Below are 71,559 nucleotides of genomic sequence, written 5' to 3'. Positions count from 1 at the left end.
ACGCAGCCGCAGGGATGGGGAGGTGGAAGAGGCCAGTCGCGGGGTTGCAAGCTATGCCCTAAGGCCCCGGGTTAGCAGCGTGTGATCGTGTGATCGCTGGCTGCTCCTCGGACAGAGCAAACTGCGGTGGAGGCGGGAGGAGCCAAAGGGGGATGGAACCTGTGCGCCTAGGCTACACGCAGCTCGGCTGGCACCGCAGCTGAGAGGTACCCCATTATCTGTGCGGGGCGCGCAGAGCTGCGAGTGGGGAAAGGAATGGGCCCCAGGCTGCCGGCAGTAGGAGCACATTCCAAGGCAACAGCGGTGCGCACCGCTCCCTGCGTTCTGCTTTCCCTGGCACCCACCTGCCCATTGCCCTGCAGGGACCCACAGCGCTGGGGCTGATTTGCGCTCAGGCCAGGGGGGTTTCCAAGCCGCAGCACGAGCCGCGTGGGGGCGGGAGCAGAGAGAAGAGAGACTGCAGAAACGGGCAGGAGGGGCAGAGGGGCGGGGAGAGAAGAGTAAAGCTAAGATGGAGCAGTCTTCTTACCACAAGCCACAGCACGGCACCTTCCACTCCTGCTAACTTGCCAAAGGCGGAACGGAACTGATCTTTAACATGACAAAGAATCTCTGGACATTGACTCTATTTAGACCCTGATTTTCCATGATGCTATGGACTGAGATGGGACATTGAGGAACTCCCTTCATTTTGCCTCCCAAATAAATCCTCCTCGCCTCTGGGTCTTTGGAAATGCTTTTCCTTGCGACACTGCAAGAACCCCACATCCACCGGCAACAGAAAGTGGCGCCCAACATAATTTTATCTCTCCATCCATTTTACAATGAAACGTTTTTTACCTGTAAAAAAAATAGCATAGCCTGAGCCGGTTACTCAGTGGTTAGAGCACTGGCCCAAGCACCGAAGGGTTGCGGGTTCCATTTCCATCAAGGGCAGGTACCTCGGTTGCAGGCTCCACCCCCCGTGGGGGAAGGCAACCAATCCATGTGTTTTCTCACATCAATGTTTCTCTCTCTGCCTTTCTCCCCTCCCTTCCACTCTCTAAAAATCAATGGGAAAAATATCCACGGGTGAGGATTAACAACAACAAAAAGTAGGCTAGTAATATCTATTATGAGAAACAGAACAGAGGTGAACATGCACGGGGCATGTTTTCTTCCATTTCCTCAGCGCATTGGGAGGAGTTAAGACCTCCTGCAGGAACATCGCTCTGCAGTAAATTCAAGCGGATGAAGAGAAATCCTACCCATTTCCAGGGGTGGAACTACCTGTCCTACTATCTAGTATGAGAAAATACCATGTTTCTAGGTTTTTTCCCTCCCCAAGAATTCAACAGACATCATGCACAGAATCTATAGTAGGAACAAGCCCTAGCCTGTTCCACGGACAGTCAAAGGCCCAGACAGCATTCTGCCTCCTTTGTACTCGTTCATTTTAGCTGGGTAAGGGTGGTTTTGTCTTGTCTTTCCTTCCTATGCCTTCCATTTCAAATTGCAGAAAAGGAGATCATATGCCCAGATTTTTTCCCCTCCAAAACAGCTTTCCAGCTGAATACAACAAAGACAAAAAACAAAACCTTCCTTCCCCCACAATTCTGCTCTCCTGTTACTCCCAGGACAAGGGCCATTCCCACAGTAGCGTTTTCCTACTTTCAGAGAAAGCACAAGCCAAGATTTCCAAAGGTGCCCCAGGGCAGGATTTCATTTTAGCATAAGAACAAATTCCATTTATTAAGCATCTACTTTGCCAGCCATGATAAAGTTTCTTCACAGATATTTAATCCTAACAAAGCCATATAATGTTTGTATTATAATTATCCTCCTATTACAGGTGAATGGGTTAAAAAACATTAAGTAATTCTAGTCTTAAATTGTGACTTCCTGAGGCAAAGGAGCTGTTTAAGAACAACAGTGGTGCCCTTCCCGGTTTGGCTCAGTGGATAGAGCCTGCGGACCAAAGGGTCCCAGGGCTCAATACCCGTCAAGGGCACGAATCTAGGTTGCAGGCTTCTCCCCAGCCTGGGCCCTGGTCGGGGCTTGATGATATTGATGTTTTTCGCTGTCTTTCCTTCTCTATTCCACTCCCTAAAAATCAATGAAAAATAACCTTGGGCCGAAACCGGTTTGGCTCAGTGGATAGAGCGTCGGCCTGCGGACTGAAAGGTCCCAGGTTCGATTCCGGTCAAGGGCATGTACCTTGGTTGCGGGCACATCCCCAGTAGGAGATGTGCAGGAGGCAGCTGATCGATGTTTCTCTCTCATCGATGTTTCTAACTCTCTATCTCTCTCCCTTCCTCTCTGTGAAAAATCAATAAAATATATTTTTAAAAAAAGAAAAAGAAAAATATCCTTGGGTGAGGGTGTAGTGGGAAGTGGCATCTGGTAGCAGAAATGAGAAGAAAATGTGGGAGGATAGGAGAGGTAAGGTAATAGGAAATTAAGAAAAACACACGTCCCGGCAAGAACTGCTCTTCACCCCTACCACTCAGCCTGAGCCATGCTCTAGGCTAGGGTGTGTGTGTGTGTGTGTGTGTTTAAACAAATCTCCATAGCAACCATCTGGTTTCTGTCTTTCTATGACAGCACAGGCTTTTGGTTTCTAAATATGGGCACTAGAGAGAACTAGTGAGGACTGGGAGGGGGGTTGGGGGGAAACTATGCAGAAAACACAGATTTCTTTGGAATGCCTTCCATTATCCCTCCCAGTTCACCCTCAAGGTAGGAAAGGGGCTTAAGGTCTTTTCTTGATTCACAACAGTCACAATTAAGCACTGAGTCTTGCATACCTTTGTATTCTTTTAACCAATTATGTAAATTCCTATCCTGTCAGGGGGATTCCCCTGGGGCAAGAGGGGAGAGAGAAACTTTTGCTTCCCATTTTCACTCCAGGTGCCACTTTCGGGCAGAGAGAGGTCAGAGGACCCCTCCAAGGATGGTGTGGTGGCCCCAGAGGGAAAGAAGCCATGGACAAGGGTGTATGAGTGAGGACAGGCACCGCTGAGAATAAGTGGGCCCAGGCCAGAGTACTGACAGCCCCTTAAGTCAGCACAGTGACTCTCAGCCAGGGGACCCCAAGGACATTTGGTAACGTCTGGGGACTTTTTGATGGTCCTGACTGCGCATCTAGTGGGTAGAGGAAGGAGATGCTGTTAGTATTTATCTTATGACACGCAAGACAAAAACCAAACCAAAACAACACACAACAAAAAAAAAACACACAGGACAGTCCTACAACAAAGAAATATTTGGTCCAAAATGTCAGTAGTCCCAAGGTTGAAACCCTGAGTTAGAAGATGCAGGTCCTACAGGAGTCCTCTCCTTGGTCAAGGGCTCCAGTGATAGGTCAAATTACTTGAGGGGATACCATGGATGCCAGCTTGTTCCCTTTGGCCCTGAGTTCCTTCCACACTTTCAACCCAAGTATTCATTTACTTTGTTTACTTCTAACAACAATAAATCTAATCCAAGTCCCAAATTTGCTGTGAAATTCGCTTCTCCCAAAGAGGGCCTTGAGTATAGGAAAAGCGCCTGACAGAGGCAGTGTAACCAGGTAAAAGGCACATTCTCTTGGCCTCAGTTTCATCATTTGTAAAATGAGTGCACTGAACAGAATGATCTCTAAGGGCCCTTTAGTTCCCAAACTCTGTACTTTGGGATTTTTTATACTTAGTTGTACCCAGTAGGAAATGACTCAGAAATGTCATGGAGGGAAGTCTGAGGGTGACTCAGGCTTTCCTAATCATAAAAGACGCTTCAGACATGTACCTAATACCAAAGCAGAACTCATGACCACTGAATGATGCCAGGACTTTTCTCTGTATATTCCAGGAGGTGGTTTCCACACGAGGTGATTTTAGCAACAGTAAAAAGTTGCCTCTTCAGAAAAGAAAAAATTTTTTAAAAAAATCCCGCCCTAGCCAGTTTGGCTCACTGGATAGAGCATCGGCCTGGAGACTGAAGGGTCCCAGGTTAGATTCCGGTCAAGGGCATGTACCTTGGTTGCAGGCACATCCCCAGTAGGGGGTGTGCGGGAGGCAGCTGATCGATGCTTCTCTCTCATCGATGTTTCTAACTCTCTATCCCTCTCCCTTCCTCTCTGTAAAAAAGCAATAAAATATATATATTTTAAAAATCCCTTCAGCCGAAACCGGTTTGACTCAGTGGATGGAGCGTCGGCCTGCGGACTGAGGGGTCCCGGGTTCGATTCTGGTCAAGGGCATGTACCTGGGTTGCGGGCACAACCCCGGTGGGGGATGTGCAGGAGGCAGCTGGTCGATGTTTCTCTCTCATCGATGTTTCTAACTCTCTATCTCTCTCCCTTCCTCTCTGTAAAAAATCAATAAAAATATATTAAAAAAAAATCCCTTCAAAGGTCTGAATGTTTGAATTTCTACCATGAGAGTTTTATCTCCAGTGAAAAATATAAATATTCTAGCATAGGTACAAGTTTGGTGTTACTATTTGAGTTTGGGACTCTGAGGTAAGTCGCTGGCACTAAATCAAGAACGAGGCTTGTTGGTGCGTATGTAGACCTAACGAATATAAATAATTTGAGAAAAGTTCATGTACTGTGTAAATTCTATTCAGTCTTTTCAATTTAAATATATTATTGACCTAGTACTCCTTTTTTGTTATTTTTCTAAGCTAGAAACTTTAGTTTTCCTTTTATGTAGAAAAACACAACACTGTTGGGTTTAACAAGAGGTAACAGAATAAAACCCCAAATACATGAGCCACCTACCTTCACAGCTGGATGTAGGAACTTGCTTAGTTCCTTCCTTAACACTCCAGTGACCTTCACCTTTACTCCACTTCTTAGTGTCTTGTCATTAAATGGAAGAGTTCTAACTCTAACATCATTTTGACTACTGTGTCCTGAGCTTCCAGCTTAATCATCTGCTCTTTGACCTTTATCAAAATTTCTCTTGTCCAGAGTTTACCATACTTTCTAAAAAAATAATATACTTTCATTGATTTTTGGAGAGAAAGGAAGGGAGAGGGATGGAGAAATAGAAACATTGATAATGAGAGAGAGTCACTGATTGGCTGCCTCCTGCATGGCCCCCATTAGAGATCAAGCCCACAACCTGGGCATGTGCCCTGACCAGGAATCAAACCAACGGCCTCTTGGTTCCTGGGTCGATGCTCAACTGCTGACCCACACCAGCCGGGCTACCATACTCTTCTTAGCCTGAATCAGCTGGAATCCTTGAACTGTCTTTTACCAGCACCTTTATCCCTTTGCTCCCCTGTCAGTCCACTTCACGTCTACAAATCATGATCCAGGATCTACACAGTAATATATCTTCTCTGCTCCTGATTATATAGGGTGTCCCAAAAAATGTATACACACTTTACAGCTGACAGCTCAATTGATGCTTCTTTCTTTTCAGATTTAACCCATTGGAATTAATAATTATTCAAAGTGTGCATACATTTTCTTGGGACACCCTGTGCATATATTCTCTAGCAACACCCAGCTGCCCGGGTATGGGTGTGTGTATGTACGCACATCCTCTTGCTTGAGACCAATTTCTCACTCAGCTGGTTTCCCAACTAAGTTAACCCCATGACCTCGCCTTGTACAGTGGTTGGCACATAGTAAGTGCTCAATAAATGTTTGTTGAACTGTTGTTTAATTAACCACACCCATCTGAGCTCTTGTTTTAATCCCTCCTCTTCAGAAGAACCCTTTTCGGTTACCATCATTTTCTATTGAGCTTCAACTTTTACTTGTTCCTTTCACCCAGTAAATAAATGTGCTTAAATCGTTCCTATCCTAAAACAACAATAAAACCTTCCCATACCACTCAGTTCTACAAGCAAGATTTTACCTCTACCAACCCATTGAAACTTGTCTCAAAAGGTTACTAATTGCCAATTCATTTGGACACCCTTTAGTCCATTTTAAAAAAGTGATTTTATTGTTTTTGAAATTTAAATGATCTCTAATTATCAAATACATGTTCACTGCCAACATCTTGAAAAGTACAAAAAGTAGATACATACACCCTAAACCATAATTCTGACAAATTATGTGGCTGAAAATTTTGGGCACTTTTTTTTAACAATATAAGCGAGACAGTCACATTTCTTACTTCATATAAACCTCCAATAGCACTTTACATTGTGGACTGATCCTGTTCCTCCATTATACTGCCCTTCACACCACATATTCCTCATTCTCGTATTTTATTGGTCCCTTCTCTTTATTCCTTTCAGATGTTAGCTTTCATCAGGGAGAGCTCCACAATCTTCTGCTCTAAATGCTTTCAGCTCTACAATCTTTCTGCTCTAAATGCTTTCACTTTCATGGCTTTACTGATACATCTTGAAGTCCACAGAATCTACTATCTTTTTAAAAAATACATATTTTTATTGATTTCAGAGAGGGCGATCACTGAGTGGCTGCCTCCTGCACACCCCCTACTGGGGATCAAGCCCGCATCCCGGGCATGTACCCTTGACTGAAATTGAACCTGGGACCCTTCAGTCCATAGACTGATGCTCTATCCACTGAGCCAAACCAGTGAGGGCAGAATATACTATCTTGACTTCTTCTCTAACCTCTAGAGTATAGACTTAAAGATCCAATAATTTATTGATCATCTAATCCTAGATGCCCTACAGTCACCTCAAATCAACCCTTCTGCAAAACGCAACTCATTATCTTCCTTGCTAAACTTGCTCTTCCAGTTGTATTCTTTTTGGGGAAAAAAAAAGTTTTTACTGATTTTTAGAGAGAAAGGGAGAGGGAGAAACATCGATGAGAGAGAAACATCAATCAGCTGCCTCCTGCACAACCCCCACTGGGGATTGAGCCTGCAACCCGGGCATATGCCCTGACTGGGAATCAAACCAGTGACTTCTTGGTGCATGGGACAATGCAACCTACCTAAAACACAGATTTGACCATGTCTCCTGTCTACTTTCCTGACCTGGTCTTCAGCTACTCCCCAGGACTCACTCGATACTGGTACTCCTAAAACACCAGATTCCACATTGTCTCACCAAAATGTCCATTTCCACTTACCTTTCTGGAGAAATCCTGTTCATCCTTCAGAACTCACTCCATAAAACCCTTCCTGATCACTCTTTCCCCTATCCCTCTGCAGGCAATGCAGTGAATCCTGTCTTCACTCTCAGAAGCTGTGTGACTTGGGCAAGTTATTGTTTTAGTTGTGCCATTTGTAGAATAGCAATAGGAAGACTACCTACTTTATAGAATTGTTGAGGGTTAAATGAGATGATGTAAATTAAACCCATAGCATGGGGCTAGACACGTGGTAAGCTCTCAAAACATTTAGCAATTGTTAATTACGCATCCCTTTGCTCTATGTCGGTAGGCCTCTGTCACTGCAAGTTTAACACTGCAGTATGATTTCTTTCTGTACAGTTTCTCCACCAGAGTATAATCTCCTTGAAATAAGCATCCACATATCACACATCTTATATTTTAGCACAGTGCCTGGCGTATTATGGGAACTTATTCAATGATAATTGAACTAGACCATTTAAGTACTACCCATCTTTCAAGGCCAGTTCAATTTCCACTTCCTCCACTAATATTTACCTAATGATTCCAGCCCTCTGGATTTTACCTTCTCAAAAATATTTTTACCACTGTTTGAAAAATCGAATGCTATCTTGTGTTATATTTAGAAGCGTTGTCTCAATAATGCCTGTTTCCTCCAGGGCATACACCATTTCTTACATTGTTTACCTGCCCAGTAACAGCTAATATTTCCAATTGCAGAGTGAGTGTTCAACAATTACTTTTTTAAAAAATATGTTTTTTTATTGATTTTTAGAGAGACAGAAAGGGAGAGGGAGAAATATCAATGTGTGAGAGAGAAACATCGATAGGCTGCCTCCTGTACACACCCGGACCAGGGACTGAACCGCAACCTGGGCATGTGACCTGACTGGGAATAGAACCGGTGACCTTTTGGTTCACCAGATGACACTCAACAAACTGAACCAAACTGGCAGGGCAACAATTATTTTTGAATTAAAATATTTCTGCCCAAGCATGGGAGGCCTCATCTTATCTTTTATTTTTTATTTTATTTTGAGAGTACATTTATTAAAGCTGGGGACAGTGAAACAAGGGCTTGGGATTGAAGAAGCAACAGGAGAGAGCCAAGGTGGGGTACTGTTGGCTTCATGAAAAGTCAGAGAAAAGGGGGCCTTGGAGACAGGCTCAGGGTTTTAGCTTGGGACGAACTGGCGCTGCCCATTGCTTCCCTGGTTGCAAGTCTTGTGGGAACCCTTAGTGTTCAGGTGAGAAAAGTAAAGAAAGGCAGGCGTGCTCCTGAGAGGGGGGGCACGCCTCTCCTTATCTTTTATTAGTCATCTGCCTCTAAGAAAATTCAGCAAACAACATATCTGACTCTCCTTCCCTTCGCTTTTTTTTTTTTTTTTTTGGTGCCCTTGACTGGAATTGAATTCTACCTTCGGTCCACAGGCCAATGCTCTATCCACTGAGCCAACCAGTTAGGGCTCCCTTAGCTCTTGAAATGCTGCTTGGAACTACATTAATTTGCTTTTATTTGTATGCCACTGTCATGTCTTAGCTTCCCAAGGAAGAAATCTTCCCTTTCCTTGCTAACTTCCCTCAAGACCCAGCAGAGGGCGCTATACACACAAGGGCTGTTGGTGTGGGTGCCACTGGCTCACTATAGATATCCTCAATGGCAACTCTATAAATAATTTTTCTTTTGCCTGTATTGTCTATGCTCAGGCCACATCAGCTTAAAATAAATGCCACTGGACAATAATAATGGTGACGTCATCTCTGACACCCTGCATATCAGATGGCCAAGATGCTTGTCAGCACAATCTTCACTCAACCACATTGGAGTAGTAGATCCACAATTTGGAATAAAGATTTTAGAAAATATCTAACTGAAACACTGGCAGGAACAGCTATTGGAAGCACTGCAGAATCGGTCTGCCGTGGCTGCCTAGCCCTATAGTGAGAGAGTGAAAAACAAGAAATGGCAAGTTTTAAACTGAAATAGAGATAGTCACAAACATTTCTTGGCACCCCAGGATTCCTAAAACTACAGCTTAAAACTAAGGACAGGGAAGCCAGGAATAATGGAAAAATCATATAGAAGCCTAGATATTAACTTGAGCTCTTCAGTAAGACTAGCTTGCCACTTTATAAGTAACTTATTTCTATACCTCAATTTTCTGACCTGTATTAAAATGAAATTGCACTAACTGAGTGACCCCACTCACCCCCCGACCTCATTCCCCAGCTGTGTCTACCTGGCAAACACAAACCAGGGACAACATGCTCCAGAAGTCAGAGGATTGGTTTAGGATATACAGGGTGGGGCAAAAGTAGGTTTACAGTTCATATGGGAAATAAAACAATAATAATATAAGAATAAGCTGTTTTAAGTATTCACAACTGTAAACCTACTTTTGCCACACCCTGTGTATATATCCTAGCTTTTGAAGTACATGAACTTTTTCATATATTTTCTTCCAGCTAGACAATAATTCCCACAATGGTAGGGAATGCTTTTTTAAAAAATAAATCCTCCCCCAAGATATGTTTGATTTTAGAGAGAGAGAGAGCGCGAGCATCGATGTGAGAAACATCGATTGGTTGCCTCCTGTACATGCTCCAACGGAGAATCAAACTTGCAACCTAGGTATGTGCCCTGACTGGGAATCAAACCCTCAACCTTTTGGTGTATGGTATGACACTCCAACCAACGGAGCCACCTGGCCAGGGCATGCCTTTCTTTCACCGAGCTCCATACTACCTGGCTCACTCAGTGTCTAGTACGCTGTTCAGAAATGCCAATGGTTAGGAGGCATCACAGTCCCCTGGCTAAATTTAGAGAGAGCAAGTCAGGAATACCTTAATTGAAAACTTTAGAAAGATTCTCATTAAGGAGAATGAGTTAGATACCAACAACATTTCTTCTCCAGTTTAGAAGTACTCCTCTCCCTCAATAAGATGGAGGTTTCTCTAAAATATCTGTCGCCTGGACCTTGTTTATCTTCCTTGATGCACACTCATTTGAAAAGCCATTCACATTTGGGAAAATAGCATGATAATCTCTCCTAATCAAACTTGGGCAAAATGGGCGAGTGGTTTCAGTTGACCACATGTGAATGTCTGGTGAGGCCAGGAGAGACAGGGTTGAGTATGTTTCTACTTTGGTAACGTTTCTTCTGTATGTCACATTCACAGGTCTTTTACCTTCTGTCAGTGGCAGGATTTGAGATTGTTTTGACGAGGAAAGAAGTCACTGTGCCTCCTGCTGGCCACGAGCGGAGAGGCTCGAGTTCCTTTTGGCTTGTTACTAGAGGTCCATTTCTCCTTCACAAACATGAGAACTGTGAACGAGTACACGACTGAAAAGGAAGAGTGGGCTTCCTTTTATGCTTAGTCTGGACTAAGCTTCAGGTGTCAATAAATCGTTTAAGATCAAACACTCTCAAATTCCTCATTTTGTGAGCCCCAACCTGAGGTTGATGCATCGGTATTAGGTACAGGAACAAAGGGATGGACAGGGGTCAGGAAAAACCCTGGTCTGTAAGCCAACATCCTTGGTCCCTCTCCCTAAGTGATGGAGTGGAGAGCCCAACCACATCCTATGTTAAGAGCCCCTGTTCCTTAAAAAACTTAGGGCCACACACCAGCTTCTCCCCTGAATGATGTCTGTCTTTTCTTCCCTTTCCCCAAACCCCAATAAAACACACCAACTGCTTCAGAGTATTTATGGGTGGGTTTTTTTTCATGGGTCTTTTTTTTTTTTTTTTAAATTTCAATACTGAAAAAGTCCCCTGGGCTCTGTGGGGCTCCCCATGCTCATGGCCCTCTTTCCCCATACTGACTGCCCTTCTCCCCACAGTACATCTGTCTCAAGGATATTTTAAAAAATGAACAATTAACATTAACTGCATTCTCAGCATGCTCTGCAGAACCAGAGGAGCTGTCTGCATTTGTCATATTTAGATGGACAGTTTCTTTTATCTGACACCAGGTCCCCAGCCATGTCTAAGCAAACATAGCATTTTTCTACAAAGTTAAATTGGAACCCCATGTCTTTAGTTTACTCCACTTCCTTCCCCTCACATCCACCTCACACCAGCCACATGGTTAAGAAGGATAGACAGGAATGTTATCAACTCCAAGCCCTAATTCATATTCCCCTCAATCTCCCACCCACCCTCTCAAACAACTCCCCAGCCCCACCCCACTCCCCAGGATTTCACTGAGATTTCTCCCAATAGTTATTTGGAAGAAAGGTAAAACAAAAAAGGTTCAAGGTCTTGGTGCTCAGCCCAAGGGGCTCCATGCGCTGGGACACCGACGGGCAGGGGCTTCTGCCTCTCCAGCCCGTGCCCGAGCCACCTCCTGAGCCCTCTGCAAATGCAGGGAGGGGCAGGAGCCAGCACAGGACCCAGGGGGGGCAGCGTCTCAGGATCTGGCGGAGCCCCGGGCAGCATCATTCAACTTGGCCACTGCGGATGAACATAGAAGAAAAAGAAAACACTGTCAAGTAATAAGGGAAAAATACCTAAATTCCATCCCAGTCTCTATTCCATGACTCTTCTATACTTAACAATCATTAGGCTACCTAGCATATGCCTCAATCCTATCCATAGAAAATTATTGAGAGAGAGACAGAGAGAGAATGAATGAATTTGAGTCTTACCCACAAAACAAAATGTTCTCTGCCTTTTTAAAAGATATCCATAAAAACAAAGACAGAAAAGCAATTCGTTAGACAAGATCAAAACAACTGGAGGCTCATAGGGGTGGTAGCTGCCTCCTGCCTTGGAGCAGCTCAATTTCATACGCAAAGCACAGTCACTTAGAGCAGCAGAGACTGACTGTGGGCACACAGTGATGAGGTGGTGACTGGGTGGAGGCCAGGGCCAGACAACACACAGGTTGTTTTGAGTGGATTTAATAATCTAGGTTTAATCAAAGCAACTGGGATTTGGATTTTTCTTTGCCATGGACTTATGTACTTCATGCTGGGGAAATATGTGGTGAACACAGAATGTAGCTTGAGTCTTTTCTTAAACTAGACTATGACCAGATGAAGAAAGAGAGAGACCAACAGTTTTCTGATCTCCCTATTTCTTCTATTCCTTCCTAATACAAGACTCATTGTAACCTCAGTTTTGAGTATTCAAATTGACCAATAGAGAAAGTGGCTCAGACAGAAACGAAAAAAGTACAAAAATCTGAGAAAATCAGAGATGAAGAAAACGTACAAAATTATATATATATTTATATATATAATAACATGACATATCTATGTACAACATGGCTGGGACAGTTGAGGAAACTATACAAGGATGTTCGGCATTTTCCCCTTCCCACGTGGATTTCAGACTAAAGAAGACAGCATGAGGAAATGGAGCAAGAAACACAAAAATCATATACAATTACAAGTGACAGTCGAGGAGTCTGGGGGGCCAAGGAATTCAGGGGTCCTGCTCTCTCCATTCCTCCCTCGCCAACTTTTTCCTATCCAATCTGAGTGACAGCCTGAAAAGTGGGTGGCTGGTCAGGAGAGAAGTCTATATGCATCCCATCCCCGCACATGCACCCATCCAGTTCATCAGACGTTCTCATTGGGCCAAATGTTTGGCCTATCAGGATTTGTGAGAGGGCAAGAGAAGATTACGAATCTTGCCCTCTCGAACAGTTAGTTCTCACCCTGACCCTCTCTATCATAACGAGCAGGTTGCATTCAGTAAGATTCAGGCCAAGCTAGTGATAGCTAGACTGAAGATGCTGGCCAACTGCAACCCCGTTCCTCCACACATTCATGAATCAGCACTGCTGCTTCTCATCAAACAGGTGCCGGGTTACTGAGCTATAGAAAGGCAGAGATTTCTGTGTTCCTTTTCGCTCCTTAACCACCTTCCCCAGCGTTCTTCAACTTGAATTCTCTCCGAAGAACCTGCTACTCCAGCCCTGCTACTCCAGCCCTAGAGGCTAGCTCAGTGCATCCCTTTTCTTCTTGTCTCCCTAACAATACACCTGGCATCCGATTACATCAGAAACATGGGCCTCCATATGTGCAAGACTGAGCATGTTTCCTCAGGCCCACAGCTCAGCTGCCAGAGCAGCCTTTTTAGCAGCAGAGCTGCAGACTGCAGGCTAGAAAAGTGGGTTGGGCAGAGGCAGGAGCTTCCATGGCTAGCTGCTTAGAACTTTTTTTCAACCCTATCACCATGATATTTATGAGGTCCTCTTGCCTGAATTCAATCCCCCCACCCACCTCCCGCCCTCATCTCTACTTCCTCTCTCCCCATGTAGTCTTCCAATGGTTCCCCTGTGTAGGCAAATCACTGATGGGCCTGCCTCATTAGTTTTACAAAGAATAGCAGCGTTTTCCAACTGGCAGTTACAGAATTCTAAAGTCAGAATCAATTTTATCCATACTCAAACTATTTTACAGATGACAAAATAAATCCTGAGAGGCTAAATGACTTGACCAAGGTTACATATCACTTCTACATGGAACTAGACCCAAACCCAGATATCTTGACTCTTAAACCAGTGCTCCTTTCGCTATCTCACAATGCTTTCAAAAGCAACATGCTGGGAGAAAGAGAAAGAAAGAGAGAGAGAGAGAGAGAGCACTAGAGAGAGCGCCCATTTTATACAATGTTTTCCAATCTTTACATTAAGAGCCAGGGCAAACTGTAAGAGACACTAAGGGAGGTTAAGTGGGCACTGTAGTTTTAGGCAAGCAAATCAGTTTTTCTTTTTTGAGGATTCTCTAAACCTGCCATAATGGAAACATGAAGCAACAGCAGCCTAAGACAAAACACTTAGAAGCACAGAGAAAAGATCTCATTCAATCTACCTTTCCCCATAATGTCAGGTTAGCCTTGGATGTTAAAACCTGCCACATTATTCCCAAGGCTTAGCCTAACCAATTTTGAGATTCTCTCTTCCGAAAAAGAAATCATGTCTCCCCAGTTTCTTGTACAGAAGAAAAAAAGTCTGCAGTATTACTCAATCCTAGTCTCCTACTTCTGGGCTATAGTGAGGGTGTGGAAATATCATTTTAACAAAAGAAATGAACTCAGAGCCCCTCTTCCACACACATTACCTTCTCAGCAGCCCCCAGCTGAATCACAGTCACTGCTGGCTAGCAAGCTGAGAAGTTCTCTAACTAGGTGCCCATTCCATTCCTGCCTATGATATATAAAAGTCCAGTGCGTGAGGAAGGGGAAAAGAGGGGCCCAGGTTACCCCGCAAGCTTGCTGGTGACGAGCGAGGACTTTCTCTGGGGCAGATCCTGTGGGGTAGGGATGTGGTCACCAGTCACCAGGTTCTTGTCTGGTCCTGCACTTGGCAGCTGCTTATTCTTCATCTTGGCTTTGGCCATGTTGTAGTCTCCTGAGTCAAAGTATTTTTGCTAAGAGACAAGAGGGAGGTTTAGGTGAGTGAGGAGCCCTGGCCATCCTCAAAAACAAGGAGACCCACATCCGTTACAAATCTTCATCCACTCTCAGATCTTTCAAGTCTTTCATGATTAATCTCATGCATACACAGCTTAGCATTAATTACATGTACTTGTATCTGCTCCTCAAATGTATGTCAGCAGTTTCCCAGCTAGAGTATAGACTTTTGGAGTTAAGAAATAGCCTCTACATCCTTTGTAGCCACATCATTTGTAGCCTCATCAGCACAAGATGGTTCAACAAAATTATTGACTTTATACATAAAGGCTTACTGAGGACCTACTAGTCACCAACAGATTTGGTGCTGGGGAAACAGATATAAAGAAGGAGTAATCTGGGGCTACCCTAGCAAACAGCAGATCAACCTCCAGCCAACAGCCTCAAAATGGAAAAGGGTTTTCTCAGACCATGAATAGAAACCGGGCTTGTTCATGAGGATGATGTACTTTTCCTGACTCCCACTGCCTCCACAGGTCCCATGGTTGTGAAAGCCTGCCCATGCCTGTCTTGCCTACAGCAAGGTAAACTGCAATTCAGCATCACATCATCATCTGTGGCTAAGACTCAACAACTGGGATTCTTCATGGGTCAATTTCACTCTCCATTTCATCCACAGAGGAATACACTCCGGCTTAATGATTCCCAATCCCTCAGTAGGTTTAGGTACCTCTGGGGACTGAGAAACCTGATCAGGGGCTAGATGGCTATGACGGTAGATTCTCCCTTGGTAAAGAGAACCTCTTTGGACAGAAAGGAGTAAATGGCTTGTGCTAACTTCAAGGGTCTGAATAAATCTATTCATTTTAAGTTCAGGAAATCTGTAGGACAGATGGTTTGATCTTTTTCTGAAATAATGCACCTACAACCTTTAGCTCTAATTCTAAAGAATGCAGTCCTAAAATTCCCACCATCCAGATAGGCCAATGCCTAGTGCAGCCAGTGTTCCAGTCTCTAACATCCTTCCTTTATCCCCCAAACCCCCCATAGCCAAATGCCCCTACATAAAGCCTTAATATCCTATATGGGAAACCAGAAGATAAACTGATACCATATCAGAGATTTACAATAATTTGCTTTGCTCATTTTAAGTTTCTAATTCCTTTCCACTGCTGCCCAACAAACAACAAAACTTCCAGGTCAGCATTCAGTAGAACCTCTATAGAGCTCATCCCCTTTGGCTCCAAAGAAGAGGGTAAGAGAGTGTGTCCCATACCCCTTTCTGGAGTCTCTTCATGAGGAAGTCGGAGCCTCCAGGCTTTTGTCCTAGGCTTGGATATTTGGCCTTTAGCTTTGCCTCCTCAGCTCTCTCAGGGAGAATACCTTCTTTCTCCTGCGTGTCCTGGAAGGAACAAATGGGCAGATAAAATTAAAGACTGAGAAGCAACTGCTTCTAATATCTGATAACCTGTATGCTATTTTTCCCCCTGAAGATCCACTTACTTGTAAACATGCTATTTCCACTCTACTCTCAAATAAAGCTAGACCTCTGTTCAAATTCCTAAAGCTCAAGAACACTGTATCGTGAGAAGAAAAGACAAGGTGCTTCTCACACTCGACCCCGGGAACCACCTCGGTGACCTGTGAGTACTGGGTTAAAGGTAATACCTAGTTAATCACAGAGCAAGCCATGGCTCACTCAGCACAGAAGCTAGGAAAGACAAAGAGAGAAAAGAACCAGCCAAGGCTTTTTGGTGACACATGATGAGTAGGAAAGCACCCTGGCTGCTGACTAACACACAGTACAGGTCAAATGGGAAAGCAAAAGGGACAGATAATTCTGCTGAAATGCTCCCTCCCTCCCTATTTAGAATCTAAGATAGTCACCTGAGAAGTCTCTCTGTGGAGGAGGCTAGAGCTATGCAGCCTTCTCCAAAAATCTCCACCTTAGTAATGGGAGGACATTGCTTCAGCATTTCCATAAACATGTGGCAGGGAGGTGGTAGGTAAACAGAGATGAAAATGACCCTATTTTTAATCTCGGGAAAATTAAGATACAGTAGGTTCACTAGCATTTACCCAGTTTTTGCCAAAAAGTAAACACCAACCCTCATGGGGCTAGTGATGGCAGTTTGGGGAACATGACAGGAGCTCAACTGGCTTGCAGCGGCTCTCACTGTCTACGCTCCTGGCTTTTTGTGGGCCCCGCTGCCCTTTTCTTCGGTAACTTTTTAAAATAATCTAAAACCACTCTTGGCTCTTCTTGGTGGGATTATATTACCTCTCCTTGGTATTCCTGCACAGGTATAACATCAGGTGCATGTCATGAACCCAGTACGAAATGCTGTAAGTCAAATACAACTCCCAAGCAGAGGTCTAATTGGCGTGTTTTCATCACAGAATTGCGGGGGAACTAAGTCTCGCTGCCTTGGAAGACTGGGGGAAACAGGGTGATAGCGTGGCGTCTTTCTTGTCACGATTCTCCTGGTGTCTTTTCTAAATTTAACCTCGATGATTCTGATTCAGTTCTCTTCGCTCTTGTTCCGTCCTCACGGAAGATGGGCAACAGACCATTCCCAATCGTCAAAATAGGTTATCTTGATAAAATTGCCGCCTTTAACCATGGTGATTACTCTTCTCCCTCCTCCCAATGCTGGTCCTTTTTTTAAACGTCTTTACCTCAACCTGTAGCTTTCGAAGGATTTAGGATGCAGGCCTCAGCCTGGTAGTCGTGTTATTTACCCCTAATAACCCATAATACACATCACAGCCAGGGACCACCAGCCCCCTTTCATTCACCCAGTCTTTCCAAACACCCGCCCCGCGCCCAAGCTCGGCCAATTATAGCACAGCTTGAAGGCGCTGAGCGGTAGGCTTCTTGGCCAATGAGGAAGGGTAAGACACTGACTGACAATCGACCCAACCAACCAGCGCCAAAGCAGCAAGTCGCGTTGACGCTCACTCGGCGTGACGCAAGAAGTGGCCAACCCCTGCAGAGCCTGAGATCAGGGCGACCAATCCGCACGGGTGGGAGACCGTCTCCCGCCCCATCACTGTCGCCCCGGCTCGCTCGCTCGCCCGCACCCCCTCCATTTCACCTGCTTCTCCTCGCCGGTCTCCTCCGCAGGGTTCTCCTCTTCTTGTTTCTGAGACATGGCTGGACCGGGACTGTGGAGTGTAAGGGGCCCGGGAAGTCAAACGGAGAAGGGAAGGGGGAGGGGAAATGGGGACAACCTGCGCTGCTCCTTCGGCTTCTGTCACTAGGGTTGCTCAGTTAAAATGGCGGCCCTTGCCTGTGACGTTGCGACCGCCCCTGCCTATGGGAACCAATAGGAGTGAGGTGGATGGGCCAATGACGTAACGGTTTACCAATAGTCGCTGGCTAGAGGTGGGGTCTATGGAGGCGACGGGCAAGCTGGAACACCAATCCGGAGCCACAAGGACCAATTGGGAGCCCGTGGGGAAAGGCCGGGGGCGGTGCTGCTCGGTTTGGCAGATTTGTTCCTTCGGTGGGACCCGGCTGCCTTCCGCTCCACGGCCCCTCTCCCGGGAACCTTGGCTGAACTTAAAACGGAGAGCGGAAGGATGTAAACCTTTATTTCCAGGTGGAGAGGAGTAAGCTTTGTGCAGTGTTGGCAGAAAGTCATCGAGCTCCAGAAAACAACTGGGAGGTCAGAGTGGACTTGGAAGTGGAACTCAGCACGATTCCGATGTGACACTTGGTGTGGAACCGAGAGACCGAGTTCCCAGTCTGAGTCTTTTGCAGAACACAAATGACTTGGGCTTTATGATTTAACTCTTATGTATAGTTTTATACTATGGACTTGGACTAAGCTCCTTGAAACAGCACCGTTCTAAGGGTAAATATTTAGTAAATACAGTTAACACTAGTTAACCTATCCCGAGTCACAGTTCAATATTTCTTGAGCGTTTGTAGATGGCACTGTATTCGTTTTACAGGGCTTTCATATATAGCAAGGCATTCACTCCCCTTAGGTTAGTGGGCACGTGGGGAGGGTTTTCCCAGTGTTCCAGGTGGACCCTAAGTCCCTCAAATGAAATAGACCCATTTTCCTGGAGTGTTAAGTCACATCATTTTTATATTGAAAACAAACATTAGTCTAATACTAATAACACTGTAAAATTCATATTAAAATTTAATTTTCCAGGCAGCTGTTGTGACAGGTAGTCTTGGCTATCAGTTCATTTTTCTGTTAATTAGGTGCACTTCTAAAAAGGAGCACAAGTGCTGGGGAGGATGTGGAGAAAAAGGAACCCTCCTGCACTGTTGGTGGAAATGCAGACTGGTGCAGCCACTGTGGAAGACAGTATGGAGTTTCCTTAAAAAGTTAAAAATGGAACTCCCATTTGACCCAGTGATCCCACTTCTAGGACTATATCCCAAGAAACCAGAAAGGATATATGCACCCCTATGTTCATAGCAGCACAATTTACAATAGCTAAGATTTGGAAACAGCCTAAGTGCCCATCAGCAGATGAGTGGATTAAAAAACTGTGGTACATCTACACAATGGAATACTATGCCGCTATAAAAAAGAAGGAACTTTTACCACTTACAACAGCATGGATGGAACTGGAGAGCATTATGCTAAATGAAATAAGCCAGTTCGAGAAAGATAAATATCACATGATCTCACTCATATGTGGGATATAATGATCAACATAATTTGATGAACAAGAATAGATCCAGAGACAAATGTTAGGGGAGGGCGGGAGTTAGAGAGCAACCAGAGGACTTGTATGCATGCATAGGTGCATAACCAATGGACACAGACACTGGGGCGGTGGGGGCTTGCCCGGGATGGGAATGGCTGGTGGGGGAGGGAGAGGTCAATTGGGGAAAAAGGAGACATATGTAAAACTTCAGACAATAAAAAAAAAAAGTTTTAGGAGCACTGGAATACACAGATTATCATACAAGGCAAAATTTGGTAAGTATTGAAATAAAACTGTTAATATGTGATAGGGGTTCAAAGGAAGGCTCAGAGTCAGTTTAGGGTGAAAAAAAAAACCCACTGTGATGGAAGTGGTATTTATTTCAGATACCTTTATTTATTTCAAATAGCTTTAAAGAACTTAGGAGTTTGCCAGGTAAAGATGAAGGAAGGATATTCTGGGTGATGGGCACAGCATGAAGGCTAGAAAAATAGAACTGAGTCCAGAACATGGAAGACTTTGAATAACAGGATAAGGAACTTGTGAATAATTTAGTAATCCATGAGAGACATTTAAGGTTTTTAGGCCAGAGAGTGGCAGGTCAGAACTGCTCTTTAGAAAGATTAATTTGGTGGTAATGAACAAAAATAATTCAGAATTCCAAGTAGAAAGATACTAGACTAGAGGTGGATGGTCAATTCAGGAGTCCATTGCAAGGAAGTATGTAGTATTTAAACTAGAAATGTGGTCATTTAGAAGAGAAAACTGAATATAATTAAGAGAGTCTGTGGCAATAGGATCTACTAGATTAGTAACTGATTGAATACAGGAAAAGGAGGCTGTGTGTCTCAGGGTGACTGATGTAGAAATAATAAATTCAAGAAGAGGAGTATTTGGGAATGGAATTGGAAGCAGCGAGAAAATGAGGCGGTCAGTTTTAGAAACACTGCCTTTTTTAAAAGCCAGAGAGCCATTTGGTAGAGATAGCTAGGCAATGAAGACTTAGGATACATGACCTCTGAGAATGCCTCCATATCTAAAATTTTAGGGTTCTAGAAAATGTAAATTTGGAGTTGGGGAGAAAAGTAGAAGCTAAATATGAATAAAATTTGGACCTTTTCACGTAAATATTAGTAGAGTTGTGTAAGTAGATGGGATCATCAAAGGAGAAAGGAGAATGAATAAGTCCCAAGACAGAAACTTGGGGAAAATTGGCCAGGGTCATAGAGACAAATGATCAGAGTGGTAAGGATAAGAACCAGGAGAGAAGTGACAGAGAAGTTAAAGATGGAGGGGACAAAAGCTAATTGCAAGTGGTTAAAGAGTGGGGAGGTGGTAGCAATATTTAACAGCAAGTAAATTAGGGCAATGAATTGAAGAGGAAGCAGCAAAAGATTTTAGTTTTTGGAGGTTAGGCAAGACTCAAGCATGCTTTAGGAAAAGGAGAGGGGCTAATTGAGAGAGAAACTAAAAATGTAATTATTCACTTTAAAGAGGAGATAATGAAATAATTAAAGTCACAGGAGATCATTAGATCAAGAGGGAGAGAGGAAGACAAGTTGGCTTTGGCAATTATAAAGGAAGAGTTGGAGGAGAAATGTACAGAGAGATTTCGAAGTGGCTAAACACGTAAGGAAGTCACATTAAATGGCCTTGCCAGTCTATCTTTTGAGAATATGAAGGATGATTGGGTGGATAGAAGATCTAGGAGAAATGGGGGTAGAAACAGCTCTATAGAAAATAGCAATAAGCCCTAGCCAGTTTGGTTCAGTGGATAGAGCGTAGGCCTGCAGACTGAAAGGTCCCAAGTTCGATTCCAGTCAGGCACATGCCTGGATTGCGGGCTCAATCTCCAGTAGGGTGTGTGCAGGAGGCAGCCAATCAATGATTCTCTCTCATCACTGATGTTTCTGTTTCTCTCTCCCTCTCCCTTCCTCTCTGAAATCAATAAAAATATATTTTAAAAAAAGAAATTAGCAATAATTCACGTTGGCTAGGTAGCTCAGTTGGTTAGAGTATTGTCCCAATATGCCAAGATTGCGGGTTTGATCCCCAGTCAGGGCACAACCAATGAATGAATGCATAAATAAGTGGAACAACAAATCTCTCTTCCTCCTTTTCCCCCACTCTCTCTCTCAAATCAATAAATAAAAAATGGAATAATTCAAAACTGCAAGAATGATCTAGCTGGGATTAGACAAGTATGGGTTTGTGGTAGGTAGTCGCAACCAGTGTGGCTTTGTGACTTTGGTCAATAACTCCTGGCTGCCTTGGAGTGGAGAAAACAGATAGCCAAAGTTAACTGGGACAAAAGGATTGGTAAAGAAAGAACAGAGAAGACAACGAAGAAGTCTAGATTGGTTTGTTGAAATAGCTGACCATGGCATCTAGGCTCTTTAGGAAAGACAGAATATGATTGATAAATTGGGAGAATAGAAAGGAGTTGACCAAATGGTCATGAGACATACAAAGCTCAGATTTGGTGGGAGTGACTGAGAGAGGCAGGAAAGTAGGAGGTTGCAATGAGAGGCAAATTTCAATTTGTATCTAGGAAGGTGGAGAAATTATAGGTTATCATGAGCTCTAGCCTATGATAATTGTAATTGGTGGCAGATATGGCATGGCTATAAAAGCCAGTGACGTTGATGCAATCAAGTAAATGTGAAGTCCCCAATGTTGAAGTCTCAGAGCATAATGATAGGGAAGGTGACTGTGACCCATATATTGAGAATGAGCTGTAGGTCTCTAACACATGCATTTTAGTATGTAAGGCAGCGCTTTACATTGTAGAGGAGTAACTACAATATTAGGCAATGTATGACACCAAATAAATTACATGTATGAGTGTTTAAAAAGTCATTTCTGGCTGAGCTGGTCGAGTAATGTTTCAGACAAGGTAGTACCTAAGCTGGGATTATTAGGATAAATAGGAAGGTTGGAGATTGGCAGGGGGAGGGAGGAAAGGGAGACAATTTAGAGGACCATACTATCTTATAAAATGTTAGAGGATGGTTGCCCTAACCGGTTTGGCTCAGCGGATAGAGCATTGGCCTGCGGACTCAGGGATCCCGGGTTCGATTCCGGTCGGGGGCATGTGCCTTGGTTGTGTGCACATCCCCAGGAGGGAGTGGGGGCGTGCGGGAGGCAGCTGATCGATGTCTCTCTCTCATCGATGTTTCTAGCTCTCTGTCCCTTTCCCCTCCTCTCTGTAAAAAATCAATAAAATATATTAAAAAAAAATGTTAGAGGATGGTTGATCCATATCTGAGGACAATGGAAAAGGGAGAGAGAAAAACTATAGAAGAGTAACAAGTTCCCAGAGGGAGTGAGATCATGCTAGCCCAGCAAGACTCCTCTTTCATCCAACAAATTTAACTTAGCAGTCATTGTGTGCTAGGTATTGTGCTGGAAGCAAAGATGAAAGAGAATCTCTGTCTTCAAATTGTTCAGATGAGAGAGGAGATAAGAATGACAATTTACACTGGATCAGGGTATTAAAGGCAGCTTCCTGGAGGAAATGACATTTGAAGGAACTGTAGGGGTATTTAAGGTAAAAAAAAAAAAGTGGAGAAACCCTTTTCAGGCAGAGGGGACCTCGTGTGAAAACACACAGAACTTTAAGAAACTCCATGTCCTAGGTCCTTGGTTCTCAAACTTATGTGATTAGAAGTTCCCAGGGAACTTTATGAAAATACAGATTTCCTTAGCCCTATTTCACCCCAATTGAATCAGCATCTCTGGGTTGTGGCCTGGGAATCTTTATTTTTACAAGGAAATGTAAACTCTTTAAAAAATGTATTTTTATTGATTTTAGAGAGGAAGGGAGAGGGAGAGAAAGGTAGAAACATCAATGATGAGGGAGAATCATTGATCGGCTGCCTCCTGCATGCTCCTTACCACGGATGGAGTCAGCAACCCAGGTATGTGCCTTGACTGGGAATTGAACTGTGACCTCCTGGTTCATAGGTCGATGCACAACCATTGAGCCACACGAGCTGGGTAGAAATCTGTATTTTTGAAAAGCTTTCTAAGGAGAGAAATGCATATAAGGCTGGAACTTTTGTGGAGCAGCAAGACATGACACTGTCCAGGCTGCTGAGGTTCTGAGGAGACTTGTAAGTCATGCTAAAGGGTTGGGGTTTAATGAAGACAAAGGGGAACTTCTGATTTCAAGCAGGAAAATGGTATTGTCAGGGATGGAATTTGGAAAGATTTTACTGTGGTAGCCATGTGGAAATTGGACTGGAGTGGAGAGGAAGACCACCTGGATCGCTATGATTGTGGGAATCTAGGCAAGACTAGAGAGGCCTGGTCAAAGGCAGAGGCCATGCCAAAGGAGAGGAGCTGAAGAGACAAGTAATATTGAGGTGGTGAATAAAGTTGAGGGGAGAACCAAGTATGGATCCCAAATTCCTGAGTGAAGGGTGGTGCCATTTGCAGAAAAGCATGGAAAAGAGCAGATTGGGGGACGGGGTGGGGTGGGGTGGAGAAGTAAGGTGAGAAGAGGACCTAAACTTCTTACACATTTATTCCTAGTCTTTTGGTCTTTTCTCTTGCTCATGTCTGAATTTCTCAGAGCAGGATCTAAATCTTTAGAGGATGAGATGAGATATCTGGAATGACAATGTACAGGTCATCAGTGCGTAAGTAACATTCTTCTGAAAAATGGCCATAAAAAAAGGCTGGAAAAATATCTGGGTTTAAGACACAGACCATTAGCACCCTCTGATGGCCAGACTGAGAACACCAGGAAATTAACCAAGTTCTATCTATCCTCTTTTGCTTCCTTTTAGAAATTTATGCTCTTAGGATTGGCCTTAAGTGTAGCCTCGGGAAATAGCCATGTGACCAGAATAATAGTGTTTAAGAGAATTTTCAAAAAAGTAAAATAACAAATCATACAAATGAGGGAATTAGAAGATGTTACGCTGGTTCAAAAGAGAATCTAAGGACAGACAAATATATAGGCATTTAAGACTGCTGAAATGAAGTTGCTAATAGATATAAAGTTGGTCAATATCTAAAGGGCATAACATATAACGTTTAGAATGATCTTTTTCACAGGGTGGAAATCAATTGTGTCTCACTGGACAAAATTCATTTGTCTTTCTATGTAGAAAAATCATTTGCATTGCCATCAGTTTTCTCAACTTACAAACTGTAAAATAGTGCTGAGGGAGAATAGTAAGAAGCCAGGAAAATTCCTGGGTAAGTGGAATGGGGAAACTGAAACAAGATAATGAAACAAGGCCAAACAATTTGAACAGCTTAAAGCCAGCTAGAATCTGAAGACCTTATCTTCCCTAACCAAGGACACTTGAGAGCAAATGTTTTATACCTCTCCTCCCAAACCAGAGAATACATTACTTAAATCATGCTGGTGGGGGAGATACAGAACAGAGACCCAATTAATGCCATTTATGTCAACTAAACCCAATTATGGATGAAGTCAGGGAAACAAATAACAAAAACCTGATTAAAGCCAGACAGACCCAAGATAAAAATAAAACAGTAAAGCAGACCAAATAATAATCTCAAACTCCCCTGTATGCTTATTTTGATGCATCAGCATATTAAACACACACCTGGAAAGCTGATGAATATTCTGCTTAAGCCATTGCCTAAGATTCTTGCCCACAGAAGAGAAATAAAAACCCCAAGACAAAGTGCAGGCTCACTCTAGAGCACACCCATGCGCTTTCACGGACATGAACTTTTTTAAAAAATAGATATTTTTTTATTGATTTTTTACAGAGAGGAAGGGAGAGGGATAGAGAGTTAGAAACATTGATGAGAGAGAAACATTGATCAGCTGCCTCCTACACACTCCCCACTGGGGATGTGCCTGCAACCAAGGTACATGCCCTTGACCGGAATCAAACCTGGGACCCTTCAGTCCGCAGGCCGACGCTCTATCCACTGAGCCAAACCGGCCAGGGCTGGACATGAACTTTTTACTTTCTTCTAAACTCTAAGGGTCCTCATGAGACTTGCAACCAGGGGAGCAATGGGCAGCAGCAGCTTGTCCTGGGCTTACCCCCTGATCTTGTCTCCAAGGCTCCCTTTCCTCTAGTGAGCCAAAAGTAGCCTGCCTTGGCTCACTTCTTTCTTGTAACGTTTCCAGAAAGCCAAAGCAGAGCACTACCTAGGCTCTCTCCTATTGCTTCTTCTACTCTAAGTTCTTCCTTTGTTCAGTTGTTCCCAGCTGTACTGAACACACTCTCAAAATCACCTGGACTTGTGTTGTGTAATCTTTCCTGCACGAATTCAAGAACCCACACACTACCAGCCTGCAGAGGCAGACCAGTTCCAGGCATGTCCCCAGCTGGTTCTCAACCTTCCTAATGCCGAGACCCTTTAATACAGTTCCTCAAGTTGTGGTGACCCCCAACCATAAAATTATTTTCATTGCTACTTAATCACTGTAATTTTGTTACTGTTATGAATCGTCATGTAAATATCTGATATGCAGGATGTATTTTCATTGTTACAAATTGAACATAATTAAAGCATAGTGATTAATCACAAAAATAATATGTAATTATATGTGTTTTCTGATGGTCTTAGGCGACCCCTGTGAAAGGTCCCACAGATTGAGAACCGCTGCTCTAAGACAATACCCAGTCATGTTTTTCCTATTGTAAAGTCTTTTATAATTTCCCCCCATGAACAGAAAAGCCTCTTTTCATAAATATATCACCTCTGCCTTTCATTGCATTCAGATACCAACTAAAGTGCAAACATATTACCCAGAAATACCAAATCGACATTATCAGTTGCTATTTTAAATGTGGATTAAGTAATCAGGTCAATTTTAACAGCTATACTATGAAATTTTGGCTCGGAAGGCCTTAGAGAAAATCACAGAAAGAAAATTTACGTAGCATCTATTGTGCGTCAGCAGCTTACTTTTTGGTTTAGTATCAGTATTTTAATATTTGTATTTAAAAAGTATTCAGCCAAAAAGGAGCAATTTTAACCTAAAAGAATGAATCCTTAATGAAATTTAATGTGCCACCTAAAGACCTGAGAGAGGTTTGGAGCAGAGGGCTGTCAGTGGGGCACAGGTTGGGGGAAGAGGTGGGAGGCTGGAGCAAGGGGAAAAGGAGAAGATAAGCTTAAGAATATCACTGGTGGGTTTCTCTGGGAGCCAACCAGCTAGAATGATTCTCTCCAAACTCCTACTTTCTCTCCCTCATTCCCTCTTCCTCCTTTATCCTTGTCCTTTTTCTTTTTAGATCGTCTAGACCTCTCCTTCCCAACTTCTTTTCCTTTTTGTTTCAGGTTTCTAAGATGTGCTTTTCCTCAAATAATCCCCCATCTAAGCTTTTTTCTACTTCTCTGAAAAGCCTTGTTAAGGTAACACTGGTCAGTGTTGACTGAAGTCAGGAAATCGTTTACCCTTGGGGGCTAATGACTGGAAAGGAGTACAAAGGATTCTGAAGTGCTAGGCATGTTCTGTTTCTTAATCCTGCTGTTGGTTACATGGGTATGTTCAGCTTGTGAAAACTGAGCTATGCACTTCTCTGCATGTACATTTCAATGAAAGGCTTAAACCAAAACAAACAAAAACAAAACAAACAAAAGCAAAACAAAGGAAAACCCCTCTCTGTTTAAGTTTCATCTGCTTCAGGGAAGTGAGTGGATAATAAAAGGGGGCATAAAAGAGCATAGGAAATGATCTTCATATTTTTCCCCAGAATCATCAACCACTGCTAATTTTCCAAAGTCTCATGACTCCAGTTTTGGCTGATTGACAAGGGGTAGTGGCAAGAGGCAGTGGGAATGGAAGTTGGCAGAATGAAACATATTATAAACTTAGATGGACAGAACTTGGTAACCAGTTGAATGTATGGCCCAGTTGGATAGAGGAAAGGGATAAAAGAAGGCAGGCTAAGTTTAAGCCAGGTCATGTGGGGAAAGAAAATGTAAACTATTGGTCAAATCAGGTTTGGGCAATTACGGTGGCAATATATTATGAATGTGTGTAAGAGATTAGCTTAAATATCTAAAAAATGAACAAGTTCTTTTGATAAATACTTTTGATACCAGCTAAGATTGTTTTAACCTAAGCTCTGCTTAAGAGGAATGTATAAAAACTATGATTGCTAAGGGACTGATTTAAATTACACTTTCATCCTTGGCATAGCTAAATCGTTGAGCATTAGGAAGGGTGGAACTTATAATAAAAGTAAAGCCAGAAAAAAAAAAGTGGCATTTCACTAAAACTAGCAGTGTCTGGGGTATAGGATGTGCTCAGTAGTTGTTCTATTTGTGACTGGGTGGGAGAAGGTGATACTTTAGATTGATTATGAAAGACCTGAGATACGTGAGCAGAGATCTGAATGAGGTGGGGAGTAGTAGCCAAGCAGATAGCTGGAGGAAAACTGGTCCAAGCAGAGGGAGGAACAAATGCAAAGCTTCTGAAGCAGGGACATGTTTCTAGTGTATTTGAGAAACAGCAATGCCCTGATTGGGAATTGAACTGTGACCTCCTGGTTCATAAGTCAGTGCTCAACCACTGACCATGCTGGTCAGGCACAGCATTATTTCTAACTGCCCCAAACTAGAACCCAATGTTCAAAGTAAAATGGATAAATGATCACAAAAAATACATAATGTTCAAAAGCAAAACCAATCTATTGTATTAAAAGTCAGAATTATGGCCCTAACCGGTTTGGCTCAGTGGATAGAGCATCGGCCTGCGGACTCAAGGGTCCCAGGTTCGATTCTGGTCAAGGGCATGTACCTTAGTTGCGGGCACATCCCCAGTAGGGGGTGTGCAGGAGGCAGCTGATCGATGTTTCTCTCTAATCAATGTTTCTAACTCTCTATCCCTCTCCCTTTCTCTGTGTAAAAAAATCAATAAAATGTATTTTTTAAAAAAAATCAGAATTATGGCCCTAACTGTGTGGCTCAGTTGGTTGGAGCATTGTCCCGTACACCAAAAGGTTGGGGATTCAATCCCAGGCCTCCATGGGGGACTTCCATGCTGGAGGGCAACCGATTGATATCTCTCTCTCTCACATGGATGCTTCTTTCCCTCCGTCCCTCCCTCCCTTCCACTCTGTAAAAATCAATGGGGAAAAAAAATCCTAAGGTGAGGATTATAAAAACAAACAAAAAAGAATTATGGGAACAATGCTTTGTCTGAAGTAAAAATAACAGGGAAGTATAAACAATCCTAGTAACTACATTTCTTATTGTTCCTTGTCCTGTAATCATTAAGAAGGAAGAGTAAGCTAATTATAAGCATAGTTATCCTTTCACATGTTAACTCTGTTGTAGTTACCTGTTATCTACATTTGGAACTTAAGACTTCCAGCTCTTAAATTCAGGTGTCATGAGCAAGTAGATATTAATAGGAAAGAACATACACATTCTCTTCATGGTAAAAATGCTATATAGTTGGATAACTTATTTTTATTAGGATGGAGACATTATTTGGACTTTACAACATTGGTTAGTGTTCAGGTTAGCCTTGATGTGCCCTGCCCCGCCCAGTCTATATATGTTACAATTATAATATTTGTGTATTCTAATTTTCTACACAGGATGAAACGGAGGTTGGTATCCTAGTGTAAAGGCCTTGTGTGGAAAGTTCTTATTTCCAGCTAAATTAACTGAAGTTGTAAAACTGCACAGAGAGACTAGAGAGCCAATATCTTTATTATACAGAAATGTGAAGGCCATATGCTTTAAATGAGAAGGTGATATGCAGTGGACATTCTGCAGATTCAAGACATCCTCCTTTTATTGTGATACAATATAAAAATAAACACGACTAAGTGTTGTGAGAAAGAACTCAACTCAACTTCCATGCCCTTCAATTAAGCTGAAACTTTCCACAGGAAAACCTGGTTTCAGTTCATGCCAAACTGTTCAAATGGAAAGAAAAACTAAGGCAGGTAGAGATAACACATGGACTGGTTTTTGAATTTTTAGAGAGCCAGACTAAAGCTCTACTTCACCTCACATTGAGAGTTTGTTTCATGTTAAAATTTATTTCTCTAGTTACCTAAGTGATAACTGAAGTGGAAAAAAGAAAGTTGAGCTGGGAAATTTGGGGGTTGTTAAACAGGTTTAGAAAGGAAATGGAAATTATGATTCATTTAATTATTTCTGATCAGGAAGATTTAATATCAGCTCTGAGTCACCTGTATTAGCCCTTTGGCAGCCTATTTCTCTGTAATGGTGAAGAGGCAGGACCCATTACAAGTACTAGCATAATAAATGCTTGACATTAGCACAATTTGGTCCTCTGTTTCCAAATACTGAACTTTATATCAGCATGCTTTTGGAAAAAAAAAAGGGGGAGGGCATGCTTTTGACATCAAACTGACCCTCCACATAGGATTTTTCTTAATAAGCTTCTCTTTGCACTCACTACTAAATTGAAAAAACATTTTAGAGATTTGGCTAGAAAGATGGTTGTGGATTAAATATAAACAAAATTATTTCCAGAATGTTTAAATATAGATAGAATTTATTAATTTATGCAGAAAGCAAAAAAAAGGGAGCAAAGAAAACCTGGAGTTTAGATATATTATCTAGATTCAGGATGCTGCTATTCAGCAATTGAAATTTACAACTTTCTCAGTTCAATCACAGCAGAAAGGTTTAAAATTGTCTGGAGGAATCAGGATAGTCATGTGCGAAAGGGTGGAAATATGATACCACTTCCTTCCCTTAGAAATTGTAATGCTGATTGCATGAAGGAAGTGGTTGAGATATATATATATATATATATATATATATATATATATATATATATATTTTCACTTAGATTTCTGTCCAATGATGGAGTAGGGTAATGCTAAAAAAAGAGGTTAGAATGTATTTCTGGTTATAAGGCTATGAGAATCAGGTCATCAAATTTGGAATATTCTCATTAGGTTAGAACAAGAAAGTGAGAAAATCACTAACAGGAAATAAAATCCCAGAGACTACTTACTCCAAAAACTAGTTTGTTTCCATTGACCCTTATTCAGAGAGGCAGTCATTTCAATAAGCTACATTACCTAGCAGAGCCTGAGAGACAAAGACTGAAAACATGTATTTTAGATAGAAAACAGACTTTAAAAAATGTAATAAATGGTTTGCTCTACATCTCATTCACAACCTGTGGCTGGAGAACAGCAAACACCACTTAGATAATCTTGCTTATCCAAAAGCACACTAGGTTGAAATAAACTAAGAAATGAGAGAAAATGTTTATTGGGGATGTGTGGGCTCACCCCCAGTTTAGTCACCTCTGGAGTGGAGGTATAAGGAGAAATAAAGTCTGCTTATAAAGGTCAAGGTCTATGGAGAAGCCCTGAAGTTGCTTTCCCCAAATCACAAGTCTGATTCAAGAGAAGGAAAGAAAATGATGAAAAACATCTCATCACACAAAACTCAGTGATAGTGTCTCTGATAGTCACCAGCCCAGCAGGGGAAAAAGGAGAAACCCACCTGCTGGCTTTAGGATTTATTGAAGGCTGCCAACACAGCCCAGATCATCTCTGTGGCACTGTGCTTTGTCCCTTCCACTTCAGGGTCCAGTTCTACTAGGTCCTTGGCTCGATTCATTGCCACATCATACTTGTCATCTGTCAGAGAGGAGAAGACATTTTCTAGTACGTCGGAGGAGTGGGCTAGCACCAGGAGTGCTAGTGTTCGCTTGTCCATACGCTGAGGGTCATTTACCCACCGCTCTAGGACACTATCTTGAATTTTTTTCACTAGTCGCTGTTTCTCTGTTGTGTTGGTCACTGGATGAGTAGTCATATCAAATAGGAGGAAATTCTGCTTCTCCGTGGTTAGAATGCCCTTCTCTACTAGGTTCTTTGCAATTCGCTCTCTTACATTTCTCAGCTGGTATTGTAATTTGAAGGGGTTCCAGGTCTCGCCTATGGGAAAAGAAATGAAAACTTAGAACAACACTATAAACTAACCAGACCGAACAAGACATCTTTTAGAACATTCCACCCTTTAACAGCAGAATATACATTCTTCTCAAGTACACATGGAGCATTCTCCAGGAGAAACCATATGCTAGGCCTTCATAAATTTAAAACAGCCTTAATAAATTTAAAAGGACTAAAAATATACAAAGTATGCTATCCAACCACAATGGAATTAAATAAATATTAACAGAAGGAAGTTTGGAAAATTCAAAAATATATGGAAATTAAACAACATGCTTTGAAATAACCAATGGCTCAAAGAAGAAATCACAAGGGAAATTTAAAAAATACTCTGAGTTGAATGAAAATGAAAACATATCAAAACTTATGGGATGCACCTTAAAGCAGTGTAAAGAGGAAAATTTACAATTCCAAGTGCTATTCTAGGAATGATGTCAAATCAATAATCTAATCTACTTTAAGAAACTATAAAAGAGCACTAAACCCAAAGCAAGCAGAAGAAAGGAAATGGTAAAGATTATAGTAGAAATAAACATAGAAAATAAAAACAATAGAGAAAATAAATCAAGAATTGGTTTCTTGAAAAGATAAATAAAACTGACAAGCCTAGACTGACCCAGGAAAAAAGAGAGAAGACTCAAATTACTACAATTAGGAATGAAAGAGGAGATATCACTATTGACCTTAAAGAAATAAAGAGGGTAATGAGGGGATACCATAAATAGAGAAAATTCTGACTAGATCAACAACAAGTAAGTAGAGTGAATAAGTAACTTTAAAATTTCCCACAAAGAAAAGTGTGTCCAAGACAGCTTTACAGGGAATTCTACCAAATATTTAAATATAATGCCAATTCTTCACAAATCTTTCAAAGAATCAGAAGAGGAGGGAATACTTCCTTAATCTATATGATATTACTCTGATACCAAAACCAGACAAAGACATCACTAGAAAATTATACACCAATAACCCAGGTATAAAGTACTCAACAAAATACTAGCAAAGCAAATTCAGCAACATATAACAAAGACTGCATAACATGATCAGTGAACCATCTGTACCTAATCGAGCCCCTTTAATTTCTGCACTTCTTTTCCTGACCTAACTAAGTGTGGGACTTCTGCATCATTTTGAGCCATCTTACCGGTGAGTAGCTCTATCCACGTCTGGACAGTTTCTGTGGGTTCAGTGGCTTTGATGTGTTTGAGAGTTTCATCCAGTAAAACGTCACCTGTTGGGCTGTCTGACTTCAGCAGTACCTTTTAGAAAGAAGAAACAAGGGACCCTGGTTCATTCAATTCATTCAAATTAAAATCTTTCAATATACCATATGAACACTATTGGTTAAGTATTATAGAAAATGCAAAGCAGTATAATATACTGTCTCTGTTCTCAAGAAGTTGAAAAATTGCTCTAGCCGGTTTGGCTCAGTGGATAGAGCGTCCACGTGCCGACCAAAGGGTCCTGGGTTTGATTTCGGTACCTTGGTTGCAGGCTCCTCTCAGGCCCAGGCCTAGGCCGGGCCCTGGTCAGGGCTCGTGCAGGAAGCAACCAATCGATGTGTCTCTCTCACATCGATATTTCTGTCTTTCCCTCTCTAAAAATCAATGGAAAAATATCCTCGTGTGAGGATTAAAAAAAAAAAAGTTGAATAATCTAGTATGGGGAGATAGTGAGGAGACAAAAATACATTTGATGAGGGCCCTAGTGACAAACTGGATATAAATGATAATGGAGAAAAGACTCAATAATAATTCTTTGAGTCTGGAAAACCTACTTGCAAAACAATCAATAAAGGTAGGAAAATCAGGAAAAGAAGCCAGTTTTGGGGAAAAGTTAAGTTTGGTTTTAACTGATATGGGAGAGCCAGTTGAAATGCCTAGCCAACAGATAAATATGTTCCTGGGGCTGACAAAAGAAGATAGGCCTGCCAGAACTGGTTTGGCTCAGTGGATAGAGCGTCGGCCTGCGGACTCAAGGGTCCTGGGTTCGATTCCGGTCAAGGGCATGTACCTGGGTTGCGGGCACATCCCTAGTGGGGGGCGTGCAGGAGGCAGCTGATCAATGTTTCTCTCTCATTGATGTTTCTGGCTCTGTATCCCTCTCCCTTCGTCTCTGTAAAAAATCAATAAAATATATTAAAAAAAAAAAAAAAGATAGGCCTGCCCGGCCAGTATTGCTCAGTGGTGAGTGTCAGCCATGAACCAGGAGGTAGCAGTTCAATTCCCAGTCAGGGTACATACCAGGGTTGTGGGCTCAATCCCCAGTAGGGGGCCTGCAGGAGGCAGCTGATCAATGCGCCCTAGCTGGTTTTGCTCAGTGGATAGAGCTTTGGCCCTTGGACTGAAGGGTCCCAGGTTCGATTCTGGTCAAGGGCATGTACCTTGGTTGCAGTTCCCCTGCCCTGGTTGGGGTGTGTGCAGGAGGCAACCAATTGATGTCTCTCTCTCACATCGATGTTTCTCTCTATCTCTCCCTCTCCCTTCCACTCTCTCAATGGAAAAATATCTTCGGGTGAGGATTAACAATAGAAAAAGAGACATCAATGATGAGAGAGAATCATTGATCAGCTGCCTCCTGCACACCCCACACTGGGGATTGAGCCCACAATCGGGCATGTGCCCTTGACTGGAATTGAACCCGGGACCCTTCAGTCCGCAGGCCGAAGTTCTATCCACTGAGCCAAACTGGCTAGGGCTAAAAACATATTAAAAAATTTTTTTAAAAAGAGAAGATAAGCCTAGGATTTAGTAGTTAGTATATGGAGGTACTAGATGAAGCTGTAAAGGTAAATGATATCTTTAAAAGGATATAAGTTACACAAAGGGATACAAACTTGAGACTTAGATGTTAAGGAATGGAGAAGTAAAGGAAATAGGGTACAGCTAGAGAAGCAAGTGAATCTGTATATATAAAAGCCTAATATGCAAAGTGTCCCTTCAGGATTTCGGCCAACTGGGAATTTGATCGCTTGCTATGACGTGCGCTGACCATCAGAGGGCGGCGCGGAATGAAGGAAGGCCCTGGCTGGCAGCTGGCAGCCAGGGAAGGGAGGCCCTGGCCGGCAGCTGCAGCCGCTAGGGACCCTACCTGTGCAGAATTTCGTGCACTGGGCCTCTAGTGCAGCCAGTCAATGAAGGAAAAATACCACATGATCTCACTCTTTCATGGATAATTAAGACCATTACAAACTTTTGAACAATAATAAATACAGTGGCAGAGCTGCCTCAAACTGATTGTCAAACTGCAGTGGGAAGGCCAGGGAGGGTTGGGGGACAGGAGGGAGGGGAGTAAGAGATCAACCGAAGGACTTGTATGCACCCATATAACCATAACTAATGGACATAAGACACTGGGGGGTAAGGGAGGGCAGGGGCTTGTCAAGGGCGGGGGGAAAAAAGGACACTTATGTAATACCCTTTGTAATACTTTAAGCGAAAAAAAATAAAAATAAAAATAAAAATAAAGGCCTCTAGTGTAATATAATAGAGGCCAAGAATTAAGAAAGTTTCAATTAGGAGAAGGTGGTCAAAGTGTCAAATGCCACATAGAGGCTAAAAGAGACAAAGACTGAAAAGAAACTAGTGATATATAAGAATGTGGTTTCAGCGCTAAATGCTAAGTATGATAGTGAAAGTGTGAGTAGAAAAAAATAGAAGAAAATGGAGACAGGAGTATGGCTAACATGCTGCAGAGGACTTGCAGAAAATGAAAGGAGAGAAATTAAATGATTATCTGAGGATGACCAGAGTTTAGCAAAGACTGCACCTGACCCACATGTTTACATACTCCTATATAATACTCTCTTCCATGTTAGAGCTATAGCTATGGAGGGAGGAATAATCAACAGCACTCTAAATGTGATTTTCTGCATAGAAAAGAAAGACAAAAGTATGAACTTCTTATTACTCTTTAGACTATTGGACCCTTGGATTTCTCCCTCTGATATAGAATAATTAAACCTATTAGACAATGGGACAACTGAGTCAGTGTTATTTACCTTGTCTCACTACTCAAATCTTTCTACTCCTCCAAAATGGACCATTGGCACCTGCCCTTTTATAAACTCAGAGAATGTCACAGAGGATGCTGTACCTTTCTGTCTAGTAGTCGCTTCTTACGCATGGTGGGGGGTTCCAGATAGATACGACCCCGCATGGCCAGCTCTATCAGGATGCCCCCTCGCAGGCCAGATGATATGCAGTCATTCCAGAAAGATGTGTAACCCTAGGAAAAGAGAAGAGAAAGAACGTTCTGAAAGAGATAGGGACTTGCAGCAAGCACCCTAAGAATGGTATACTCTGTTGTGATTTGTTTCAGGTCATATTACATGAACTCAAAGCAAAGTATACAATAAAGGAATCTCTATTTAATTCCCTTAACCTACCCCCTCCCCAATTATGATTTTCTGTCTGACTTTTTAAGTTCTTTGTGTATTTGGCTATTAGTTAGTAATTGGCAAATCAAACTTTAATTTTTGAGAAGAATTTTTTAAAATCTGTTTCCATGACACTCCAAATTCAGTGTAGAATACAAATGAATTAAATAGAAAAATTTACAAATCATTTGAGTTTTTTACTCCTCCAAGATATGTATTAATAATACAAGCTATTTTGATGGGTGATATAGTTGAAATCCAGCTCTAACACTGACTAGTTAAGTTCCTTGGGTATGTGACTTAACCTTTCTCAAGTGATTATTTGTATGTCCTCATCTGTAAAATGGGGCCACTAATATCTATCTTTATAAGTTTGCTGTGAGGAATAAATGAAATGTCATATACAAGAAAGAATTTATTACAGGGCCTGGCATATTGTGGGCACTTAAATGTTAGTTTCCCTTCCCTAGGTGCTATAGAGGATACAAAGACATGTACGAAATAGCCACTGTCTTAAGGAACTGAAAATCTAGCTGGAAAGACCATGCAAATTTCAGCAAAGTTCTGTGTTAATATAAAATTTAAATAAAAGCTCGTTGTAAAAGCAGAAGAGATAGGCATAAATGACTGTTGTAAGTTTGGTTTAGATGATAGTTATTCAAATTATATAAGTCACTTTTAGGCTAGAGTAGTCAGGAACTTTCATGGGAACTGAGCAGTGGTTTGAAGAAAAGGTTGAATCTGGCAGAGAGGGAGGGTTTTCCTCCAAATTCCACCTATTCTTCAAGAGGGCATTTTAACTAAAGTGTCAAGGAAGGAGGTCTCAAATATGTTTAGAGGTCTAACTCAAGGATTTAAAGAGAAATAATGAGATCAAGTTGGTTGGGGCCAGATGGTTGAAAAGCCTTGATGCTTTGAACTTTTTATTGAAAGGCAGTATTGAATCTTGAAGGTTCTGAGCAAGGAATTATGATGAATGCAAGGAACACCCATCAGAGCTGTTCAACACTCTTTAGCTATCTTTGGTTTTGGCAATACCTCTCACTGGAGAGAAGCTGGGTGAGATGTTGGCAGGGACAGTTTATCATGGCTTTAAAGCAACCCCAAAACTAATTACTAGTAATAGCAGTAAATAATTTTTTTATTAAACTTAAAAAAATTTTTCTTCATTATTGCTTTGGAAATTAAAGACTCCACTTTTCTTTAGGAACATTATCCTTGACATTTTAACATGCAGCACAACAATTTAAAATTAATACAAGATCAGATTTATTTTTTAAATGAGTCAATATAGTAACCACTGTCCTAGTTGAGCAATATTTTTTTTTTAACCTCACAAATGAGACATTATTAGCAGCATCATTACTTTATACAGGTAGCACTTGTTTAGATTTACTCAGATGCTTACCAATTTCCTTGCTCACCATTCCTTCTTGCATCTCAGACCTCCTTTCTGGTACCATTTTCCTTCTTCCTAAAGTAGAATTTCCTTAAGTGAAAGTCTGTTGGAGGCAAACTATTTTGTTTATCTGAAATGTCTGTATTTTACCATCATTCTTGAAAGACAGTTTCTCTGGACATAAAATTCTAACTTGATAGTTTTCTCTATCACATTAAAGATATGTCTTCCTCTTCTAGCTTCTATTGTGCAAGTGAGATCTATTATTTTTATTGCTTGTGGTTTCTTTGCGGTTGATTTGCCTTTTTCTTTGGTCCTTTAAGACCTTCTCTCTTGATGTTTTGCAGTTTGATTACAACATGACTGTGTGTGCATTTACTTATCTTATTTGGGATAGGCTTCTTATATCTGTAGGTTCATTTCTTAGTTCTTAAAAATTCTCAGTTCTTATCTCTAAGAATTTTGGCTTTCCTCTATTTTCTTTATATTTTTCTTCTGGGACTATCATTTTTCTTATCCTAGCTCCCCATGTCTTTTAACCTCTCTCGCTCTCTCTCTCTTTTAATATATTTTTATTGATTTCAGAGAGGAAGGGAGAGGGAAAGAGAGATAGAAACATCAATGATGAGAGAGAATCATTGATCGGCTGCCTCCTGCACACCCCCTACTGGGGATGGAGCCCACAACCTGGGCATGTGCCCTTCACTGGAATCGAACCCAGGACCTTTCAATCCACAGGCCGACGCTCTATCTACTGAGCAGAACCAGTTAGGGCTTAATCTCTCTTTTTATATTTTCCATTTTCTCTGTCTCCATACTACTTTCTGAAGAGTCATTTCATATTTAGCTTGCAATTTACTCTTGCCATATGTATTTAATATGTTAAACTACCCCTGAGATTTTGGTTTCAACTATTCTTCATTTCTAAAACTCTATTATATAGTTATTTTTTACATTTGCCTGGTCATTTGTGATCATTTCTTTTTGTTGTACCTTTGATTCTTTTATTTCTTTAATAAATGTCACATATATTTTATTATCTGATCTGAAGTCCTTGAATGACCTATTGTTTGTTATTTCTCCTGATTCCTTCTCATGGGTATTTGATTATTTGTATGACTGATGATATTTGATTAAGAGATCCATATTTATTTTGTTGTGAATCTGAAAGATTGTGGAGACCTAAATTGAGGATGTCTTCCTTCAGAGAGGAAGATGTGCATTTGCTTCTGCTAACAGTTGGGCATGGGAGGTTTGAGGGAATGCCTCACAACTGGGACCACATTTACATTTAACTTCCCGCTTTTATCTTAACCCCAAGATTTATTTCTGACCACCAAATTCCTGAATCTCTGAACTGATTTGGCAATTTTCCCCAGGGCAAATTAGTTTATTGCTTACCTCTAGGATTTAAATTTTTTTTGGGGGGGGTTGGGGGGGATCTGAAAATTTCCTTTACTTTCTATTACATGTTTGAAATTAAGTTTACTCAAGACTTAATATCTGACCCCTATACTGACAGAGGTAGGGGTTTTCCAATTCCATTATTCCCCTAGCCAGGATGATCTTTAAGCTCAAATCTAATTATATAACTCCCTTCCCCTCTGCTTAAAAATCTTTCAAATACTCCTCTCAGTCAAGTCCAAACTCCTTGGTATAGTAAAACCTCACTATAATGGACTAATTCAGGCAAGGGGGTATCCCTTAAAGTTGAAAGTACATTATTAATAAAGCAGGTTTTCTGAACGCCTATGTTAAAAAATTGACCAATTAGTTAGTTTACTTGTTTTCACTTATGTACACACATTTGGTTAATTAAGTATGTATGAAAAATTTAGTTTCACAGAGAAGTTTTCTATATGTATTCCAGTAATTTTAAATTTATTTATTTTATTTTATTTTATTTTTTTAAAATATTTTATTGATTTTTTACAGAGAAGAAGGGAGAGGGATAGAGAGTTAGAAACATCGATGAGAGATTGATCAGCTGCCTCCTGCACACCCCCTATTGGGGATGTGCCTGCAACCAAGGTACATGCCCTTGACCGGAATCGAACCTGGGACCCTTGAGTCCGCAGGCCGACGCTCTATCCACTGAGCCAAACCGGTTCGGCGGGTAATTTTAAACTTATACTGAATAGGTCTAGCAAACGTGTATTTGCCAGACACCATGGGCAAATAAATGCACAGGGCTGGGAGGAGGCTCAGTGCACGTGGGAACATTGGCCGGCTCCTTAAATCTGCTGCAGAAAGTCACGCCACTAGATCACAGAACCAATTAGCCTTGCAATGTAGTGTGGTCACATGCTAGTCATTCAATATACACTGTTTACGAGCAGTGACTCTTGGATTTAAATATGTAGACTATAGTTGTAGATATGTAATATTTATTTATATCAACAAAATTACTACAGTGTTTTTTCCAACATATGGCCTATTCACTGAAGTTTGTTAAAAGTTACAGCGAATTAATAACAAAAAATAGTCTGTTAATGATAAGCAAATCTTGGTTAAAAGCATTTTAAAATTAACAGGGTGGTACTTTTCACAGGACATACAGATCGAAGTTTTCTCCATTAAATCCAAAGTTTGTTAAATCAAGGTCCACAAAATCTAGGGTTTACTGTATAGCACTCAAACCAGGAGGCTATTTATTATTCTCTTTCTGGCCTCTTTCCCCTAGAACACTATGCTCTAGCTTTCCAAAACTATTTTAAGTACTCTTAATGCATCATTTTTGCCTATTGGTCTTTGCACACACAAAGTTGTTGTTTTTTTAAAAAATATATATTTATTGATTTCAGAGAAGAAGGGAGAGGGAAAGAGAAAAAGAAACATCAATGATAGAGAATCATTGATCAACTGCCTCCTGCACGCCCCCTACTAAGGATAGAGCCCGCAACCTGGTCATGTGCCCTTGATTGGAATTGAACCTAGGACCCTTCTGTCCACAGGCCGACGCTCTATCCACTGAGCCAAACCAGCTAGGGCATAAAGTTGTTTTTTTTAAAATATTTTTATTGACTTGAGAGGGAGGGAGAGAGAGAGAGAGAGAGAGAGAGAGAGAAATATCAATGATGAGAGAGGATCATTGATTGGCTGCCACCTGCACGCCCCACAGTGAGGATCGAGCCAGCAACCTGGGCATGTGCAACCTGAGCACGTGCCCTGACCAGGAATGGAACCATGACCTCCTGGTTCATAGGTTAACGCCCAACCACTGAGCCACGCTGGCTAGGCCACACACAAAGTTCTGTCTAGAACAGCGGTTCTCAACCTGTGGGTCGCGACCCCTTTGAGGGTCGAACGACCCTTTCACAGGGGTCGCCTAAGACCATCGGAAAACACATATATAATTACATATTGTTTTTGTGATTAATCACTATGCTTTAATTATGTTCAATTTGTAACAATGAAATTGGGGTTCACCACAACATGAGGAACTGTATTAAAGTGTTGTGGCATTAGGAAGGTTGAGAACCATTGGTCTAGAAGAACCAATACTTTTCTTTCTCCTACAGGATTCACATCTTCCTTGTAACCTTCTCTCACATTGTCTTTCCCTCTACCATCTGGGTTAGGTACCTCACCTGGGTGTGCCTAAGTATATATACTTCTCCCCTATCATTTAGTATATCACATTGCAATCAACAGTTTGCCCTCAGACTATAAATTCCTTAAGGAGAGAGTATCTGATTGATACATGGTATTTCTCTATAAATGTTTCTTGAAATATGTTTCAAGAATTTTATGATTGAAATATGTTAACCTGGTAAACACTCAGCTTGAACCATACATCCCTAGATATATCCAAATTTCCTGAGGGCCTGATTCTAGACTCAAAGCTGGGATTACTTCCCTCCACTGCCTGCCTCATGGCTACTTCAAGGACAAAGTAAGTTTTTTTTTTAGGTTAATACTTGGTTTTATACAATTTAGTAGCCTAATTAAGGTTAAACTATAACTTATGTCAGAATAAGTAATTTACTTAGGTCATAACTTTACTAGTATATCCTGGTGACTATAAATTTCAACAGGTGTGCAAACATTTCAGTTGGTATTAAAGCAATTAGAAGAAAGTTTTCCTTTGTTTTCTTATTTCTTCCTAACTATATACCTTCTGTTTCAGTGACAGTGATGTCAGATTGTCAACAGAACGGTGAGAAGCATGGTAAATAAAGAAACAGAGACCAGGATGTAGAAACTGTATGTTTTTTAATACTACCCTTTTCTCATCCTAGTAGCTCATAACACGCGAAACTCTTAAATGAGTTTTTAAACTTCCTTTTTATTAAGTCATATACCATAATGGAAAAAGTATAAAAGTACACATCTGGAGTTTTAAAAAATAAATTATAATTCTAAGGTCCATTTTCCCTCTAAATATATGTGGCTGCCTCAGTAAATTCTCAATCCACAATAAAGATTCTGTGTTAAAGGGCCACTGCTTTAGTGTGCAGGATGATCTAGCACATACATGCTAAAGTTTACACTTAATCATTAAATTTAATTATCTCAAATACAGGAGGGAAAAGAGAGAAAAATTCTCTCTCTTCCCCCCCTTCCTCTCTCTAGAATAAAAAAAGAAAAAAAAGAAGAAATATTCATTTGCGTATTGGTTGAACAAATTCCTAGAAGAAACTTTCGAATCAAAGAGTATACATATTTAAATTTTTGATAATGTCATTTTGCTCTTGTGAAAGGCTGGGCAATGAGATTTCAATAAATTCTGTCAATATCTTATGACGAATTTCCACCTAGTCAAGTATTCCTTATTCAAACTTCCTTGAAGATACACCTTAAAACAACTCTGGCCGTAGTCGGTTTGACTCAAGTAAATAGAGCATCAGCCTGAAGACAAGTTAGATTCCAGTTCAGAGCATGTACCTTGCCAACCAATCGATGTATCTCTCTCACATGGATGTTTCTCTGTCTCTCCCCTCCCTTCCACTCTCTCTGAAAATAAAAAGGGTGAATTTAAAAACAAACAAACAAAAAAACCCCAACAACTCGGAAGGTTAAAAATGTTAAAGTTGCCTGCATGACATAAAATGCAAAGGAACTTAAAGCATCATTTTTAATGCTTATAAGGAGTTTTTAAAAATAATGTTAGAAAATCCTTATGATAAAGTTAAGTGAAAAATAGCCAATATAAATAATTGTGTAATCAAGATTACTGCAATTATGTAAAATACTTTAAAAAATGGTTTTCTAATATTTAAAATGGTTTTCAATTTTCCCCCCAAATTATCTACATTAAGAAAATGTCACTTTATTAGGAAAAAAAATCAGAAACAAATCCTTCCCTCCCCCCAAATCTGAAGTTTCGACATTAAATTGCTTAATTTTCTATGAAAGAAGGAATCATAAGTGTCTTCCAGAAGCTTTTTCTATATGGTATGCTCACACCTCAGAAGAGCAAAATGAGGTAAATGCAGGTACATTTTTTATTTTCAAATAGCCCCCCACCACCCGATTAAATAGTATACATATATTTTAGAAATTTGAAAATAAAAAATAAAATAAAAATTACTCATAAATTCCATCATTCTATTATCATTTGGGTGTATATAAAATCATATTTTTCTTTATACATATAATACACATATCTTCTCTGCTAGCCACCAATTTTCCCATCTGTTTCCTCTTCCCCAACCTTAATCCTGGGGCTTTTCTTCATAGAACAGCAGTGTGTGAAAATTATGGAATGGATGTATGCATACACTATAAACTTTCATAGTGGAGAATAGAGATAGAAGGGGCAAACCGGCACTGGGCAATACAATTTTGTTTTAAATCTTCACCCGAGGATATTTTTTCCATTGATTTTTAGAGAGAGTGGAAAGGAGGGGAGGAGGGAGAAAGGGAAATATGGATGAGAGAGACACATTAATGGTTGCCTCTGGCATGTGCCCCAACTGAGGAGGGATCAAACCTGACCTCCAGAGGTACCATATGCAAATGTCCAGTTTTCAACCAAAAAAACCCAATAATTATAGACATATAGAAAAACAGTTCTGAACACTCTTAAGTTATACAAACAACATATGAAGGGGAGATAATCTCAATTCCAGGTATTTCAGAAGAGAACAGTGTACATTAGGGGGTTGGAAGGTTAGGGAAAGGCAGGCTCTCAATGAAAGAGTTTAAACTACATTTTCCTATTGTTAGAATAGGGCTTTGGTCTTTCAGTTTATTTCCTTTTGTACCAATAGTAAATAATTCTTTGGGGTTATATGACTGGAAATAATAAAAACAAAACAGAAGTTATTTTTTAACAGTCTAGGTTAATAAAAACCACAAAACTTGACAAACGAGTCCTGATACACTTCCTTATTCACACTTGTCAGCAATAGCTACTAACAAGAGATTTATTGTTCATTTTGTTCAATCAGGAAACTAAAAGGTCAGGTACTGGTCTAGGTAATCTTTTAATCTTTTAATTTTAAGAAAATGTTTTAGGACTGAGCAACTTTCGAAGAGTAGCATTTTTTCCATCTATAGTCATTCACTGACAAGTTATGTACTGACTTACTGATTTTTTAAAATTTCGTGACTAGTTCACTGAAAATTTTTTTACCAACTTAGAAAAGCTTGAATTTCTAGTCTCCCACTGCTAATAAATTACAATGAGTGAATTATAACCAATAGAAAATCATTAGTAGCTTGAAAAAGCTTAGCATGAACGTGTTTTATAATTTAAGATAAAAGTGTTATCCAGTCTACTTTATCATTTTTTTATATGTATGAATAGTGGCATTGTTTGAAAGAACATAACTAATCAGTACTAGAATATTCTTAGCAGCATTGTTGATAATAATAACTCCTGAATGTTCACTAGCCAGTAGGATGAGTGAATGGTGGTATATTCAGATAACAAAATACTATATTGCAGTGAACTGAATTAAATTATATGCAGCAACATGGATGAATCTCAAACATCATACTGAACAAAAAATATATAACAGTATTAACCCAATAACATGAATTTTAAAAGGAGGCAAAATTAAAATACTTTGTTCAGGGATATATATACATGTACAACTACAGGAGGAAGGGCAGCATGTGATTAGAGAAGTGCACAAGAGGATGCTTCTAGGATGCTGATTGTACTCTACGGGTGGTAGTTACATGAATATTTGCTTTAAAATTACTTGTTAAGCCCAGCCGATGTGGCTCAGTGGTTGAGCACTGACCCATGAACCAAGAAGTCACTGGTTCGACTCCTGGTCAGGACACATGCTCGGGTTGTGGGCTAGATCCCTGGTGGGAGACGTGCAGGAGGCAGCTAATTGATTTTTCTCTCTCATTGATCTTTCTATCTCTCTATCCCTCTCCCTTCCTCTCTAAAAATCAATAAAAACAAAAGAATTACTTGTTAAATTGTACATAAGTGCTAAATACTTTTCTAGATATGCTATATTTCACAATTTTAGAAAAGTTAAACAATAAAACACAGAGCTGTGTGTCTAATTCTGTTTAGTACTTAAATTTCAAAACATCCGAATTTATTTACAGGAGATAGGATGCTTTCAAATATGGGCAATTATTTCAGTTGCAAATCACTAAAATTATCGCAAACATCCCACTTACGTACTTTTTTCTTATATCCTGTCTCTCCACAGACTTTTTTTTAAATATGTTTTTACTAGTGACCTAGTGCACAGATTCGTGCACATTGAAAGGAAATTAATTAGGGTCCCTCGGCCTGGCCTGCAGGGATCAGGCAGAAACTGGCTCTCCGACATCCCCCAAGGGATCCCGGAGTGAGAGAGGGCACTCTGTAAAGTTGCTGTTTGGACAGGGTGTGGAATGCAAAAGCAAGTGTGCAGTAAACCAGATTCAGAGCTGACAGTGCCTCAGCAACAACATAACCCACAGCTGAAGGTGGAACTGCACAGCCAGCGAGGAATCAGGCTCCCTCCTCTCTGGTTTAAGGTCTGTCACCCGAGAACCACCACTGCCAAGTCACTGCAGCTCCACAGCTCTGCATTGAGTGTCTGCCCCATGGTGGTCAATGCGTGTCATAGCAACCAGTTGGATGGTCGGACACTTAGCATATTAGCCTTTTATATATATACTAGAACCCCGTTGCACGAAGGTTCGCGCAATAGGCCTTCCTTCCCCTGGCTGCTGGCACCAGTTTTCCTCCAGCACCCGGGACCCAGGCCTTTGGTATGGCTGCAGCGGAGAAGCCAAGACTCTTCAGTCTTCAGTCTTTGCTCCTTGCCTGTGTATGCAAATTAACTGCCATCTTTGTTGGGTTAATTTGCATAGTCACTCTGATTGGCTGGTGGGCGTAGCAGAGTGACACCAATTTGCATGTTTCTCTTTTATTAGTGTAGGTATATTGATTTCAGAGAGGAAGGGAGAGGAAGAGAGAGATAGAAACAACAATGATGAGAGAGAATCATTGATCGGCTGCCTTCTGCACACCCCCTACTGGGGGTTGAGCCCACAACCTGGGCATGATGAAAAGTTTTTATGTCCCAGTGCATAGTAAGTATTCAATAAATGGCAATACTAGGAGAAAGCTTTGCAAAACAGGAAAGAGGGTTAAAAAATATTATCCACAAACGAAAAATATTACCATCAAGTCAAAAGCATTAATAGGCTCACTCCTCTTATAGGTAACTTAATAATAAAGATTCTCATAAAGGGAAATTTTAAATATACTAGCAATTTAATTAAAGCATTAGTTGTCCATGAGTCAGTAATATCTATAGCAAAATTCTTATCACAGGCTATTACAGGAAATAAATCTATTTTATTTTAGTCAGGCTGGGACTCAAATTTAATTTTCTCAGTTGAGGTCAGTGTTATTGAACTGAGATAACATCTAATTTTAAGTGTACTTGAAAGGTTAGATTCTTCAACATATATTTAAATTTCCTGATTATTTTCATAAGACAATGAAGCTTAATATTTTAAAACCAGTCTGTGGCCACTACTCCTCAGAAGAATCTTAAGAAAGGGATGACAGTAATATTTGACAAGCAATTTGACTATGGCCTACTCTCATTCTTTTCTAGCCCCACAATTCTTGAAGTACTAATCTCTTTGTGTTATCTTCCACTTACATGCTTTTGAAACAGATGTAATTTTTCAAAATTATAGTATTGATTTATAAACAGAAAGTCTTATGGAAATCTTCAGCAAAAGTTAATTTTGGGACTTTGGGATACAAAGTTTAACATTTAGGATTTTTCTTTGACATGTCACAAACTCAAACCATGTAAAATAAGAAATAATACATAGTAAAATAGAAACGCAGAAACAAAATAGAGCGAAAATATCACTAAGTCCTTAATTTGGACACAACAATGAAATGAGCTTTGCTGTTTTCACTAGGCTAATCCTCTTTTGCTTAAAGGAAAGAGTCTAAATATCTCTGCCTAGAACTCAAAATCCTCCATACTCTGAATCTAATATGTCAATTTTGATTCTCATTGTTCTCCAAGAACAGAGCCTACTTCAGTCATACTGGTTACTTAGTTATCTCCCAAACTCATCAAGTTCATGATACCTTTGCTTACTCAGGTTCCCCTCATCCACAATGTATTCCCTTCTCTCCATTTCTATTAATCTTACCCATTCTTAAAGGCCCAGCTTGTTTTACTCCCTTCTATTCTTCCCCAGATTATTCCAACTCATGATGATCTCTCCTCCCTTCAACTCCCTCGGCTCTTATTGTTCTAACATGGAAAGACTTGCTGTTTTTTCTTTAAAACTCTTTTGAATTTGAAATACAATGCACACATAGGAGAGTACACGAAAGATAAAAACAATGAATTATCCCTAAGTCAATATCCATGAAATATCCCACAAGTACAGACACAGAAAACTGCTAGTACCCAGAAAACCCCCTCATTCGCTTTTCTAATGACTAAAACCTCCTCTCCCCTCCCACAAAAATGTAACCACTCTCCTAACAACTATGGTAATCCCTTTCCTGCTGTTCTTTATAGTTTTACCATCTCTAACATGCAACTGCAAATACTATAGTTTTTTGAATTTTATATATATAGATTCATATAGTATGTAATCTTTTGTGTTTGGACTCCTTTACTGAACATTATATGAGAATTATACATGTTTTGTAACAATGTTCATTTTCATTCTAAAAATATACTCATTTATTTAATATATTTTTATTGATTTCAGAGAGGAAGGGAGAGGGGGAGAGAGAGAGATAGAAACATCAATAATCAAAGAGAATCATTGATTGGCTGCCTCCTGCATGCCCCACACTGGGAATTGAGCCTGCAACCCAGGCATGTGCCCTTGACTGGGATCAAACCTGGGACCCTTCAGTCTGCAGGCTGACGCTCTATCCACTGTGCCAAACTAGCTAGAGGTATACTTATACTTATTTAAATAAATATACTCATTTTTATCCATTTTACTGTTGATGATCCTTTGGGTTAACTTTTATCTCCAGTTAGAATACAAATTTCTTGGGGGTAGGGACCATTTATGCTATTTTATATTTACTTTAGTATTTGCATAACACTAAGCACATAATGGGTGTCCCCAATCACACTAAATATTGATTAAATAAATCTACTTTGGGAAATAAGAAGAAAATGAGTAGAACTGGAAATCAATGTAACATTTTTAGAGATAGTTATGTAACTGGCATTTTGGAAAACTACTACTACTACTTTAACATATCCAAAGGTTTGACCTCTTCTGTTTATTTGCACCTAAGGATTTATCCTTTTTTAGTCTTCTTGAGACAACTGAAAGCTAAAAACTTAATTTAGCATATTCAGAAATGAAATTAGAACAATTAGGAAAGTAATTAATTATTTGCCCATCTTTGTACAGTATCTCACCAATATGTTGAATACCCACTATGATTATAGCTCTAAATGAGATGCTTTATTTTTAAAATTCTATTTCCCTAAGTTTATATCAACTACTATAAATTTAGACAAACGAAGACAAGTCCAGAGGCAGTTTCTCTACAGGACAAAAGCAAAAATCCAATATGTAGGGTCAGCAGGAAATTAATAATTTGTATTCAAAACTAAAACGAAATAGCTTCTTAGTTCTAATATGCTCTGCTTCTACAGTCAGTGAATGTTTCCTCCACACTTCTGTAAGCATTTCAAAACAGTATTTATACCATCTAATCTTCAGACCTACTCTGACATTCTTTTAGAGAGTCAGTTTTGCTTTTTCATTTATTTGACCTTTCTTTAATCCTCACCTGAGGTTATGAAATTAACCTTAGATAAAGAGGAAGGGAGAGAGAAAGATAGAGGTAGGGAGAGAGAGGAGAGAAACATCAAAGTAAGAGAGAAATATCAATGGCCACCTGCCATAGGAGCCCCAACTGAGGATCAAACCCAACACCCAGGTATGTTCTCTGACCGGAATTAAACCTGCAACCTTTTGGTGCAGGGGACAATGCTCCAACCAAATGAGCCACCGGGCCAGGGCTGGGCCTTCTTTCTTAATTTAATAAGAGGTTATTTCAGTATCACTATCACTTGGGACACTGTAACTACAAAAACTTTACACTGTGTTATATCTTCTCTTGTATCCTCTAAAATTTTGGAATAATTTTGTAATTAAATTACACTTCAAGTAATTGCACTTCTGGATTTTACCCTCTGAGTATCAGCTAACCGCCAAAATTCCTCATTCCTCATTAAGATGTCCACAGCATAATTCTAAGGCCAACCTAACATTAACACAAATATTCTATTCTATTACTTCCTAAAAACATTTCAGTATTTAAGTCTTTGGGATGGCCCAGCTGACCAAACTACATTACCTCTTTATCTTTTAGTCCCAGGAGCAATACTTCTTCCATAAGGGTGAGGCGAATATCCTTAGAGTCTCCAGAGTCTTCATTGTCTGAACTCCTGTCTTGATTAGTATCTTCCTCACTTTCTACCTTCTTTTCAGAGTTCTTGCCTACTTCCATACGACGGGCACGGTGAGTTAAAGTGGTCATTCTGAACTGTTTCTGGAAGGGTGATGAAAAATATTTACAGTGTGCTTATGTAAATAAATACATATAGATACTTATACATGCATACCAAAATGTATATGAATAAGAAATATTTAAAACTTAGAGAAAGAAAGGAAAGAGTAATGACCAGAAAAATTAAGTGGGTAACATAATTCAATATCTTCCAAAGTACATAACTTAAATACACAGAAAGCACTGGCAAGAAATCAAATCAGTAATTTTAAAGACCAGTAGAAATAATCATCTTTTAAACCTGTTGATTTCTTGTGCATAATCTATAACCTAGGAGTGACTGTCAATCATTGTGACTCCTCTTTCACAAAATGGATCCTCTCCAAGTTCAATAATATGGGGCAGCAAAAAACTGTGAGCATCCAGTCCAAATATGCATATGATAATTTATATAGAACTTCTATAAACATTCAGTGGCACATTATAAAGCATACACAAAAAATTATAAAGTAAAAAATTTAAAAAACTAAATAGAAATAGATGTTCTAATATTTTCTTCCCAAACCCGAATGACTCAGTTCATGAACTCACTTAGGAGATCACTACTTTAGAGAATAGCACTCAGAAGATCAAGTGTAGTAATTCCAGAAAACTTTCATCTCTATCCATCTTGCAAACAAAACAGCTACAAACAAACAAAAATACTGGCAAGAGAATGTTAAAAGATTAGCAAATTCTTTCTAAAAAAAAAAAAAAATCAAAGCACATGCCCTTTTATATCAAGCACTACATTTGTTTTAAAATCTAGTCAAGAGAAATTGCACTGTCATTTGTAATGAAGTTTAAGTTAGCTTACTTTGAGATAAACCTAAATGCCAGTTGTTAAGATGATATACAACAAATATTTTTTTTATCAGCAATTGTTTAAAAGAATATATTTTGCAACATCAAAAGAATGCATTCAAGCCCTGGCCAGTGTGGCTTGGTTGGTTGGGGTGTCCTCCTATGCACAGAAAGGTTGCGGGTTCCATTCCCAAGGAGACCACTGATGCTTCTCTCTTTCTCTCTCTTCCTTCCCCCTCTCTCTGAAATCAGTAAAACATATCCTTGAGAGAGGATTAAAAAAAAAAAAGGAGAAGAATGCATTCAGGAACCTCTGCGACTGATTCCCATTCTATCTTTTCTCAATTATTTCCCATTAATTCCAATTCCATACTGTGAACAAACCATTTCTCAAACATGTGCCATGTCGTTCACCTCTGCTCCTCTGTACATGTTGGAGTTCTCTCCCTTTCCTCCTACTCTTCAAATTCTACTCATTCTTAAAAGGCCTACTGAGGCTTAAGTGAGTCTCCTCCATTACCCATGTCCCATGGTCAGAATTGGTCTCTCCCTCAGCTGTACTTTCAAAACTTTATTTATACTTACTTACTTTAAAGTATTTATTATAGTCTGGCTGTCTCTCAACTGTAAACTTCTTGAGGGCAGAGATATTGTCTTCTTAGGCTTTTTTTATTCTCCATAGCAACTAGCACAAGGTCTTTAACGTTGTAACTGCTCAATAAATATATACTGATTAAAACGAATTCTCAGAAATGCATGTGAACATTTAAAATAGAAATACAAATTAAGTGACTTACAAAAGACTCTTTGTACAGGACTATATTTCAAATATAATTCTTGGTAGGAGGTGGAAAGAGTGAAGGACGAAGAGAACCATGAAATAAATGAAATGCTTGAGCATTAACCTTATCTGGCACTGTGAATAGGGCTTATTTCCTAACCCAGTCCAAGAAACTTTAAATCTTGGGGGAGGAGGGCGGGAAAGAGGGGGGGTTTCTTTGAGAAATGAATCTCCCCTCCCCGTGGACATTTACTAGTTAAAACTCCTATTTAAAAGAAGGCAAAAAATTTAAATAAATCAAAACCACCTTTTCCCCATAAAATAAAAAATGTGGAGGGTTTTGGTTTATTTTTTGACGTTACGAAATGCATTTCCCCGGTTGCTTACCTGACGTTACTCCTGGGTTACGGCCCGAGGGAGGCTGCAGCTTGCACTCTACTTTAGGAGAACACCTGTCCTCCACCCCAGTCCCCTACCCTTGTCCTAGTAGGTGAAAAACTTCCCAGCCAAGGAAAGAGCACAAACTTCCTGATCCTTCGCTGCAGAAAAGGAATAACACATCAGCTTCCTCAGGATCACTAGGCAACCTACCTTGGTGTTTCTTCATTGGACCAATCAGAGACCGCCATGGTTAAGTCCAGCCAATCGGAGCTTACGAGGGGAGGCTCTCCCCCTCCCCCCCATTGTGTTGCGATCCAGACAAACACCACTAAAAGGAGGCAGGTTTGGGTTGAACCTGACAGCTGGTCAATCCAATGAAGGAACCTCGGTAGAATAGAGGAGAGGCCTGCGCTCCCAAGCCCCATCGAACCGGCCAATCCAAATGTTAAGTAAGCTAGCTCCAGCTGCCGAGCGAGAGGTTTCTGTTGGTCAATCTCAGGGTAACAGTGTATACTAGCACAATAAAGTGAGAGGTGTTGGGATACAATAAAGCTAATAATAAACATTTAAAAATTGGTTGTGTTTGACAATTAGCTTATTCCTAATTATCCTGTTCCAGAAAAGCCTGATGTGGCTCAGTTTGTGAACCTTTATTTGGTTTACATTAAACAGGATGGGTACTTTTCTACCATCACATACATACCAACATTCTCTATTTAACGCTTGTTACTAGCAAACCTTGAATAATGTATGTTTTTAGAATATGTCTGCTGAAACCACAAGAGGCAAGCAGACCAAGTTTTAAGTCTTCGGTTTCTAAAGCAAAGGAAGCCTGGAACCATGTCCAGGGTTTCTCACTAAGGACACAGTGTCTTTCACACCACCACTCAAAAATTCTAGGAAGTGTGCTCAACTCTTGCAAAGTAATATCTACCGAAATGATCTCGAAATTGGTGCCTAAACACTTTCTGCTAGGTATATAAAAATCGGAAGCCATGAAAGAGTATAGATGCTTAACAATATTTTATTTATGCTCTGCAAAATGCCAGACTTTTAAAATCAGTTATCATTTTTCTTATAGTAAAAAATTTTTTAAAAAAAGGTAAAGTACCAATATTCAATTATACATTATATATTATTATGTTAATAAACTATATCAAACTACTGAAGAGAATTGTTTTAAGAACACAATTGCAAACAAAACCAGTTAAATGGTATAGTTTTAACACAAGTAAAAAGTTAATTCCTTCCAAAATATAACACCAAAATAAACATTATTTGTTTCAAAAATGGCTTTAGAGGACCTTAAAAAATTAATGTTTGTTTAAAGAAAGTGTCCACTAAAATGGAAGATAGATCAATATTGAGTAGCTATTAAACAGAATTAATTATGACAATGGTTCTTTTGGTTTTATTAAAAAGTTCTATTGGATTTGTCTTAGATAAGTTTAAGGATCACAATATGATAGCTAAGAATTCATTTTAGTGTACTAACTGCTTAAGACTACATATAAATTTCCAGAGGTAGGGCAAACACACCTTAAAATAGTAACATAGTATCCTTTAAATGTAGAGATGAACTTTGCAATCATGCAGAAGAAAAATAATTTTTATATATGTTCCTTTGGTTCACTAAACTTTCTTCTTTTTGTCACTGACTCTTGACTAGCAGAATCAACGTGATGAAGAACCTGTCAAAAGAAAACAACTACTAAGAATCGGTATTTTACAGTTTAAATGTCTTTAATTTTATATCTTTTTATGTTTCTGAAGCTTCTTTCTTCTTCTTTTTCAAAAATTATACCTAGCATATCTATGTCCTACTAAAGTAGGTTACCTGGGTTCTTTAAAAGTAGGGGAAATTTTATTATTGACATATTTAAATCTTCTGATGGCTGCTGAAAGTACATACTTGCAAATTATAAGGGTTGCTGGAGTAGATAAATAGAGTTAACATTATGCTCTCAAAATAGTAAAATATTTTGGGGGATACAGAGAGGGAAAAAGGATTATAAAATGAGCTGCAGATAGAAAAACAGTCTACCTAGGAACAATGTAAGATTTAAATCATGTTTTGTTTTTGTAACCTTGGTACTTAGCAGTGTCTAATAGATAGTAGACATTCAATGCACACTTCTGAATGACTGGGATGACAAATCAGGAAAATTCCTAACAAGATTTCCTGAGTTATTGAACTTTGATTTTTCTGGAAGAAACTTACAAAGGATACGATTGAATTATGATTTTGCAGGGAGAGAAATCAAGGCTTAATACATTGGGGAAAATTAAAGACTCTAATATATTAGTGACATGTCAAATTATTCATTTTCTTCTTAAGATATGTAAATTTTTTAGATTGCCCCTTTAACATTTGATTTTTTAAAAGTTTTCAGTTTCTAATTTTAACCTATTAATAACACCAAAAATTATAGTTGAAAAAGTATAAATATTTATCTCAGAAATGACAAATACATTATCTCACTTAGTAAAATAAGATTCCAGCCCTAACCGGTTTGGCTCAGCGGATAGAGCCTCGGCGTGCGGACTAAGGGGTCCCAGGTTCGATTCCGGTCAAGGGCATGTACCTTGGTTGCGGGCACATACCCAGTGGGAGGTGTGCAGGAGGCAGCTGATCCATGTTTCTAATTCTCTATCCCTCTCCCTTCCTCTCTGTAAAAAATCAATAAAATATATATTAAAAAAAAAAAAAGATTCCAAATATAAAACAACTGTTACAGGATTTAGGTCAGGGAAAATTTTTTCTCCTAAGGTACTAAGAAGAAATACTATATTTTTAAGGAACAACTGGATTTGACAACTTCTCTGTTTCTGCTTTAGTTTTGATCTTAGAAAGTTCAGATCAAATTTGTGACCCAATTTTAGCTCTATATAAATAAAATGGCTTGAATATTCTTGTACTCTCATTTTTTCATTCTCATATTTTCCTGATACTGATTTTATTTTATAAATTCCTCCAGCTACTTCAAATCATTCATGGAATCAGACATTAAATATTTACATGGAGAAAATTAATACACCAACATACTGCATCTTATTTTAAAATCATTCAATTTTTTAGAACCAAATATATTTTTAAAAGATTTGGATATCAGAGTTCTGAGGTATATCAAGGGATCTTATATTTGTCATCTTCAATTTAATCCATAATAATGATATTCTGATACTTGCCATTTTACTCTACCTATTTATTATCATAAGACTTACTGTTTTTCCAGATTCTCGTTGACTTCTCTTCCGATTTGCTTTAGATTTTACTGGTTTATTTTCATTAGCCTCCAAAAAAAGAGAATAATTACTATTGGGTTACTTCTCTAAGAACAAATAACACTTGATTTTTAACCATAGGTACTATATGAAGTTTAAAAAAAAATTTTTTTAAACAGCTATAATCCAGACACCATGCAATTCACCTATGTAATAGTTCATAGAGCTATACTATCATTACCATTGTCAATTTTAGAACACTTAGAGAACACGCTAAAAAGAAACCCTCTCCCCTTATAGTCATCACTCATCTATTCCCTCATCTTCCCATCAACTCTATGACTTTCTTAACACTTGGGTTGCGGGAAACGAGTTAGTCGGCTCGCGTGAATTGCGCGTACTCCGCGGGAGCCGTCTTAAACTCGGTTCATATAGATTTGCGGTGGAGTGCGGGAAACGTGTAAACTCGGGCCGATTGTAACTGCGTATTACCAAATATTTCATTTCAATCGAACCCATACTTCAAAAGATATAGGCATTTTAACGCGCCATCTTATATTTCATGTAAATGGAATCATATAATATGTGGACTTTTGTGATTGATTTCTTACACTTAGCATAATGTTTTCAAGGTCCATCCAAGTTGTAGCATGTACTGATACACCATTTCTTTTTATAGCTGAACTAGAGGCCCAGTGCACGAAATTCGTGTGCGGATATGGTCCCTAGGCCTAGTCTGCGATCAGGGCCATCTTCCCGGCTGCCAGCAGCCAGCCCTGCCCCCTGCCGCTACCTACCCCGGTTCCGTGTTCACCATCGAGCGATTGGAGCCTACCAGCTGGGGGGAGGGACCAAAAGGTCAGCTGTTCCACCTGCTGCTACCCCCTCCGGTTCCCTGTTGCCATCGGGCGATGGGAGCCTGATGGCCAGGAAGAGGGACTGAGAGGTCGGCCCTTCCATCCACTCACCGGCCCCACCCCCGCCGTGGGTTGCCCTCTGTGTGTGGGGCGACCAGCAGGGGGCAGGGGCTTTGGCCTGGTGCCGCCTCATCCCCTGCCACCCATCCCTGGGTCCCTGTTCACCATCGAGTGATCAGAGCCTGCCGGCCGGGGGGAGGGACCAAGAGGTCGGCTGTTCCGCCCGCTGCCACCCACCTCGGTTCCCCGTTCACCATTGGGTGATGGGAGCCTGATGGCCAGGGGGAGGGCCTGAGAGGTTGGCTGTTCCATTTGCTTTCGGCCCCACCCCCACCACATCATCCTCTATGTGTGCTGTGACTGGCAGGGGCGGGGGCCTTGGCTTGGTGCCGCCCACTTTCCCCCACCCCCACCCTGGGTCCCTGTTTGCATCAGGCAATCGGATTCTGCTGGCCGGGGAAAGTGACCAAGACCAAGAGGTGGTCAGTGCACCTCATAGTGACTGGTCGAGCGGTTGTTCTGGTCATTCTGCTGTTATGGTCGCTGGGCTTTTATTAGTGTAGATAATATTCTATTGTATGTATATGCCACATTTTGTTTATTCATCCTTTGATAGACATTTAGGTTTTTTTCCATCTTTTGACTACCGTGAATAATGTCAGATATTTAGTTTTTAAAATGAATACTGAATGACAAATTATTATCTATCATACTATTATTCTTTAAAAGGACATAATTTTCTGATGCTTGAAATGTACTCTTCAATAGTAGCTTCCTTAGTATATATACTATTAAATATTTTCATTTATTGCCCTTTCCTAACCATAATTCAGTCATGATTCTCAAAATCAGGAGTACTTTTGGCAGACTTTATATCCAAAAACATAGGCAATTTCAGAACTGAATTTATGTTCCCAACACATCCTAATATTACATTACAAGGAAATCTTTGAACCATGACCTCCTGGTTCATAGGTTAATGCCCAACCACTGAGCCACACCCGCCAGGCTACCTAATAATTGTTCTTAATGCTGGCTTTTCTCCCTATATCCTAAAAAAGGATACTACTCATCCTAAATAGAAGTTTCCTAGGAAGAACATTTTGCTGCTAGAAATACTAATTTTTGAAATTCTTTTATCTTTTGCTTTCATCAGCAGACTAGTTTGAATGCTGTTTTATGCCAGTTCTAACTTCCCATTGAGAATGTTGGGGGGAAAGGACACCTAAAAATGGCAGTGATGTGCTGGTAAATGTTTAATAACTGGTTCTCTGGGAACAAATCCTGGGTTGAGGCATTTGCTGATATCCATGCTGTAAATACTCTATCATGTCCAATTTCAAGCTGCCAACATGATGTCATTGAATGAGGAGTGGGGAGAAATACTCCAGCATACCACTGTTAAAGTGCACTGTTTTCTATTTTTGGACATAATATTTTGCATATTTTACAGAATGCTTTTTTTTTCCACCTCTGAACCTTTGAGAGTAACTTAAAGGTTTAAAATAAAATACAAATTTCTATTTAATACAATTCATACCAAAAAGTAAGACAAAGCAATGTTTGCCTTTTTGCTTAAGAACATGAGATTCATTTTATGCAAGATGTATATAAAACATTCATTTTTAATGTCTTATTAACAAGATAATCCATTTATAAGATAGAACATGGAACATTTTGGCATTTCCTTGGGAGTCTACTTGTATATAATGATGTCACTTCTCAAAGCCTTTTCTGGATGTCCCTCTCTAATGTACCTTCAATGAAATTAACCATTCTTTCCTTTGTGGCTCTAAGTAGCTTATTCAGACTGCTATAATGGCCCTATGTCACTGCTTGTTGACCTCCAATTACTAAACTTTCAGCTAAGAACAGGAACTATGTGTTATTTTTAACACCTAATAAAGTATCTGACACATAGTAGGTGCTTACTAAATATTGGTCCAATAAATGAATTGTTCATAAACAAAATAAACTCATATATGGGGGAAATTATAAGGTTAGAATGGAAAACAATCTAAAGAGACACTTACTATTTTACTGTGAAAAATTCTTCCACTTCTTGTTTTGCTTTCAGACATAACAAGTTCAGATGTTTTACTTACTAACTGGTCAACCTAGAGAAGAAAATAATTACACATAATATAATCCTATTGAACCATGTGTTCTCATAACACAATAATAGGATTTAAAAATTCAATTATAGTTCGGCCGGTGTGGCTCAGTGATTGAGCATCGACCTATGAATCAGGTGATCATAGTTAGATTCTCGGTCAGAGGGACAGAGGGTCAGGGCGTCAGAGTAAATACTTGGGTTTTAGGCTTGATTCCTGGTTGGGGGCATGCAGGAGGCAGCCAGTCAACAATTCTCTATTATCATTGATTTTCTATCTCTCTCTCTCTTTCCCTTCCTCCCTGAAATCAATAAAAATATTTTTAAAAATAATTCAATCACATAAAATTTAGGGTCTTGTTTGTTGAGGTAATGAAACTTAGTAATTTTGAGTTGGTTTTTACTGTCATAAAAAGTACAAATATAAAGATAGTGAAACTGACACTGTTCACAGTTGACTATTCACTGAGCTAAGAAAGTCCCAAATGTTCATCACCAGGCACTACTCTTCTAGAAGAAAAATTTTAGCTCACTGTCAATGGAAAAAGGGGCTGTGTAAAGGGGGACAATCATCAATAACATTTTCAAGTTCATTTTACCTAAATGTTACTTCTAGATTTTACTGTAAATGGAAAACAAAATTAAACATGTTCTGCTCCAAGATAACAAAAATGTATTATATATAATATTATATATTTTATATTCCATTTGTAAATAGAAAGGGTGGTGTATAATAATTGCTTAAGATTCCATCTAGCTCTGAAATATTGAGATTCTGTGAACAGTATGTAGATTATTAAACAAATCTACCAATAATATACTTAAAACTTTCAACATATAATTCCCGAATTTTGTTAATGAGCATTCTTTTTTTTTTTTTTTTAATATATTTTATTGATTTTTTACAGAGAGGAAGGGAGAGAGACAGATAGCCAGAAACATCAATGGGAGAGAAACATCAATCAGCTGCCTCCTGCACATCTCCCACCGGGGATGTGCTCGCAACCAAGGTACATGCCCTTGACTGGAATCGAACCCGGGACCTCCCAGTCCGCAGGCCGACGCTCCATCCACTGAGCCAAACCGGTTTTGGCTAATGAGCATTCTTTTTTTTTTTTTTTTTAAATATATTTTATTGATTTTTTACAGAGAGGAAGAGAGAGAGATAGAGAGTTAGAAACATCGATGGGAGAGAAACATCGATCAGCTGCCTCCTGCACATCTCCCACTGGGGATGTGCCCGCAACCCAGGCACATGCCCCCGACCGGAATCGAACCTGGGACCCTCCAGTCCGCAGGCCGACGCTCCATCCACTGAGCCAAACCGGCTTCGGCTAATGAGCATTCTTAATACCTAATTTTCTTCTAAAAGACCTAGATTAAGAAAATCTGAGAAATAACTAAATAAACACATAAGAAACAGTCTTAAAAAAAAAAAAGTTAAGCCCTAGCGGGTTTGGCTCAGTGGATAGAGCGTTGGCCTGTGGACTGAAGGGTCCCGAGTCAAGGCATGTACCTCAGTTGCAGGCTTGATCCCCATGCAGGAGGAAACCAATCGATGTGACTCACTCACATTAATATTTCTCTCTCTGCACTCTCTCCAAGAATCAATGGAAAAATATCCTCAGGTGAGGATCAACAAAAAATAAAAATAAGAAAAAAACAAATTAAAAGTAAGATGGAACTATCAAGTTTTTACCTGAGAACGAGAAACTGAAAGCTCTGGAACTTCTTTAGATTTCATAATCTCATCTTCCTCACAAGCTAAATTTGGTTCTGAAAAAAAAAAAAATAAAGTTAAAAGCATAAAATTGAGTTAGAAGTGAATCAATCTATATTTACATTAACTTCATACCTGCAAGTTCAGAAGATCCAGGATTTTTTTTCTGCTCTTCTGTTTTCATTTCAATGTCAAAATCATCCTATATAATTACGTGGGGAATAAAAGGACACATTTCAAAAAGAAACTAAAATAACTTGGTGGACCTATTTAAACAAATTTGTTTTCTGTGAAGGTTAAATCCTATACAATAATCCTATATAATAAAAGGCTAATATGCAAATTGCCCCCTTGACCAAACCCCTCTGGAGTTCGACCAGAGGGCGGGGCCGGCCCACCAACCACCTGCAGCCCCTCCCCCCAGCTGGCCCGATCTGCCTGGGCCAGACCCCACCCATGCACGAATTTGTGCACCTGGCCTCTAGTATAACATAAGTCTACAACTACCTTATGCTTGCTAGAAATAAAATGGTCGTATAATTACTATAACAAGGCAACTTATTTATCCAAAGTATAAAATACTTTACTTTACAGGGTTGCTTTGAGGACAAATGATAAAAACATACAATTTTCTCAAAATGTATAATGGTTCTAAGAACCCTTAGATCTTACTGTGTTTGAGGGCACTGAATTAGACATATTCACACAACAAGCTGCCACTTCTATTGTTCTGGAATTTGCACACAGATGTTAGCCTACACTCTTAACAGGTTTAATGTCTACTTCATAAGTATTATTCCCTATGTGACATATGTCAAAGAACTTTAAATATTTTTTTAAAGTATGTTTTTATTGATTTTAGAGAGAAAAAGGGAGAGGGAGAGAGAGAAACATCGATAGGCTGCCTCCTGCATGGGGTAGGATAGGGAGGAGTGGGGGATGGAGCTTGCAACGCAAGCATGTGTCCTGACCGGAATTGAACCAGTGACCTCCTGGTGCATGGAACAACACTAAACCAACTGAGCCACATGGGCCAGGGCCAAGCTTTAAATATTTTAAAGAATGCTACATAAATCCCAGACATATTTGTTTATAAAGCAAGACTGGGGTTTAGTTTTTAGGGAAAATATTTCTTCTTTGACAGTATTGGTTGAAAATGAAATTTTTCTATTTGTAAGGATGTGGGGACAGAGCCTAAATCAGAATAGTCAGAACTGTGGTCCCAATTTAGGATAAAATGAGACAAGAACAAACAACAAAGATGAGATTAAAGAAAATTATGTTAATGATGAAAGATTTCCTTGAAGTGAGGCAACAACAAAAGCTTTCTTATACTTATACTAGGGGCCTGGTGCATGAAATTTGTGCACAGGGGGTGGGTCCCTCAGCCCGACCTGCACCCTCTCCAATCTGGGAACCCTCAGGGGAGCCCTCTCCAACCCGGGAGTTTCTGTCTGTCTTTGCAATCATATGAGCGAATTGTCTGAGACCTCAACCCAGTTTGGTTTGATGCTCACAGAATAATAGAGGTCTTTTTTTTTTCTTTGCTCCATTGGTGGGAGATTTCCTAGAAGTAGCAGGATATCTTCCTTTTAATTTTTCCTCAACACTCTACTATGTCTCTCACCTTTGCTTTCCCTCCACCTCCCACCCGCAACAGTAACTTGCTCCAGGCTCACTTTGCTCTAGTTTCTAGGAGATCCCGCGATGCGTCTGCCACCAGAACTATGATTCTCAGCATTCTTGGTGCTCCCCATGCTCTGGGCTTCTGCTTCCGGTACAGGGGCTGCAGAAACCAAAAGGACTGGGAACTCCAGCAGCCCGCAGGCCGGGCTGACAGGACCGGATACTCCAGAGGTGTCCCCGGGACCCAGGCTGCTTGGCGCCAGCGTGTGCATGCTGGCCACAGGCTTGGAGTGGCCAGCGTCCTGGGGACGCCCGCCGCATTGCCCGGGCAACGTGGCAGGTGAGCGGGCATCCCGCCCCGCCCCTGGCCACTTGGCACCTGTGCGTGTGTGCGCTGCCCACAGGCCTGCCAACTTTGTTGGGTTAATTTGCATACTCACTCCTGACTGGCTGTTGGAATCTTGGAGGGACAGTCAATTTACATATTTGTCTATTATTAGTATAGATTCATCCATTCATTCAACCAATACTGAGAATGCACACTTGTAAATCTAAGCGCTAGGTACAGGAGGACAACAATAAGATACTTTTTCTTCCTTCTAGGAACTCCAGGCTGCTTCAGGACTGACTCTCCAGGCCCTAAAAAAATTCAAGCAGAGCTAATAGAATTGTAAAAAGGGTTCCAGCATTAGTTGGAGAATTGGACTGGATCAGTGGTTTTCAAACTATTGCTCCAGAGACCAAACTATGCTCCCCACTATGAGGGGAGGTCAAGTGGTTGGCTGGGCCTCTAGGACCATTCCAGGCTTCATTCAAACTTGTTGCATTAAAAAAAAAAAATTTTATTGATTTTTTACAGAGAGGAAGGGAGAGGGATAGAGAGTTAGAAACATCCATGAGAGAGAAACATCCATCAGCTGCCTCATGCACACCCCCTACTGGGGATGTGCCCGCAACCAAGGTACATGTTCTTGACCGGAATCGAACCTGGGACTCTTCAGTCCACAGGCCGACGCTCTAGCCACTGAGCCAAACTGGTCAGGGCAAACTTGTTGCACTTTTAAATAATGTTTGTATTGAGATAAAAAGCATTAAAACATTTTGAATTTTTAAACTGGGTTGGGCATATTCAGAGTGTATACTAATATCTGTATGGAAATTCCAAAGCTATGAAAGTGGTAGCTTATTGTGTAAACATTTCTAATTTAGTACCCTTAAACAACAATAAGATCTAGGGGTTCTTAAGAAACCAGGATACATTTTGAGAAAGTTGTATATTTTTATAATTTGTCTTTTAAAACAAGCCTATACTTTCTTTAAGGTCCCTTCCAACCTTGAGTTTATGTTTCTGATACAGTATTTATTCAAATATTAACACGAGCTATTAAAGTCCTCATTGAGGCAAACATTTATTACTACTGTACTTTATATCTCTTTAAATACACTTACAGGTGTATAATGCTCCTGTTCATCTTCTGGATCATCTTCGTCCATGAGTATTTTTTGAAATGGTGTTTTTAACTGGTTTGGAAATAATACAGTTGAATCAATATTTTCCATTCGTTCTTTCTCGGTGGTCACCTTTACTTTGAAGGTGTGAAAGGGTGTTGGGACTTCTCCCACATTTAAGTACATAGGCTCCCCTTCAAATATCACTCCTTCACAATCACCATCCTTAAAACCAGGAGGCTGGTAACCTGGGGGTGTAACTGCAAAAAAGTAAGTATAAACTGTGCTGTTCACGAAATTGAAGAAAATATTATTATAAAAATATATGCAGATTGAAGAAATTTCAAATACAATAAAAAGTAAAAATCACCCTCCTATTGTTTCCAAGTTCTTATTTTATTCCCTAAAGGTAACCTTTTTTTTTTCATTTGACTGTCTGTGTGATCTTGAGGAAATTATTTATCATCCTTGATTTGATTTACTCATCTGTCAAATGGGGAAAATAACAGGACCTACCTCATAGGGTAATTGTGGATATTAAATGAATTAAAGTGTGCAAAATGCTCAGAACAGGACTGCCACATAGTAAGTATTTAATAAATGCCAGTTGTTTTTATGTTGTTGCTTTATGTTCTTTTAGAAGACAGATTATGCATGTAAAATTTATAATATTCTATATATATTCATATATATACACTTAAAAACACAAATAAGATCATACCTGTGCCCACCTATTTATAACATCTTTTAAATGTTTTAATATTTCTTGAATAACTTAATTTATCAGCGAATTTTTAACCCTCTTCGGTCCAACCTTGAGGCTGACTCGACAGACCAGGCGCTAGGAGCAGGTCCAATATCGAGCAATAAGAACATTTTTTAAGAACTTTTTAGTTCAACATTCAATCCCGTCAATTAATTTGGACCAGACTGTTTGAATTCCAAAAATAATATTGGAACACAAAGGGTTAAAAATAATTTTTTTAATGTTTTTACTGATTTGTAGAGAGAGGAAGGGAGAAGGATAGAGAAATAGAAACATTGATGAGAGCGAAACATCCGATGATTGGCTGCCTCCTGCACACCCTCCCCACTGGGGATTGAGCCTGCAACCCAGGCATATGCCTTGACCCCGAATCAAACTGTGACCTCTTGGTTCCTGTGTCAATGCTCAACTGCTGAGCCACACCCGACAGGTTATCAGTGCATACTTTTTAATAGCTTGCATAGTATTTTATTATATAGATGCACCATAATTTATTTACATAATCCTCCAATGAAGGACACTCAAGGTTGTTTCCAGTTTGTTCCTGTTTTAACCAATAGTATCATGAAAATCCATATATACACATATATATACATATATACATATATATTGCATATTTGTGTAAGTATATTCCTAAGATATTTCCCTAGCTATAGAATTTTTGGATTAAAGGCAATATGCATTTAAAATTGTAATACTGCCAAATTGTTATTTAAAAATGTTGTACCTATGCATATTCTCTCAAGAGTGTATAAAAATGCCTGCTTCCCTCCCACACACCCTTGCCAATAATGTGTTTATAAATTTTGCTGATCTAATAAGTGAAAAATGGTATCTGTTTCATTTCTTTAATTATGAGTAAGACTTTACCTATCATAGATATGTTATCACTGGAGAAGTCTGTGTATTTTTTAAAGTGCATTTTTTCAATTCTTTCTTTTTCAAATGTTAATATTAAGTGTAAATTTTGTGATTTCAAAAAAGTATATAACAATTTAGATCCTTACAAACATTTGGGATGAAAACCAATCGTTTCAACAATAATAAAACATACAGATACTAAAACAGTATGTGTTGCAGCCAAGCCTGCGTGGCTCAGTGTTTGAGTGTTGACCTATGAACCAGGTCACAACTCGATTCCCGGTCAGGACACATGCCCAGGTTGTGGGCTCAATCCCCAGTGTGGAGCGTGCAGGAGGCAGCTGAGTGATGGTTCTCTCTCATCATTGATGTTTCTCTCTCTCTTCTCCCCCTTTTTCTCTGAGATCAATAAAAATATATTTTTTAAAAAAATAAAACAGTATGTATTGCAAATAGTACCTTCATCATAGTAAAAAAGTTTCATGGTCAAGCAAACATCATTAGGTAAAGGTTCCAGATTTTGCATTAGAACATACATCTTGCGAATGAGGAGAATACTTGCTTTCTTGGTGTCAGCAGATGACAAACTAGATTCAGTGCTTTGATTTTGACTAAAAGAGAATCACACATTATTTTATGACACCTGTAGCTTCTAATAACATAGCTTCACATTTTACTATTTAAGATTCTTATTTCTATTATAGCATTAAGTTGTAAAGTTGAAAGGAACCATAAAATGTCATTATGATAAAAAAGTTATTATTAAACTAGTAGCTTAATTTTACATAAATTAATATGCATTTTATATAATATGCTTGAAGAAAACAAATCATGGATTTTAATTATATTTATAATCACTCAAGCATGCAATAACTTTCCTACTCTTTGGCTCTGTTTCCTAATTAAAATAACATACAATTAGCCACAGAATCCTGGTTTACAGCTACTCCAAGGATACTTGGTACAGCTACGCCTTGATGGTTAATTGGGGATGTCTGAAAAGTTCCAAATGAATCCTGAAGTTTAGTTATATAGTATTAATATGAATAAATGATAATCTGTCATAGAAAAAGAAAAGTATAGAACAATACCTTATGAAGTCCATGACTGGTCCATTCTCAGTGTACTTGAATTTAAATTGGTAACATTCTGAAATTGTCTTAAGTAGAAAACACTGCAGTTATGTATCTGATATACAGTATTGGAAGCCAAGTAGCTGTATACTGCTTTTGTATGACTTAATATTTACTTAATAATTTTTTCTGCCATATTAATCCCTATTGATTCATCGAAACTTTAAAGTCCCAATAGTTGATTACCATGGTTTGGGATTTATGGCTTCAATCTTGGAGAGAAATTTATTCTCCTGCTCATTGCAATGTATGTTAGATTTATCAGAGAGAAGGAATTCCTTGGCAGACAGATAAGGAAGGGAGGCAGCATATCTCTTACTTTAGCAGAACGACAAAGCACAGGCCTTCAATTCTTGCTATACTGTAACCACAAGCAAGTCATTTACGCTTTTTAAAAAATATATATTTTTGTTGCTTTCAGAGAGGAAGGGAGAGGGAAAGAACAATAGGAACATGAGAGAGAATCAATGATTGGCTGCCTCCTGCACGCTCCCTACTGGGGATTGAGCCCACAACCCTGGCATGTGTCCTGACAGGGAATTGAGTCGTAACCTCCTGGTTCATAGGTCACGGGGAGCAGGCCTAAGCCAGCAGTCGAACATCCCCAAGGGCTCTCGGACTGCAAGAGAGTGCAGGTTGGGCTGAGGGACCCCACCCCTCCGCCAAGTGCACGAATTTCATGCACCAGGCCTTTAGTAATTTTAGAAAAGGAATACTATAAAGAACCAAAAGTCAGGATATTTAAGTTATTTCAAATGGTCTGTGGCTTTGTGACCTAGGATCAGTCACATAATCTCTCTTTTGGTAAGTGTATTAATTTGTTTGAAGGTAACTAACTATACAAACCCTGTTTTACCTCAAAAAAGTCTTTATGAGGTTCAAATTTGAAAATATATGTGAAAGTGCATTGATTAAAACACAATTAAAAGCATAAGATATTATATTATAATTTAAGTTATTTTTTAGACATTAGAGGCATTATGTATCTTTACTAACTTAAGCAGAGTTACCTGAGGGTCTTCTGGGTTGGTGTATACCTATTTTAAAATAATTTACAATTGAGTGATACAAGGCTAAGTATTCAAGGAGAAGTAAATTAGTTGTTTAGACTAAACTATTACATGAACTCAGCAAAATAAAATACAAAACAACCCCCTATAATATTAATTTGATACTTTTCCCCCATTAAATAGATTAGTTATTTGAATAAAGTGACATAATTAATTGATGGTTTTAGTATTACTTAATTAAGCAAGGTAGAATTTTACTGTCTTTAAAAAACAACAACATATAATTTAAAAATACTTACAGCTAGAACAACAATCCTTAGCTGAAATACAACAAAGAACAAAAATCTTACTTTTATTGTATAAAATGTTTTCATGATGGATCATAAGAATTCTGTCCTATTTCAAAATTTATTCCTAGTAAAAAATAATCTTGCAGAAAATAGACTTCATATGATGCATATAGAGCAATACATACTTTACATGTCTTTCTCTATTCCCTAAAACATCTACTTCTAGTTGACTTACTGAAGGATGAAATTCATGTTATTTGCTTAAGCAAACAGGAGCATTACTGCCAGTTACAAGAAAAATATATATTTTGAAAGAACACATTAAATCTTTCCAATGTGAAAACTAACTTTGAAAGGAGAAAAAATACAGAATTCAGGGCCCTTGTCATTTAATAAAGGGAAGAGGCTTTTGAGACCACAGAACAGAGAATCACAGGAAATAATTCACTCAAGTAACTTGCCAAAATCTAAGAGTCATCCTTGATTTAGATCTTTTGCTAATACTTCAGAACCAATCTACCACCAAGTCCACTCAATTCTACTATGAAACATATCTTAAATCTCTTTTTTTTCCCTCCTCTTTTGTTATCCTGGTCTAAGCCACCAGTTTATTTGTTTTACCAGTACTGTAATAATAGATTAAAGTGCTATTCTCCTTAATTTCAATCTTATTCTATTTCTATAGTATATTCTCTAAATAGCAGCCAGAGTGATTTCTAATTTAACATATAAATCAAATAACGTTACATTTCTACTCAAAATCTTCAAATGATTTTTATTTGCACCTAAAGTAAAATCCAAACTCTTTACCTACATAGCTGTGAATGCTCCTGCCCTCCTTCTCTCTCCAAGCTCATCTCCTGCCACTCTACACTGTTTATTGCACTACAATCATACTGGCCTTTTTGTTCCTTGAACTCTCCAAACTCCCCTCCAGCTCTGAATTTGCTGCTCTAGGAATATTCTCTCCCTAATATCAATGCCTGCCTGGTTTATTCTCATTTAAGTCTCAGCTTAAATCCCACCTACTCACGTAGTTCCTCTGAACATCCCATCTAAAGTTACCTTACCTTTCATTTGCCACCTATTTTTTCTAAAAATTTTAATTGCACTTATCTGACTTGCTTGTTTGACCACTGTTAGCTTACCCAGCTCCTACCCAGAATATGTCTCTAGCACACAGTAGGCACTCAATATTTAATAAACATTAAATATTTAATGCCTTAATGAGGGAGATTAGTGACCATAGATAAAATTTTACCTTTCTCAATTTTATTTCACTTCTTTGTATATGTTGATATAAATATATGCTAACTATACAAAAAGGCTCATGATCTATCGTAAAACTTTATTAATTGAAATTTCACTAATTCAGAATTTGTGACAATATAACTTAGACTAATAGAAATTTATTTTTGAATGCTCATGAATAAATTACTAAATGATTAGTATAAATAAGAGTAGAGAAGTCATGTGAAACTAATTAATAAACTATTTATTTATTTTTTAAAATATATTTTTATTGATTTTAGAGAGGAAGGGAGAGGGAGAGAGACATAGACACATCAATGATGAGAAAGAATCACTGATGGGCTGCCTCCTGCACAATTCCTCCTGGGGACTGAGTCCACAACCCCCAGCATGTGCCCTGACTGGGAAGTGAACCATGACCTCCTGGTTCATAGGTCTATGCTCAACCACTGAGCAACACCAGCTGGGCATGAATAAACTATTTAAAGACCTTTTAATTCATTGTTTTTGTAAATTAATATGTGTGTTAATGAGTGTTAACAACCACAACTGTCTTGGCAAAATCTGTGATATAGTAATTCTATTAGCTTTAAATGAGGGAAATATTGGTCTTTAAAATATTCAAATGTTTAGGCTTTTCAGTAATTTGAACTGGCCTATGCTAAAGTTAGTTTAAACTAATGTTTTACTACATGGTAATTAATGTTACATTTGTAGAATAAATTGTGGAGAAAAAGGATAAAGAGATATTGACTTACATATTTTCTCTGTAAAGCATCATAGCATCCTCGCATCCTAAAAAAATAATCAAGGATTCATTTTTAGATTGAATGCATTTCCAGAAAATAATTCTTTTAATAAATCTCCTTATTATCTAATGACTAAATAATACAAAATTTTCTTATTAAAGCTCCTGTCTTATTAACTAGTTTAAAATAATGAAAACAAACAATGCCAAGAATATAAAATGCTGATATGGAGGGAAGGGAAGATATAAAATATCTGACCTCAGCCTGGCCAGCGTGGCTCAGTGGTTGAGCATTGACCTGTGAACCAGGAGGTCATGGTTCCATTCCCAGTTAGGGCACATTCCTGGGCTTCAGGCTCAATCCCCAGTGTGGGGTGTGCAGGAGGCAGCCAATCAATGGTTCTCTCTCATCATTGATATTTCTATAACTCTCTTCTTCTCCCTTCCTCTCCCTTCCCCTCAGAAATCAATAAATAATATATTTTAAAAAATAACAAGTAAAATATCTGACCTACTATTTGTGGGGAACAATAATAGGAAAATGAAGCTCACATGGAGCATAAAATAAAGAAAAAATTTAATGGCCAAAACCGGTTTGGCTCAGTGGATAGAGCGTCGGCCTGCAGACTGAAGGGTCCCAGGTTTGATTCCTGTCAAGGGCATGTATCTGGGTTGCGGGCACATCCCCGGTGGGGGATGTGCAGGAGGCAGCTGATCGATGTTTCTCTCTCATTGATGTTTCTGACTCTCTATCCCTCTCCCTTCCTCTCTGTAAAAAATCAATAAAATATATTTAAAAAAAAAAGAATAAATTTAATGCAAAAATCCAAAGACCTGCAAATATAGTATCCAAGGTTAAAGGGGGACTTGCTAAAATTGGGTTAAACACTGAAATGTATCCAAGGTACAAAAAATGTGATTTAATAAAAAATAATCCTATTGTTAGGTATCATTTTACTTACCAATGCACTAACTGTGTAGCTCCTGGACAACTTTTATCTTCTTTCAGAATTTTGACACAAAGATCTAAACATAAAAATTATAATATAAATTTAGAGCTACTTAAGATTAGTAAACAACTAGAAATTTAAAGTGAAGATTATGTTCTTCAGCTGTGTATTATCTATAATAATCCTATATAATAAAAGGCTAATATGCAAATAGACCGAACAGAGGAACAAACGAACAACTGGTCCCTATGACATGTGCTGACCACCAGGGGCGTGGGCAGAACATGGTGGGCGTTGGCAAAGGCAGCAGAGCGCGGAACATGGTGGGCATTGGCCGCAATGGGATGGTGGAGCAGGTGAGCAGGGGCACCAGACCAAGGTCGGGTGCCGGTCGCTGTCATCAGGCAAACCTCTGGTGGTTACTGAAAATTCTTTGCTCCCGTGCACTGTGGTCCTGCCCAGTGTTCTCACCTGCTGTCGGCACAGGTCATGCTCCTACCCACTGCTGGCGCTGGAGCCGCCACTTGCTCCCGCTGCTGGCACCCAGGGCCGGCCCCCATCGCTCGCCGCGTCAGTGGGTGCGAGTGGCAGCTGCCAGCTCCAATTGCCCCTCAGGGCTTCTCCACCTCCCCCTGCTCCTGAGGGGCGATTGGGGCCAGCAGCCGCCTCTCGCACCTGCTGCTGACAACAGCCACCCTTGTACCCACAGCCAGTGCCAGTCCTGATCGCTTGGCACTGTCAGCAGGTGCGAGCAGCGGCTGCTGGCCAGATTGTCCCTGAGGACTTCTCCACCTCCCCCTGCTCCTGAGGGGTAATCAGGACAGCAGCTGCCACTTGCACTCGCTGACGGCGCTGGCCCTGCTCACACCTGTTGCTGGCCCCGGCCCCAATAGCTCCACGCCATCAACAGGTGGGAGCGGGGCTGGTGCCAACAGCGTGTGGGAGCGGCAACGTTGGGAGCGGAGCTGCCGGCAGACATGGGACTGGGGGCCTCAGTGGGAGGAGCCAGGCAGGGGCATAGAGGATGGGCTGAGACCCGTCCCTGTGCCCACGTCAGCCCCACAGCCCTCAGTTCCTGTCAAGGTGCACAAATTCGTGCACTGGGCCCCTAGTCAGTATATTATTGTCAATGAACTCTCAGATGATTAGTATTAATATAAAAGGCTAATATGCAAATATGCAACCCATGCTACAATGTGGATGAGCTTTGAAAACATCATGCTAAGTGAAATATGCCAGTCACAAAGGGCACATATTGTATGATTGCAATTATACGAAATGTCCAGAATAGAAAAACCCATGGAGACAGGAAGCAGACTGGTGGTTGCTTAGGACTGGGAAGCTGAGGGAGGTGAGAGAGACTTAGTGGGCATGAAGTTTCTTTGGGAGCAATGAACATTTACTAAAATTGACAGTGGTGACAGTTGCATATCCCTTTGAACATCTGAAAACCACTCAATTGTGCAATTTAAATGAGTGACTTGTCCGGTGTGTGAATTATATCTCAATAATAAAGGTGTTATTAAAAAAGCAAAATCTCTATGGAAAAAATTATAGTTTTAGAGCAAGCCCATATAAGAATAACTATGTTTATTCTTAGGGAGTTTTAAAATAAACATGATATTACCATCTAGGTATCTTGATCCATAAGCACATTCTGGAAATATTCCTCTCAAATACGTGATGCAGGACACGGAAATCGCTAGGAGCCTCTTCACCAGCATCAGAGAGCTCTGCTCGGTCAGGATCTTGTTGGAAAACACCAACGCGCTCTACGTTCGAAGGGAAGGAGACATTTCGCTTACGAAAAGGAAGGTCTTCCCTGCAGGAGACCCAGTCCTGCAAAAGCAGGTGCTCTCCCCGGGAACCCTGGCCCTCGCGGACAATAACCCCCAGGAGGCAGCCTGGCCCCTGCGGTGGGAAGGTGCTCGCAGGCAGCAGCCCGGCGGCGACAGGAAAAGCACTAGCTGCACCCACAGCAAACACCGTGCAGGCGAGGCCCCTGCAAAGGTGGCGCTCTGACCTCTGACCTCTGCGGGCCGTGAACATCGGTTTCTAGGAGCGGACGCCATGGATGATAACTTCATCAGAGCAACCGGACCGCACGCACTCGCACCCAAGGTGAACTGACCTTGAACATCCAACATCCAACAGGCTTCTCCATTCATTCAAAACAGTTTAGCAAAAAAAAAAAAAAAAAAAAAATCTCCATTTCTCAAAACATGGGAGTTTTCGGATATCACTAAACCCTCAAACAGCTGGCTCTAATTCTCAAATACAAAAGCAGTTGAGACTTCAAGACAACAATAAAATTAGCTAAATTAAAATGTATTAGAATACGAAAAAACTCATACCATGGGTGTTCCCTGCAGCTGGGCAGTGGCCATCTTCTGAGGAAGTATTGTCTTTAATTCAACCTTGTGATACAAACACAAGCTTTAACGTCAGGCCTTATTTTTACCCTTTTCTAGTTTACTACCTATCCAGGCAGGAAGAATGGTACGTGACTAAACGAGAGGATTCCTTTACTTAAAATGGAATCTTCAAAAACATTCATTTTGCCCTTCTTGTAAGGTCCTCATTTTAAGCCGTTTTACTAGCAAGCCTGACACAAACGGGTTCAGAAAGCTCAGAGACCTTTTCTTGCGGGGTGTTCCACAGATTTTAGGTAGAATTGCGGAGAGGAAGCGGAGCCTCCCCCGGGGACGCGCCCTTGACCGGGTCCCTGCCGGGCGCGGGCGGCCGCTCCCGCCACCGAGCACGGGCCAGGGCTACCAGGCCTTTTTTTTTA

General features: G+C 40.0%; 3 protein-coding genes across 6 annotated transcripts; all 3 read right to left on the bottom strand.

The window, feature by feature from the left end:
- Nucleotides 1-10,732: 10,732 nt before the first annotated feature.
- ENSA (endosulfine alpha) lies at nucleotides 10,733-17,695 on the bottom strand. Its single transcript, XM_070396727.1, has 4 exons — nucleotides 17,502-17,695; nucleotides 15,680-15,805; nucleotides 14,254-14,420; nucleotides 10,733-11,493 (listed from the first exon to the last, which is right to left on the bottom strand). The coding sequence occupies exons 1-4, from the start codon at nucleotides 17,556-17,558 to the stop codon at nucleotides 11,478-11,480; spliced, it is 366 nt and encodes a 121-aa protein (XP_070252828.1). The 5' UTR covers nucleotides 17,559-17,695; the 3' UTR covers nucleotides 10,733-11,477.
- A 10,788-nt stretch (nucleotides 17,696-28,483) lies between these two features.
- On the bottom strand, nucleotides 28,484-50,903 carry GOLPH3L (golgi phosphoprotein 3 like). Of its 3 annotated transcripts, XM_070396310.1 has the most exons (6): nucleotides 50,716-50,903; nucleotides 50,137-50,258; nucleotides 48,552-48,746; nucleotides 35,085-35,216; nucleotides 32,134-32,248; nucleotides 28,484-30,971 (listed from the first exon to the last, which is right to left on the bottom strand). In XM_070396310.1, the coding sequence occupies exons 3-6, from the start codon at nucleotides 48,732-48,734 to the stop codon at nucleotides 30,544-30,546; spliced, it is 858 nt and encodes a 285-aa protein (XP_070252411.1). In that variant the 5' UTR covers nucleotides 48,735-48,746; nucleotides 50,137-50,258; nucleotides 50,716-50,903; the 3' UTR covers nucleotides 28,484-30,543. The 3 variants fall into 3 exon arrangements, with proteins under 3 accessions (XP_070252411.1, XP_070252410.1, XP_070252412.1); XM_070396309.1 differs by lacking the exon at nucleotides 50,137-50,258; XM_070396311.1 differs by lacking the exons at nucleotides 35,085-35,216; nucleotides 50,137-50,258.
- Nucleotides 50,904-52,319: 1,416 nt separating this feature from the next.
- HORMAD1 (HORMA domain containing 1) lies at nucleotides 52,320-71,170 on the bottom strand. Of its 2 annotated transcripts, XM_070396742.1 has the most exons (14): nucleotides 71,123-71,170; nucleotides 70,396-70,540; nucleotides 68,781-68,844; nucleotides 67,829-67,865; nucleotides 65,829-65,849; nucleotides 65,530-65,556; nucleotides 64,478-64,545; nucleotides 63,846-63,997; nucleotides 61,760-62,019; nucleotides 58,820-58,886; nucleotides 58,664-58,740; nucleotides 56,885-56,968; nucleotides 53,935-54,003; nucleotides 52,320-52,400 (listed from the first exon to the last, which is right to left on the bottom strand). In XM_070396742.1, exons 1-14 carry the CDS (start codon nucleotides 71,153-71,155, stop codon nucleotides 52,320-52,322), a joined length of 1,185 nt encoding a protein of 394 aa, XP_070252843.1. In that variant the 5' UTR covers nucleotides 71,156-71,170. The 2 variants fall into 2 exon arrangements, with proteins under 2 accessions (XP_070252843.1, XP_070252842.1); XM_070396741.1 differs by lacking the exon at nucleotides 65,829-65,849 and having other exon boundaries at nucleotides 71,123-71,155.
- Between the last annotated feature and the right edge of the window lie 389 nt (nucleotides 71,171-71,559).

This window comes from Myotis yumanensis, unplaced genomic scaffold (assembly GCF_028538775.1).
Source record: "Myotis yumanensis isolate MYYU_CA2020_CCGP unplaced genomic scaffold, mMyoYum1.0.hap1 SCAF_17, whole genome shotgun sequence".
Taxonomy (NCBI): Eukaryota; Metazoa; Chordata; class Mammalia; order Chiroptera; family Vespertilionidae; genus Myotis; species Myotis yumanensis.
The sequence above is the reverse complement of the archived record's forward strand: the minus strand, read 5'-3'. Positions and strand labels throughout refer to the sequence as shown.

Bases quoted from the DNA above. Each gene is read 5' to 3' on its own strand.
- ENSA (XM_070396727.1), bottom strand. From the start codon at position 17,558: ATGTCTCAGAAACAAGAAGAGGAGAACCCTGCGGAGGAGACCGGCGAG. The intron at 15,806-17,501 runs GTGAAATGGAGG...TGTTCCTTCCAG, and splicing joins AGACCGGCGAGGAGAAGCAG to GACACGCAGGAGAAAGAAGG. The intron at 14,421-15,679 runs GTATGGGACACA...CTTGTCTCTTAG, and splicing joins TGAAGAGACTCCAGAAAGGG to CAAAAATACTTTGACTCAGG.
- GOLPH3L (XM_070396310.1), bottom strand. From the start codon at position 48,734: ATGACCACTTTAACTCACCGTGCCCGTCGTATGGAAGTAGGCAAGAAC. The intron at 32,249-35,084 runs GTACAGCATCCT...TCTTTCTAAAAG, and splicing joins AGCGACTACTAGACAGAAAG to GTACTGCTGAAGTCAGACAG. The intron at 30,972-32,133 runs GTAAGATGGCTC...CTTTTCCCATAG, and splicing joins GTGGATAGAGCTACTCACCG to GCGAGACCTGGAACCCCTTC.
- HORMAD1 (XM_070396742.1), bottom strand. From the start codon at position 71,155: ATGGCCACTGCCCAGCTGCAGGGAACACCCATG. The intron at 70,541-71,122 runs GTATGAGTTTTT...CTTCGAACGTAG, and splicing joins AGCTGCAGGGAACACCCATG to AGCGCGTTGGTGTTTTCCAA. The intron at 64,546-65,529 runs GTAACTCTGCTT...TTTCTACTTAAG, and splicing joins CCAACCCAGAAGACCCTCAG to ACAATTTCAGAATGTTACCA.